This window comes from Lissotriton vulgaris, chromosome 3_1 (genome assembly GCF_964263255.1).
Source record: "Lissotriton vulgaris chromosome 3_1, aLisVul1.2, whole genome shotgun sequence".
NCBI classification, from domain to species: domain Eukaryota; kingdom Metazoa; phylum Chordata; class Amphibia; order Caudata; family Salamandridae; genus Lissotriton; species Lissotriton vulgaris.
In genome coordinates, this window is record NC_141689.1 from 162580476 (window position 1) to 162652564 (window position 72089).

The window sequence follows — 72089 nt, forward strand, 5'->3', positions numbered from 1 at the left end:
CAATCCTCATGTTTTTTCAACTCTCCTCATCATTCAACATTGTTGGCCATCCTGCTATACTCTCGAGATACCACTCATAACTTGTGTAGCTCGCAACTTGTTCACCTCATGCCTTTCTACTCATTCTTAAATAAGTGGGACTTAAAGAGATCAACCACTTTGAGGTAGTGTCCCTCATGGCCCTATTTCTTTCTCAATTTACACTACCTCTGTTGGTGACATCATCTCTTCATTTAGCTTCTCATCTTTCGTCTGTGCTGATGATCGCCAAGCCGTCATCTCCTTCTCAAGATTTCCACATCTGCAGTCATGCATCTCAGACTCCATCATGGCATCTGACCTTGGATTGGACTAATGTAACTCATGTAAAATTCCTCCCAAACTAAGGTGTTGTACTTTCATCCTCTGTTTCTTGTTTCCCACTTACAAACTATATCCACTTTCCTCCAGACTCCTTGAATGTTTTGCATTATGTCAGAAGCACTGGGGTTCTCTGCAGCCCTTGAAAATGTAACCTTCATTACTACACACAACATTGAACACAATCAAATCCCTCATCCCTGCTCTAGAACTATAGACATTCCCATTTACATCAAACACACAAAAGGTAATGGGAGGAGTGCTTGCAGTTTGTCTAACCACTATCAGTCGCTCGGGCAGCATCCCAACCCATCATTCTTTTACTCACTATGCCACCTATGTTTGGCCTCAGCCACATGCAAATTGGTCATGACCCTGCTCCTCATGGGAACAGTCCAGTCCAAACTGCCAGACAAGGTCCTTCTGGAACACAAGCAATCCAGGACCAGTTTTGCCCTAATTAGGGCTCATCAGCCAGGTATAGTTGGTTAACTTATCACAGTGAGCATTGGGCCCACGTCTGGGCATACCCTTGCCACTTAGGGCGGTACATCAAAATCACAAAAGATAATGGCAGCAATGCTTGCAATTTGTCTGACCACTGGCAGTCGCTCAGGGTAGCATACCAACTCATCGTTCTTTTGCTCTCTACGCCACCCCAGTTTAGCTCCGGGCATATACAAATCAGCCTTATCCCTGCTCCTCATGGGAAAAGTCCAGCTCGAACTGCCTGGCCAGGTCCTTCCGGAACACAAGCAACCCAGGTTTTACCCTGATTAGGGCTCATCAGCCAGGTACATCTGCACCAATAGAAATAGTGCAAAACGTTGCCACTCAAACTCTGTTTAATTTACCCAAGAACAACCCTTCCACAACATACCACCACGAGGCCAGCTGGTTCCCTGCCAAGAGGAGGACTATGCACAAAGCGCTAACACAGGCATCCAGTTTTGCACGTGATTTGGCCCCTACAATCCTCTTCAACACCTTTTCAGCTAACACGCCCCATTATGAACCAAATCACAAACAATCTCAGCTTTCTATTCATAGGAGAGTCACCATGTGCTTTCTTCAAGTTCTGTCATGCCACCTCCTTGCCCCACTGACACAGGAACACTCCACCTCCTGACATTCATCCCCTCCAAGAGTCAGGATAGCACTGACAAACCACCATCTGATGCTAGAAAGACAACAATGGCATGTAACCCACTAATGGGGACCTTACATTGCTGGACTAGGATAGTGCCCAAAATATATATTTGTCAACTCCAGTCATATTCAGAGAGTGGCGCAATTAAAACAAATCTAAACTGTTATTTATTAACTACCTTACATTACCTCTTGGTATGCAAACCTTTATGTTGAAATGCTATCACTATTGAATTATAATAATTGAAACTATTGTCCCTCATAGCCCAATGCTCCATGTATATTTACTGTGGATATCCTGCAAACATCTGGATTGTAATTGCCGGTGAGTTGGCAGTCCCTTTCGCAATGCAAAATAACTGATCTTGGGTGTCAAGCAATTGGTTCATAAATGACTTATACGTAGAATTAATAAAAACAATGCTAATGTTATAAACCATTTATTTAAATGCAATGCATACAAAAGAGAGATTATATTCATTCACTGTTCTGTGCTATTACAAACAAAAGATTGTCAAAGATTAATATACAAGCTTCCAAGTTGGATCTGCTAATTTTTCTTAATCCTATGTAGCATTCCTTTCTACACAATTACCAATTTCTGTTCTCCAAACAGAATACTACTTGCCCTGCCCAGGAGGGCAGTTGGGATGTCTAACATTACCACATTCCGTCCTGTAAGGAAAGCATGCCAGTATCAGTTAGACTCTGTAACGATCAAACCAAAGGCATGGTAGCCCGAATACCCAAAAGGGTGTCCTAGCACCGACCAACAGAAGAGGAGAGACCTGCAGAAAGAACAGAACAATGATGAAGGGAAGAGATGAGTTTTCAAGGAGGCTTTACAAAAAGCTAGAAAAGTATATGCCTTTGAAAGATCATGGGGGGAGGGGGCAATTTCAATTGTTTGGGACCTAAGTGGGGGGAGGCACGTCCACTTCAGATGAGACCGCGCCATCCTTTCTACTCCTCTTGGGTTCATGATCCGCTTTGCATTTGTTATGGCCACAAAGATCTGCAGCATTCACAGAAAAAAATTGCTGTTGTTCCCAGGGTGTGTGGTTCCTCGTGTTGATTTGTGAACATCCCTCAGGAGACACCACATTTAGAAGACTATCTTAAGATTACAGGGCAAGGACATTTTCCATGAAAAATATGCTACATCAGTGAAAAGTGATTAATATTGTTAGTTCTCGGGAAGTGCGTTTCCTCTTGAATAAGAACCTCTTCGACAACTTGGCACGTGTTGCAAGGACCTGGCAGCGACCAATCCTTAAATTGTCAACACATGTCCTTAGCACAATCAGCTGAAAACGCCAGAGAGGAAGCATCTCAGCCGCAGGGATTCAGCAAGCGTGATTAATCTAGACTCTAAAACACAGGATGTCCACCTCACAGGCGAGTCCACCAGGCTTCGGACAATAGGACCCAAGCCGCTCCATCCTGTAGAAGAAATAATGAGAATATGTTAACACCTGTAAGAAAGCATACAGGAACTGTCAGACTTGGCCATCATAGATCAAGGGCAGGTGGTGCTTTTTATAATATGATTATGCATTGTTTTGAAACTTTGTACACTTGTATTGATGTTACCTGCAACCTTATGGATGGTTTCAATAGGATCCTAATTGTAAAGATGCTTTTCACGAACTTAAATGGGCAATTGGTGCATGTGGGTAATACAAAAGAATTGTTGAGCAATGTTTGTTTTTGGAAGTGCAAAAGAGCTGTTAGGACATGGCGTATATGGGAAGTGCAAAAGGGCGGTTGGAGATGGTCCTTTTTTGAGAAACCCAAACGAGCTATTGTGGGGTGGTGCTTGTGGTAACCACAAAAAAACTGTTGAGAGATTGTCCTCGTGGGAAGTGCAAAAAGGCTGTTGAATATGGTGTATATGGGAAAAGAAAAATAAGTGTTGAGAGATAGACCTTTTGGGAAGAGCAAAAGGTCTGTTGGAAGATGGAAATGCAAAAGGGTTGTTGGGGAATACGGGAGGTGGTGCAGGTAGGAAGCACAAAAGGCCTTTAGGAATGGTGCATATGGACATGTAGAGAAGTCTAATGATACAGAGACAAGGAGCAAGAACAAGTCTCAAAACAATATCCCTGCTGGATTTCAGCTGTCCTTGATAGCAAGGTCAAATTCCCTCCATTATCACTTTCTTACAGTAATGTTGAAGGAGATGTATAGACCAGGGGCCCAGGCAGTTCAGGGCCACTTCAATGACATGACTTCGTATTTGTTTTAGGAGAAATGGGGAGAATGCAAAGCGGGAAAGCATCTTCAAAGCAACATTAACAGGGGTATAAATAGATCTCCTTTGAAGGCTACGTGGACATTGCTGCAACCTGGCCCATCTCAGGGAATACCTCCAGTATCTGATGAAATGCAATGCCATAACTGCCCCATGGCATGCTCCTCCATTGGAACCAGCATTAGACCTGGCAATAATGAACCTCCATATGCAGTCAATGCAGAGGAGAGCCCTGCTTTACATTCCAGACCTCGATATTAAGGGCACGATTCACGAAGGTAACGTATGTGTAGTAAAGTTAGGAGTGTGGAATCTCCACACTAGGGGTGGAAACTCTGCACTGTGCACTTCAGAAATTGTGCAGTGCAGAGACTCCTCCGTGAGTGCGGAACCTCTGCAGCGAGTGAATCGGGTGCATAGGCTGAGTCGGAGTCGAAACAATAGTCGGAAAACACATTTATAAATGATGACAGACACCCCAGAGTAAGCCATACAAAAAGTGTAATTTAAAAAAATGACATGTTATCAGTGGCAGCTGCTACTTGTTGGGGTGGCGCAGTGGGGTGGGTGCCCGGGAGGTTGGGTAAATGAAAAACAATTTTTTTAAAGCCACTTACCTGCAGGCCTTCTGCTACCTCTCGGTCCTCTTTGGCTCTTAGGTCGACTCCAGGAGCAGGAACCAGGAATCACACAAGCTCCCAGACTCTCCTAGCCAATCACAATGCTGCATTGCAGCCGCGCTGTGATTAGTATGAGCGCCGTGGTTCGGCGTTCAGAGAGGGACTGTGAGGCTGCGCATGCTCTCCACTCCCAGGATGTGCAATACAGCTGCGGCCAAACTGTCATGCACACTTAAGAGAGTGCACACCACTCCTCCCCCTGTTCCTGTCACAGCCCAGCCCTCCCCTGGCCCTAACCAGATGAGCCACATACGAAAATTAGAATAATAATAACATTGCGATATTATCATTTTATTTTTCCTTTTTGAACTGCTCACAGAGCAGTGGGGCAACGCTCCTCCACCTTAGTTGAGGAGCCGCCGCTGCATCATATACCATGATATTCGCCTTGCCCGTTGTTTGCACCTTGTTTCCTTTGCTAGAATTTCACACAAAGCCACATCGAGCTATTTTCGTAGATCTCACTTTGCCTAAGAATCCTAGGGGTGCATGCACTGTTACTGACGCGTGACATGCATTATGAGACGTCTGGGGCTGCGTGATGCAAGACCATTGGGCATTGTACGTGTATCAACGCTCGGGTGAGAAGATTCATGCAAACGCTTAGTACATCTTTGCCTCAGATTCCTTTCAGGAATTAATGGGGTTGGCGGGTGCACATGGTAGTTTTTGTGCACTGCAAGGAGAGGGCAATAGAAATGAGATGTCAAGAGTCTTGTTATAGCAACGAGTGAATGGATGAGTTGTCGAAAATTTTACCTTTTGCAAGTGCCACCCACTTTTTGTGTGGTGTTCTAGTAAGGAAGTGGTTGAAGCCATGGGCACTTAATACAGCCTTTATATTGTTGTGAACCTGCTTTAGTTTACTTTCCAGGAATAAAAAACAGAACAAACCAGTGAGGATTTTAAATTGCAAACTGAAGAGGGCATTCTTTTTGTGTTTTAAGTCACTCAGTAGAGACAGCCCCCAACCTCGAGGGCCAGTAGATGTGGGTGCAGTCTGCCACTTCGGTGCAGAAGAAGTTAGTAGGTGTTGCTAATGCCAGATCAATTTACACTGTTTTAAAGACAAAAACGCTGTCATGAAGTGCTTTTTGACAAATCCACACCTAAGTGCTATGTCACTTCAGGTAATTACAGCACAACGGAAAATTCTCATGCACTCCATCAAGTGAGGTCCTTTTAAACCCCCACGCTTCTCCAAACATGCCTGCAAGCCTCAGCTTGTTGCAAGCAATCCCAGACGAGACCCGCATGCCCAGCCAGCAACTCATCAGAGAAGGTTACATGGTCAATGAAGACGTCTCCATTAACAATACCAAGCTTCAAAACCAGGCTAGAAATAAGGCTGGATTAACTGTTACTAAGAATGTAAAATGTCACTGAGCTTAATTAACTACATGAAGTTGAACACCTTTAATAACTCTCTGGTTAGGCAGATTACCGAATCCTGGTGCTTTTCAACCATCATGCCGAATTTTAAGAAAGGGAATTGTAATTCACCAGGGTGCTACCACCTCATCTCTTTAATTGACAGCTCGAAAAAAGTCAATGGGACGGGCATCTTCAACCTGCTCAAGTCCTGGGCAAATAGCAATGACGGTACACAGTCAAAATATCGAGTAGGAAATATCGACCTACCATAATATCGAGTCTGAAATATCGAAGGAGCATAATATCGAAGGCAAGAATATCGTAGGACAGAATATCGACTCAAGGTAAGTAATATCGAAATTCTTAATATCGATGTAAGTAATATCGAAGTTAGTAATATCGATAGCATATATATCGATGTTACTAATTTCGATGACACTAATATCGATATTTGTATTATTTTATAGTTTTTTATTATGTATGTGTTATATGTTTAACTTAAGTTTATAAAATAATTACTATTATATGTGTATTAATTTGATATAAAAATTAATTAATTTATAAGAAAATTGTATGTTTTAGTACCGGAGCAGGTTGTGGGTTTATAGGGGAATAGGGTGGAAAGTAATTTAATTATGTTAAATTGATTATTAATTAGTAGGATTTATTAATAAATTATAATTAATTGGTAATTATTTGAAAATAATAGGAAAATAATTTTAAATAAATTATTAATTGATATATATGTTCTGTAGCGGGTTGTGGGTTTATAGGGGAATAGGGTGGGAAGTAATTTAATTATGGTAAGTTGATGAATAATTAGTAGGATTAATTAATTATAATTAATTGCTAATTATTATTAATTAATTGAAGAAAGAAAATAATTGATTAATTGATATATATTTTCTGTAGCGGGATGTGGGTTTATAGGGGAATTGGGTGGGGAGTAATTTAATTATGGTTAATTATTTAATAATTAGTAGGAATTAAAAAATAAATTTAATTAATTGTTAATTAATTTTAATTAATAGTTAATTAATTTTAAATATGTGCTAATTAATTTTCATTAATTCATAAATGGATCAATGTGTTATGTTGTGGGTAGTGGTTTTATAGGGAAATATGGTGGGAAGTAAAGTTAATTTAATTAATTAATAATGTATAAAAACTAATTGTATTGTTAATAATATAATTGTTAATTAATTAATAATTGGTAATTAAATATTATTAAATGGTATTATTTTAAATTTATTTTAGGTAAAATATATTTTGCTAAGCATGTGTTTTATAATTAAGTATAGGTATTGTATATGGTTTATATTTATTTGATTTCTTTTTTTTTTTAAATTACAAAAATCGTTTATTTCTAAGTATGTTATTTTAACCCTTACACTATCCAACACTTTCCCTACTGTTGCACTCTCTGGAGTTGGAATAGTATTTTTTACTCCTACGCTATCCAACGCTTTCCCTAATGTTGCACTCTCTGGAGTGGGAATAGTAATTTTTACCCCTACGCTATCCAATGCTTTCCCTACTGTTGCACTCTCTGGAGTGGGAATAGTAATTTTTACCCCTAAGCTATCCAACACTTTCCCTACTGTTGCACTCTCTGGAGTGGGAATAGTAATTATTACCCCTACGCTATCCAATGCTTTCCCTACTGTTGCACTCTCTGGAGTGGGAATAGTAATTTTTACCCCTACGCTATCCAATGCTTTCTCTACTGTTGCATTCTCTGGAGTGGGAATAGTAATTTTTACCCCTACGCTATCCAACGCTTTCCCTACTGTTGCACTCTCTGGAGTGGGAATAGTAATTTTTACCCCTACGCTATCCAATGCTTTCGCTACTGTTGCACTCTCTGGAGTGGGAATAGTAATTTTTACCCCTACGCTATCCAATGCTTTCCCTACTGTTGCACTCTCTGGAGTTAGAATAGTCATTTTTACCCCTACGCTATCCAACGCTTTCCCTACTGTTGCACTCTCTGGAGTGGGAATAGTAATTTTTACCCCTACGCTATCCAACGTTTTCCCTACTGTTGCACTCTCTGGAGTGGGAATAGTAATTTTTACCCCTACGCTATCCAACGCTTTCCCTACTGTTGCACTCTCTGGAGTGGGAATAGTAATTTTTACCCCTACGCTATCCAACGCTTTCCCTACTGTTGCACTCTCTGGAGAGGGAATAGTAATTTTTACCCTTACGCTATCCAACGTTTTGTATGATTAATTGTAAAAAAATTAAATGTTTATTTTATTTTTTATATTACTTACATTTTATTTATGTTATTGTTTTATGTTTGTAAATGTATTACTAATTTAGAATATATTTTATTAATTTATTGTTCAGTACATAGATATTATATATTTACTGTATATATTTAATTAATGTATTATTACTATATATGTATTATTTATTAATTTTAAACATTATTAGAAACTTTTAAATATGTATATTTTATTTATTAGTGTTATATACTTAATTTTACATTTATATATTAAAAGAAAAAAAATCGATATTTTTAACATCAATATTTTTTACATCTATATTATTTTTTCGATATTTTTGTACTTACCATGTTGTAGATAGGATGTCGATATTTTTGCCTTCGATATTGTTGACTCGATATTCTTGTAGGTCGATATTTATGAGGTCGAAATTCTGTCAGTGATCCAGCAATGACATCTTATGCCTCTATCAATTTGGTTTCGGCAAGGTCCTGGGTACCGAATGCAGTGCTTGAATCTAAATCTGATAATTGGCAAATACACCATGGCCAAGCGCTGTCCACTGTACGTGGCTTTTATGGACCTGTCAACCGCCTTTGACTGTGTCAACAGGATCAAACATTGCATGATTGTGCCAGATCTGGGGGTGGCGTTAGAGCTAGTTCACTTTTATATTCCTTTTATGAGAATCTGGTTGGTAGGGTTTGGTTTGGCAAAACTGGGGGAATATATTCCTCATTCCCACTTGTCGGGGGTGGGGGGTGCGCCAGGGGTGTACTGCCCTTTGTGATCTGTATTAACAACTTGGGTTCTACTATGGTCATAATTACTGGCATCATCCCTAAAATTAAGACCACGTTCCTTCCTGCGTTACTCTACACAGACGATGCAGTTCTAATGGCACGGACCCCAGGGTCCCTTTCTCAACTTGTAGACAAATTACACAAGTCGCACATTATGGCCGGTGGACCAGGGAAGATGTCCCTAGCTAGGATAAAGGTGAAGGGAATCCTCTGGTGGTATAAATGACTTCAACAATTTAGGTGTTACTTTTAGCAGCACAGGTGCTTGGCATGCCCAGATCAGAGGTGCACGCCTAGAGTTCGGTAGAGCAGCTGAAGCAGCTTTAGATGTAGCCTTGGGGGAGGGAAGGCGAACCGTCTCCCCAATTCTTAACATCTACAACGCTCACTGTGTTTGCGCTGCTGGGATCTGGGGGTTTGGCAATAATGACGCCTTGTAGTCCGAAGAAAGACGTGTTTGTAGGCGGATAATGCACTTGCCGCCGTCCAGCTCGAATGTTATCTGCCCACAGAACTCAACTTTCATATATCATTGACCTGGCCAAGTTGGATCCACTTTTACTGTGGATTAGCATCGTTTCCAACCGCGAGGCAACCGTACACAGGAAAATTATCAGGTATTGCCTGAATTTAGATAAAGGTCTTGACATTCCGTGGTGATAAGCAAATATATTAAATGTGTGATGTCCTGAATGTATCAACTCTGTGTGACTCACCGGAAACAGGTAAGGAATCGGGGAATGAAAAGGCCAAATTGCTGTATTTAGATCCCAGCCACTCCCAGAGATTTGCAAGTGAAATGAAAGAAAACACTGTCAGCTCGTATCTTGATTTTCATGAATTTGAAACTAATGTTCTCTATCTCACTTTACTTTATGTCACGGCGGGAAAGGTGTCTCCTTTTCGGTCTCAGGGCTGGCACTGTGGTAGGGCTTTTGAGTTTCCCAGGGTTAGGCACACAGGTGCCGCTTTCAAGAACAGTTTGCCCCTGTGATGATTCTTCAGAACACACCCTGAGGCATTTTATGTTTTTGTTGTACCTTTTTTAGATAATATTTTAAAGCTGTTTTAAAACCGCTTTAAAACATACTAGGATTTTAGTGCAAGGATGCACTGTTTCATCTCCTCCTGTTAAATAACTACAAAGCGTGTCACGGGGTTTTCGACTTTTTAAAAGCTGCTGGTAGATTGAGGTTTATGAGATCCATAGAGGGTCAATAGCTTGCACTATCTCGTTTTGGAGTATCTATGTATTGGCTGCAAGATTTGTATTGTCATGGGTCTCTTGCAGGGTGGGGAGGGCTGCTGCTATTTCATATATTTATTTTTATGCATTTTTGTTCTCAGGCTTTTATTCTATAGATGTTTATGTTTTATGTGTCTTTAACAGCTATGCATTTGCAGAAAAAGTAATCTTAACTGACTACATGAAGTTTGCAATGCTGCGACAAATAATAACAGGGGAAATCTTCAGACAAATGTACATTTTGCACGGGGAAAGCCTTGCAAACACCTTATTTAACAGAGTTCTGACACTGAAAGCTTTCAGCGAGAAATAGAGGGAAAACTTCACAAAGTGCAATGTTTGTCAACTCGCCCACCGCATGTGAGCATGTTTTGAGACTACTTTGTTCATGGCTGATTATTTTTCTTAAATCGTTTACGACTTTGTTGCTTCCAGCGTGAAATGTTTTTGTGTACATCAGCAGGAAGCTAGCTGGAAAACGAAAGTAAATATAAATCCATACATTTGCTTCACAATCTGGATGTCTCCTAACAATCGGAAGACCTTCCCAAACTCCTCTCCAAGTCTTACCACTCCACATCTTCTTTCTCACACGGATGGTCCTTGCTTGCCCTTGGGTTTCTTGGGCTTGTTGGGCTTGTTTTTCTTCTTCCCACCTGGCTTCTTTGGGGTCCCACCAGGCTTTTTCTTATTGTCCAGTTGCTTCTTGCGTTTCTGGACCCAGGGCAATTCAGGGGGTGCACACAGCTTCTTGTCAGCCTTTGTGATGAACCTGAGTGGAGGCAAAACAACGTAGAATACTTAAGAACTGTAGTTGTACCAGTGGAACAAAAGTGAATTCGGAAAAGTTGGTATTTTCTCTTGTTTAATTGTACTAATTAAAGCGTTTCTTTAAAAAACTGACCAGGTAAATAGATACATACAGAGCTCTCTGTAGTCCCGATGAACAATACAATACAATATTTTATTTGATTCAGACTTCTACTAAGATCAACAAATACATACATATGATCATCCTTATAAAAATATATTCACAAAACTTTTAAAATTCATTATAAAAATAGAACAATAAAAATGCTTTAACATCCACCTGTGCAACATTCTATTGAATAAAAATGTTACGATTATGTGCTCTACTTTAAAACAATTTAAAAAAACGTTTAAAGAATTTAAACAAGTTATGACAAGCTAATTCATTGGCTGGAGAGTTACACAGCATAATTAAGTCATGAGCTAGAGTCGCTTTATGCTTTAATTGGATAGGTTTTATAAATCGAGCCTCTACCATTCTCGGGTTTGGACAAATTAGTAAAACATGAAATAAATCTTGTCGTCCCCCTTTACACAATTCCCACATGCCTTTATTGTTATTTATACCGCCCCAGCTGGCTAGGTATGTTGCTAATGGGCGTATTCCCATGCGTAAAAGAATACAACGTCTTACCTCCTGTTCTAATGGAAATTGTAAATAGGGCGCATGGATTTTAAAATCGATGCCTTCAGCGAACGCTTCATACTGCTTTAGCTGAATGCAATATTCTTTGTAATTTCGTAAATGTCCAAGATGAAACTGAGCTAACATTGGCAAAGCCAATGGGGCTGGTTGTAATATGCTAATGCATGTAAATACAGGTATTCCTAATCACTTCACAGGATAGTCGCAAGCAGAAGGCAGCAGGGGAAATCTTTGGTGTCCCACCCCTTTTAACATCTGTATACATAATGGAAAGCAGGCCTGGCCTGTTACTTTGTGAATCGGCTGAACGCAGTTCAACTGCCCGGTGGTGCCAAATATTGTGTTTTCCCTTTTCCCAGCATATAAATGCCCTTAATTAGACATGCCTTTCTATTACTGTGCATATTCTACTGTTCTTTACAGAGGCATAGGCCTGTAGCCCTTTTGGAATATTTCTTTTCCCTTACATTAATAATTGTTGAAAAAATTGGGAAAGGACCCATGAGCAGTCAAATATTTTAGAGAAAACTGTGGGGCGTGTGGTGAAGGCCTGCAGGCAAACCTTGGGTTAAGAGTCCTGTCTTCAAGCCCTGTAGTGGACAGTAGGCCACTTTATAGGCCATACATGGCCTTTTCTTAACCCCTCCCACGCTCATGACGAGCTGAGCTCGTCATGAGCACCGGGGCGCTGTGCACGCCCTCCCTCCCCCCAGCACAGCAGGGGAATCGGGCCAGCAGCGAAGGGGTTAAAAGAAGGCCTCTGCCATCAAAAACTTGATATTCTTCCCATGATCTTAAGGTGGGAGAAGCTGTCATCTGCCCTGATCTACCTTCTGCCACAGAAATGCTAGAAAAATACTATTACTATAAGAGTAATGTTTTGGTCTCTCGTAATGGACAGCTTTTTGCTGTCTGTAGGCATAAGCCTCTTGTCGACCATACCAGAAACGAATGGTTGTTTTAGATCCTGTCCATTGCTTATGATTGGTCGGCTTTATTGCCAGTCTATTTGCTTGCTTCTTACTCAATCACTTGATTTCTGCTTCTTGTGTTTGTACCTCCCTTGGAGCACGGCTTCCTTACCATCCTCTTGACTGGTTGACATGTATCCATCAACTGCTCACATTTAGGGCACTAGTTTGTTTTGTTTAAGGGATGCATCAGAGTGAGAGTGTTGCCTCGTTCTCAGTCTCTCATGTGCTGCTCTCGCTGAATGACCACCCCTAACTCTAGTGCCCACATGCATCAAACTCCCGTTTTGCGTTTCCAATTTTGCGATTTTTACCGAATCGCAAATATGGATTCGCAAAACGGGATGCATCATAGAAAGTGCTTAATATTTCCGATTCGGTAAAAATCGCAATTTTTACCGAATCGCAAATATTATGCGAATTCAAAATTGCGAATTCCCTCTTCCCATTGATTCCTATGGGCCAAAAGGCCCATAGGAATCAATGGAAATTGCGAATTCGCAATTTTGAATTCGCAAATGTTGATGCATTCTACGGGTGCAGGGGGGGGAGTCCAAAGGACCCCCCCCTGCACCCCTGAAATGTATTTTTCAATGGATGTTTCACACACACATGTACTAAGGACGTGTGTCTGTAACATGACATTGTTTAAAATGTAAATTAGAACATTTTAAACATTTTTCGCAATTTACCACGAGGTTCAACCTCGTGGTAATTTGCACTTGCAAACTTTGTATTCGCAATTTGATTAAAGAATGATGCATTGCATTTAAGGAATCGCAAATTTGCGATTCCTTAAATGAAATCGCATTCTCGAAAGTCGCAAAATTAGCGATTTTCATCACAAAATAATGATGCATCTGAAAAAGCATTTTTGGAATCGCAAACGGACGATTTTAAGGAATTGTACCGTTTGCGACTCCAAAAATGCTTGATGCATGTGGGCATAGATGTTGCTCCTCCTCTCCCAAATAGCTCCCTGCCTTGTGTGCTACTTCAACAGGTATTGCAGTCCCCACCCCATGCACTCTGTGTTGTTCTCTCCTCCACTACCTGATTTTTAGGTCTCGCCTGCCCAGCACGCATGGCCTGCATAGGTGGGTCTTTAGCCGTCAATCTGTAAATTTCATCCACATTGCAGGAGCGAGCAGGGGTGCGCCACAAGCACGAGTGTGTGCTTGAAATTGAGCAGACTGCGCGCGCACACATGCCTCCTACTCCCCCTCTCTCACGCACATTCCTTGTTTACTTTTTCGCTGTGCTTATTTAATATAATAACTGATGCTTTGTCCAATACATGCCAGCAGAGTGTGCTGTTTGATAGCTGGTGGCTCAACCTCAGTTTATCCCAAGAGGCCTACTTGGGACAGTGTGTAAATCAAACGGTCTTGTTAAAAAATACAGCATTGTCCTAATTCATCAGTGCAAACCTCAGTTTTTCCCAAGAGGCCTACTAGGGACAGTGTGTAAATCAAACGGTCTTGTTTCTTTGTGTTTGCCACTTCCTAAAAGCCACTCGTTTCGGATACATAGCAAAAAAACTTTGCACAAATAACTAATAACCCACCTGCATCAGTCTTTCGAGGTTAATGTAGCGTGGAATGGAGCAAATGGTATTTACATCTGTAGAATCAAGAAACGTAACTGTTTTCATCGCCATTTTTTGCTGACAATTTATTAAGTGGATAAAGTTAACTTCTTTCACTTTTCAAATGTTGTAATGTCTCACTGACTGACAGACTCACTCTCACTGACTGACAGACTCACTCTCACTCTCTCACTGACAGACTCTCTCACTTACAGACTCACTCACTCTCACTGACTGACAGACTCACTCTCACTGACTGACTGACCCACTCTCACTGACTGACAGACTCATTCTCACTGAATGACAGACTCACTCACTCTCACTGACAGACTCACTCTCACTCTCTCACTGACAAACTCACTCACTCTCACTGACTGACAGACTCACTCTCACTGACTGACAGACTCTCCCACGCTCTCTCACTGACTGACTGTCTCACTCTCACTGACTGACTGGCTCACTCCCTGACTGACAGACTCACTCTCACTGAATGATAGACTCTCTCACTCTCACTGCCTGACAGACTCACTCTCACTCTCACTGACTGACAGACTCACTCTCACTGACTGACAGACTCACTCTCACTCTCACTGACTGACAGACTCACTCTCAATGACTGACAGACTCACTCTCTCACTCTCACTCTCACTGACAGACTCACTTTCACTGACAGACTTACTCTCACTGACAGACTCACTCTCACACTGACAGACTCTCTCACTGACAGACTCTCCCACACTCTCTCACTGACTGACAGACTCTCACTGACAGACTCTAACTGACTGACAGACTCTCACTGACTGACAGACTCTCACTGACTGACAGACTCTCACTGACAGACATACTCTCACTGACAGACAGACTAACTGACTGACAGACTCTCACCGACACTCTCACTGACAGACTCTTTCACTGACAGACTCTCCCTCTCTCTCACTGACAGACTGACTGACTCACTCTCACTGACTCACTCTCACTGACAGACTCTCACAGACTCTCACTGACAGACTCTCACAGACCTCCACTGACAGACTCTGGCAGACTTTCACTGACAGACTCACTCTCACTGACAGACTCTCCCACTCTCTCTCACTGACTGACTGACTAATTCTCACTGACAGACTCTCACTGACTCATTCTCACTGACAGACTCTCACTGACTCACTCTCACTGACTGACTCACTCACTCACTCTCACTGAATGATTGACTCTTTCTCACTGACTGACTCTCTCTCACTGACTCTCTCTCAATGACTGACTCTCTGTCACTGACTGACTGACTCTCGCTAAAAGACTGACTGACTCTTGCTAAAAGATTGACTCACTCTCACTGACTAACTATCTCACTGACTCACTCTCTTTCACTCATTGACTAACTGACTCACCCGCTCACTCTCATTCACTCTCAGTGACTGACTCTCGCTGACTGACTCTCTCACTCTCACTGACTGACTGACTCTCTCACTCTTACTGACTGACTCTCTCACTGACTCTCACTCTCTCACTGACTGACTGACTCTCACTCTCTCTCTCACTGACTGAATGACTCTCTTACTCTCACTGACTGACTGACTCTTTCACTGAATGACTTTCTCTCTCTCACTGACTGACTCTCTCACTCACTCTCACTAGTTGACTGACTGACTGACTGAACTTCACCATCCTGTTATTTATGCCCCTCCATAACAAAAAAAACACAACAAGCAACCATTGGGACAGGCAGATACAAATTGCCAGCATTGAAAGGACAAAAAAAAAAACCTGAAGACATTTTTAATACTTTTTTAATATGGTCGTTCAGTTGTAGATAATGCTTTTTGGTCATATCTAGGGTAACAAAAATGCTTCTGACACTTCTTTATTATAACTTTTCAGCATGCTTCAGACTTCTGTACTGCACAGCTGAAAGACATAGGTAAAGTCAATATCTCTGGCTAAAAACTTACAAGTTCCCAAAGGTGAGACCTATTGGCTATGCCAATGCTTGATTTTTATTCCTGCAACCACCTGCTGCTTCCCTCTCATTCGCTCCGCCCATCCCATCCCCAGTTGTGGCCCCACACCGCGCAGCTCTTAACATAAAATAGTCGATTTTTTGGGAGGGCCCGTCAGCTGCCATTTGCTGCTGGGTTCCTATATACTTTATGAACAGCACTTTCAAACAAATATTTTTTTTATCGATCCAAGAGACGTTTGCCATCTTGGATCAGTAAATAAAAAATAAAAACTCAGTGGAGCACATGTCACATTGCAGGCATGAGTATGCTTGGTGATACACGTGCACATACATAATCATGCACATACATGTGCACCTACAGAATAATGCGCTAGAATCAGTGAAACCATCATTGTGCCTTTTTTCCTAATTTTTTGCCGGTGCTGCATAGCATCAGCAAAAATCATTGACAAAGCAGTAGGTCAAAATGGTTTCCCATACTGGCTTTGCCAGTGCTTTTCTGTTAAGTCAGCTGGGGATGAATGACTTGGGCAGATAATCACTGTATACCAACTTAACATATACAATGTTCCCCTTGAAGGCCATTATAGGCCAAGACTTCCTTGGCCAAACGTGCAAATCGCACCTATTGGAAGAAAACAGATTTATTCACTGTATAATTTCATTAATGGTATGAAAAGTACATTGCTTTATAAAACCGGTGCTCCAGCAAGACGGCACAGAGAAAAGTGCACAGTGACAAATGTGAATGAATGTGCGCTGGTGCTATATAAATGGATGTCATTTAGGGTCGGCAGGGGTCGCAGCTTTGACCCCTGGTATGCCCCTTGTGACCCCAGGCACTGCCTTTGCGACCCCTGGCCTCGAGGTTTCAAAATCAGTGACAGGAGCACAGTGGCAGCTCATCCTTGTGGACATCGGTTGGAGCTGCACTCTCTTTGTTTTCTCTTCGTTGTTTTATTACACTAATAATGAATAATGTTTCATTACTCACTGTTAATGTAATAAAACAAATGGAGCATAATTAATTTGAATACGACCTTCCCCTTGCAGCTGAGGTAAGTGAAAAAAATGCTTTTAAATGCATGTTGTGTGCATGCTTGCAGGTGTGTGCGTTTATGTAGGAGAGTGTGTGAACGTGTGAATGTGTAAGCATGTGTGCTTGAGTGAAACTGAAGGTCAAAGGGCGTGTGATGTCACTTCCGCTATCCCTGGCATTTTGGTGAATTGACGTTCATGTATATATAAGCATTAGTGCCAAACCAGTAAGAATATACTATATACATTATATTAATCAGTGTCCGTCCACTAGTATAGTTTGTTGACGTTTTGACCCCAGGAAAACCATTTGGAAAAGGGTCATCATCTGGACAAAAGTGTGGTTACACCCATTACTCGTGTGTGCACTGTATACCAAGCATTCAACTACACAGTGCAGTAAGGATTAGATCAACTCTAGATGACCAGTAGTGGACAAAAGTACTTACCCCAGTTATTGATGAGACAGGTGTCTTATAGAAGGTATGATCTGTTTTTATTTTTCTCATAGAAATGATTAACTAATTTTTTAAATATATATTGCGTGTGTTTGGTTATTATTTATATATATATATATATATATATATATATATATATATATATATATATATATATATATATATATATATATATATATATATATATTACTATTCTTTAAGTTTTAAAGTTTTGTCAACAAAACAAAATGTATCTCTGACTGACTGAAAGGAAAATAAATAAATAAACATCTCCTCACCCTGCAGTAACCCACTTATCTTTTGTCAGCCTAAAATACATAAGCCAAAAGGCTCACGTACAGAGGGATCTTGCGCTCACCCGCAGAATTAATATATACGTAACTGTATACCTTCCCCCAATGAACTTAGGTCTGAACTTTGAACATCTTCATAAGTAAGATAAACTCCATTTCACTTAAAAGTATATGATTCAATGTTGCTCTAATCTCGTTTGCCCTGGGATGCTGCAAATAAACCATTTCACCCAGACCATAAATCCCCAGTCGATCAATATATATTATAGAGATAAGGTACAAGGAAACTATTAAAGGAGTTTTAGCTTTATGGGTAGAGCTATGGACCTGGGAGCTTGGGCCCTTGGTTCCAATCCCGCCCACAGTGCCTGCCTCAACATTATTGTATTGGGCAAATTACCTAATCTGCCAGCACCTGAAAGCGTGGAAAATATCTGTATAATCTTCAATTGATGCACACTATCTGCCCGTTGCTGGCTCGCTTGGTGCGTGTTATACAAATATCAACCCATACGTACCAACCGTCTAGTTTGTGGTTGCCCCTTTGAGGTGATAAGGATGCCAATGTCAAAAGTGAACTATTCTTGATTTGACAGTCCCCCTCTTACTCTTTTTCTCTCCATCATGATACTTTGCCTCAAATAATTGCCCCATAATGTACACTTGACTTTCCCCAGGAGGAAGTGGACCACCGTCATCTAGTTTCATGGATGGCACTGGGGGCCCTGTCGCCCTTTCCCTACCTGATATCAGTGGTCCCAAAAGTGAACACGTACCAAACATATAACTCTGATCTGTATCACTTAGTATATTACTTTTTGCTATGTATCACTGGAGATAGTGAAGACCGTGCTGTATGTTAAGCATCACATTTATCGTGGGTAACACTGGACTGACTGACTGGCTATTTTTCCTGATAGTAAGTGTGTATTATCTACTAACTAAATTGTTCTTTGCAGTTCATTGACTAGAAAGGGTTACAGTCAATTTATACATGCGGATTAGTTCCTTCAGCACTTTTGGAGACAGCTAGAACGTCAGGCGCCGCTGCCAAACCTTTATCCTGAGGAAGACCACCTTCAATTAATTCAATAAGGGTTGAAACGTCAGCAACTGATTTTCAGACTATGTTGCTAAAGACCATTAATGGGTCACGACCTTGTGCTACTGACTTAACCCCAGTTCTTGAATTTTAAAAATTCACAACTAAAGACATTGTTCTTCACTATACAAGTCATTCACTTCATTGTTTTATGTACGTAATGTACCACTTGAGCACTGCACCACCGCCATTCAGTTTTGCATACCAAGTGCCTTGGACAAAGATGGAATAGTGGTGCTATGCCCATTACAAGCAGAGCGTTGATTCATAATGTAGGCAGGGCAGGGGTCCTTGGGTAAGTCAAAGGGCTTACCAATGGCTACGGTTTGAGAACTCTAATTGGCAAAAGGAAACTGCAGCACCATGGGCATATCTTTCCCTATTGTGCCTCTACTGTTGGCAATTTTCTCAATAAAGAGAGGGAGTCACAAAAATGTAAAAAACTGAAATTGTCCTGTATGACCTATGTGGCAGCAGGATGTTTAACTCCTCTTGATGTATGTGATATCATTTACCTTCAATTTGGAGATAACCCTGAGTGTATGATGAAGGTGTGTGATGAAGATTTGTGGAGGAGAGAACACTGAGTGTGTGTTGGAAATCTGTGAAGGCAGGAACACTGAGGATATACTGAGGATACATGGACGAGAGAAAACTAAGCGTATACTGAATATCTGTGGAAGCGAGAACATTGAGGCTAAACTGAGGATCCGTGGAGGAGAGAACACCGAGCGTACACTGAGGATCCATGGAGGGAAGAACACTGAGGCTATTCTGAGGTTCCGTGGAGGGAAGAACACTGAGGCTAATCTGAGGTTCCATGGAGGAGAGAACACTGAACCTTTACTGAGGATCTGCGGAGGCAAGAACATTGAGGCTATACTGATTACTAATGGATCAGAGAACACTGAGCGTATACTGACGTTCCATGGAGGCGAGAACACTGAGCGTATACGAGGATCAGTGGAGGAGATTTATTTGATTTGTATTGTGATTGGCTTCCTTAGACTGAATTATTTCCTTTGTGCATAGCGTTAATAGAAGGTTGGATTTTGTTTTGTGCATAGCGTTTATTTTACCTTGTGCCCCAATCCAGTTTCGATTTTGGCCTGCAGCCATTTTGTTGTTTGCTGTTGTGCCTCCCTGCCCGGACCTCCACCCCGCTACCGCCTCCCAGCTGCTCCTCCCTCGCCCCTCCCCCCTCCACTACCCACATATGACAGATGCTTTTGCGCGCAGCGGTCGCCCCCAAGCGCGCCGAAGGTGCGCCAAAGGTAAGCTCGTCTACGCCCGTCCGCGCCTGGACCGCGCCCAGCGCCAGACCCCCTGGCCCCCACAAAATCCACTCCGCCCGCATAACGTATGACGCCTCTTCCCTCTCGATTCAGAAAAGGGGGTGGTGATGGACAGAGTATCTGAATTAAGCAGACCACTCCTACCCAGTCCAAAGATCAGGGCTTGATCCATCACCGTTTTTTAGCTCACTGCACCATCCCAGCTCAGAACCTGGCTACATGCAAATTAGTCTGTCCCTGGCCCAGTGCATCATGGGAACAGGGCAGACCAAACTACCAAGCCAATTCTTTTACTGGAAAGGAAACAAGCTTCCGGGGACCAGTTTCTGGCATTACAGCCGTCTTCGGCCCGGCTTGCTTGAATCCTGATGGTGCAGTGAGCAAGGGACTCACATCTGAGCAAACCCTTCCACGCTTGTGGTGGACAAAACGATTCAGTAAAGGGGGTGGTGATGGACAGAGTATCTGAATTAAGCAGACCACTCCTACCCAGTCCAAAGATCAGGGCTTGATCCATCACAGTTTTTTAGCTCACTGCACCATCCCAGCTCAGAACCTGGCTACATGCAAATTAGTTTGTCCCTGGCCCAGTGCATCATGGGAACTGGGCAGACCAAACTACCAAGCCAATTCTTTTACTGGAAAGGAAGCAAGCTTCCGGGGACCGGTTTCTGGCATTACAGCCGTCTTCGGCCCGGCTTGCTTGAATCCTGATGGTGCAGTGAGCAAGGGATGCTCTGTCCATCACCACCCCCTTTTTCTGAATCGTTTTGTCCACCACAAGCGTGGTAGGGTATGCTCAGACATGAGTCCATTGCTCACTGCACCATCAGGATTCAAGCAAGCCGGGCCGAAGACGGCTGTAATGCCAGAAACCGGTCCCCGGAAGCTTGTTTCCTTTCCAGTAAAAGAATTGGCTTGGTAGTTTGGTCTGCCCTGTTCCCATGATGCACTGGGCCAGGGACAGACTAATTTGCATGTAGCCAGGTTCTGAGCTGGGATGGTGCAGTGAGCTAAAAAACGGTGATGGATCAAGCCCTGATCTGTTGACTGGGTACGAGTATTCTGCTTAATTCAGATGCTCTGTCCATCACCACCCCTTTTTTTCTGAATCGTTTTGTCCACCACAAGCGTGGTAGGGTATGCTCAGACATGAGTCCCTTCCTCATTGCACCATCAGGATTCAAGCAAGCCGGGCCGAAGACGGCTGTAATGCCAGAAACCGGTCCCCGGAAGCTTGTTTTCTTTCCAGTAAAAGAATTGGCTTGGTAGTTTGGTCTGCCCTGTTCCCATGATGCACTGGGCCAGGGACAGACTAATTTGCATGTAGCCAGGTTCTGAGCTGGGATGGTGCAGTGAGCTAAAAAACGGTGATGGATCAATCCCTGATCTGTTGACTGGGTACGAGTATTCTGCTTAATTCGGATGCTCTGTCCATCACCACCCCCTTTTTCTGAATCGTTTTGTCCACCACAAGCGTGGTAGGGTATGCTCAGACATGAGTCCCTTCCTCACTGCACCATCAGGATTCAAGAAAGCCGGGCCGAAGACGGCTGTAATGCCAGAAACCGGTCCCCGGAAGCTTGTTTCCTTTCCAGTAAAAGAATTGGCTTGGTAGTTTGGTCTGCCCTGTTCCCATGATGCACTGGGCCAGGGACAGACTAATTTGCATGTAGCCAGGTTCTGAGCTGGGATGGTGCAGTGAGCTAAAAAACGGTGATGGATCAAGCCCTGATCTGTTGACTGGGTACGAGTATTCTGCTTTATTCAGATGCTCTGTCCATCACCACCCCCTTTTTCTGAATCGCCTCTTCCCTCTCAGCACTTAACCCCGGCCGACTCCCAAACTGCTACCAAGCCGCCCCAGGACACACCCATGGACCCTTCACCTGCAATTCCTGCAAGTTCAACTGCATCAGGACCCACACCAAATCCACTAACTCCAAACAGAGCTCAGACAACAACCACCTAAAGTGCATCCTGCTCAACACCCGCTCGGTCCACAGACACTCCATTGAACTTTGGAACCTACTCGACACTACATCGCCGGTCATCGCCTTCCTTACAGAAACCTGGATGAACGCCTCATCAGCGCCCGACATCGCCATTGCTATCCCGGATGGCTACAAGATCATTCGAAAGGACCGCATCAACCAAACTGGAGGAGGCATAGCCATCGTTCACAAGAACACTATCCGCATCACGACCAGCTCCGACGATAACCTCGCTACCGCCGAATACCTTCACTTCCAGATCCACACTGACCCCAAGAACACACTCAGAGGCACCCTCATCTACAGACCTCCAGGACCCCGCACACAAATCAGCGAAGACATCACAGACTTCATCAGCCCACATGCCCTCCCCTCCGAGAACTACATCCTACTGGGAGACCTCAACTTCCACCTGGAAAAGAATAACAACAACAACACCACCACCCTTCTGGACAACCTGGCCAATCTCGGACTCAAACAACTTGTTGACACCCCCACCCACCTTGCCAGGCACACGCTCGACCCAATCTTTACCTCCAGCAAACAAATCTCCTTCGATCACACCACAGCCCTTCATTGGACGGACCACATCTGCGTTCACTTCAACTACAAAAAGACCACGACCCACAACCCCCCACAACCTATTCCCCGAAGAAATTGGAACAAAATCACCACCGCCCAGCTCTCCTCTTCGCTTCACCTAAACCCCCTGCCAAATCATCGGACCCAAACCAAGCAGCCACCAACCTCACTCAATGGATCACCCTCAGCGCCGACGAACTAGCACCCTTGAAAAACCATCAAATCAAGGGAGAAAAAACCCAACCACTGACAACCTGGCCACCTTCAAGAACGCCACCCGCAAACACCACCAACTGATCCGATCCACCAAGAAATCAGCATTCAAACATCGACTCGACAACAACGCCCAAAACAGCAAGGAACTATTCAACATCGTAAAAGAATTTACCAACGCCACCGTCGGCACCAACGACATCACTCCCTCCCAAGACCTCTGCGACTCTTTATCCTCTTTCTTCCACAACAAAATTGCCGACATACATAACAGCTTTGAAAACCAGTCCGAAGAACAGTCCACTCCACCCACCTCCGAACCAAAACAGCACTCTAACAACCTTTGCACCTGGAACCCAATCACTACTGAAGACACCATCCGACTGATGAACTCCATCAACTCAGGATCGCCAACCGACCCATGCCCCCACCACATTTTCCACAAAGCAGACTCCATCATCGCACCCCATCTCCGCGATGTCATCAACTGCTCCTTCAACTCCGCTACCTTCCCGGAAATCTGGAAACATGCCGAACTCAGCGCCCTTCTGAAGAAACCCACAGCAGACCCCTCTGAACTTAAGAACTACCGCCCCATCTCGCTCCTCCCATTTCCTGCCAAAGTCATTGAGAAAGCCGTCAACAATCAGCTCGCCGCCTTCCTTGAATCCAACAAATTCCTCGACACCTCACAGTCCGGCTTCCAAGCCAAACACAGCACCGAAACCGCCCTCATCGCAGCTACAGACGACATCCGAACGCTACTGGACAACGGAGAAACTGCTGCCCTCATCCTACTTGACCTCTCCGCCGCCTTCGACACAGTCTGTCATAGCACCCTCATACAACGCCTCAGCAACATCGGAATACAAGGAAAAGCTCTGGACTGGATCATCTCGTTCCTCGCCGGAAGAACCCAGAGAGTCCGCCTCCCCCCATTCAAATCAGAGGCCACCAAAGTCATCTGTGGCGTACCACAAGGATCATCACTCAGTCCCACCCTCTTCAACGTTTACATGAGTCCCCTCGCATCCATCGCGCGACAACACAACCTCAACATCATCTCCTACGCTGACGACACCCAGCTGATCCTCTCCCTCACCAAAGACCCAAACACCGCCAAAACCAATCTACACGAAGTAATGAAAGAAGTAGCGGTATGGATGAAGAACAGCCGTTTAAAACTAAACTCGGACAAAACGGAAGTCCTCATCTTAGGATCATCCCCCTCTGCCTGGGACGACTCATGGTGGCCACCGGCCCTGGGTACAGCACCCATACCTACAGATCACGCATGCAACCTGGGCTTCATCCTGGACTCCTCCCTCTCGATGACCAGACAACTCAACGCCGTCTCATCTTCATGCTTCAACATCCTACGCATGCTCAAAAAAATCTTCCGTTGGATTCCCACCGAAACAAGAAAAACGGTCACCCACGCGCTGGTCACCAGCCGACTGGATTACGGAAATACCCTTTACGTCGGAACCACAGCCAAACTACAGAATAAACTCCAACGCATCCAAAACGCCTCAGCCAGACTCATAATGGACATCCCCCGTCAAGCTCACATTTCCGGTCACCTGAAAGACCTCCACTGGCTCCCCGTCAACAAGAGAATAACGTTCCGTCTCCTCACCCATGCACACAAGGCCCTCTACGACCTAGGACCCGAATGCCTCAACACTCGACTGTCCTTCTACACACCCACCCGCCAACTACGATCATCCAATCAAGCCCTCGCCGCAATTCCGCGCATCCATAGATCCACCATGGGAGGAAGATCCTTCTCCTACTTAGCGGCCAAAACCTGGAATTCTCTCCCCACTCACCTCCGCCTTACACAGAACCACTTCTCCTTCAGAAAGCAGCTAAAAACCTGGCTATTCGATAAGTAAAGCACCCTCCCTCCCTCAAGCACCTTGAGACCCTCTGGGTGAGTAGTGCGCTATACAAATTTCTGAACTTGAACTTGAACTTGAGAGAACATTGAGCGTATGTTGAGGATCCATGGAGGAGAGAATACTGAGCGTATGCTGAGGATCCATGGAGGAGAAAACACTGAGCGTATGCTGAGGATCTATTGAGGAGAGAACATTGAGTGTATGCTGAGGATCCATATAGGAGAGAACATTGAGCATATGCTGAAGATCCATGCAGGAGAGAACACATGAGCGAATGCTGAGGATCAATGGAGGAGAGAACATTGAGCGTATGCTGAGGATCCATTGAGGAGAGAACACTGAGTGTATGTTGAGGATCCATGGAGGAGAGAACACTGAGGGTATGCTGAGGATCTATTGAGGAGAGAACATTTGAGTGTATGCTGAGGATCCATGGAGGAGAGAACATTGAGCGTATGCTGAAGATCCATGCAGGAGAGAACACATGAGCGAATTCTAAGGATCAATGGAGGATAGAACATTTTGCGTATGCTGAGGATCCATGGAGGAGAGAACACTGAGCGTATGCTGAGGATCCATGGAGGAGAGAACACTGAGTGTATGTTGAGGATCCATGGAGGAGAGAACATTGAGCGTATGTTGAGGTTCCATGGAGGAGAGAACACTGAGTGTATGCTGAGGATCCATGGAGGAGAGAACATTGAGCGTATGCTGAGGATTCATGGAGGAGAGAACACTGAGCGTATGCTGAGGATCCATGGAGGAGAAAACACTGAGTGTATGCTGGGGATCCATGGAGGACAGAACACTGAGCGTATGCTGAGGATCCATGGAGGAGAGAACACTGAGCGTATGCTGTGGATCCATGCAGGAGAGAACATTGAGCATTTGCTGAGGATCCATGGAGGAGAGAACATTGAGCGTATGCTGAGGATCCATGGAGGAGAGAACACTGAGCGTATGCTGAGGATCCATGGAGGAGAGAACATTGAGCGTATGTTGAGGATCCATGGAGGAGAGAACACTGAGGCTATACTGAGGACTCATGGAGGAGAGAGCACTGAGCGTATGGTGAGGATCCATGGAGGAGAGAACACTGAGTGTATGTTGAGGATCCATGGAGGAGAGAACACTGAGGCTATACTGAGGACTCATGGAGGAGAGAACACTGAGCGTATGCTGAGGATCCATGGAGGAGAGAACATTGAGCGTATGCTGAGGATCCATGGAGGAGAGAACATTGAGCGTATGCTGAGGATCCATGGAGTAGAGAACACTAAGCGTACACTGAGGATTCATGGAGGAGAGAACACTGAGCGTATGCTGAGGATCCATGGAGGAGAGAACATTGAGCGTATGCTGAGGATCCATGGAGGAGAGAACATTGAGCGTATGCTGAGGATCCATGGAGTAGAGAACATTGAGCGTACGCTGAGGATTCATGGAGGAGAGAACACTGAGCGTATGCTGAGAATCCATGGAGGAGAGAACACTGAGTGTATGCTGGGGATCCATGGAGGACAGAACACTGAGCGTATGCTGGGGATCCATGCAGGAGAGAACACATGAGCGAATTCTAAGGATCAATGGAGGATAGAACATTTTGCGTATGCTGAGGATCCATGGAGGAGAGAACACTGAGCGTATGCTGAGGATCCATGGAGGAGAGAACACTGAGTGTATGTTGAGGATCCATGGAGGAGAGAACATTGAGCGTATGTTGAGGTTCCATGGAGGAGAGAACACTGAGTGTATGCTGAGGATCCATGGAGGAGAGAACATTGAGCGTATGCTGAGGATTCATGGAGGAGAGAACACTGAGCGTATGCTGAGGATCCATGGAGGAGAAAACACTGAGTGTATGCTGGGGATCCATGGAGGACAGAACACTGAGCGTATGCTGAGGATCCATGGAGGAGAGAACACTGAGCGTATGCTGTGGATCCATGCAGGAGAGAACATTGAGCGTTTGCTGAGGATCCATGGAGGAGAGAACATTGAGCGTATGCTGAGGATCCATGGAGGAGAGAACACTGAGCGTATGCTGAGGATCCATGGAGGAGAGAACATTGAGCGTATGTTGAGGATCCATGGAGGAGAGAACACTGAGGCTATACTGAGGACTCATGGAGGAGAGAGCACTGAGCGTATGGTGAGGATCCATGGAGGAGAGAACACTGAGTGTATGTTGAGGATCCATGGAGGAGAGAACACTGAGGCTATACTGAGGACTCATGGAGGAGAGAACACTGAGCGTATGCTGAGGATCCATGGAGGAGAGAACATTGAGCGTATGCTGAGGATCCATGGAGGAGAGAACATTGAGCGTATGCTGAGGATCCATGGAGTAGAGAACACTAAGCGTACACTGAGGATTCATGGAGGAGAGAACACTGAGCGTATGCTGAGGATCCATGGAGGAGAGAACATTGAGCGTATGCTGAGGATCCATGGAGGAGAGAACATTGAGCGTATGCTGAGGATCCATGGAGTAGAGAACATTGAGCGTACGCTGAGGATTCATGGAGGAGAGAACACTGAGCGTATGCTGAGAATCCATGGAGGAGAGAACACTGAGTGTATGCTGGGGATCCATGGAGGACAGAACACTGAGCGTATGCTGGGGATCCATGCAGGAGAGAACATTGAGCGTATACTGAGGATCAATTGAGGAGAGAACACTGAGCGTATGCTGAGGATCCATGGAGGAGAGAACACTGAGCGTATGCTGAGGATCCATGGAGGAGAGAACATTGAGTGTATGCTGAGGAACCATGGAGGAGAGAACACTGAGCGGATGCTTAGGATCCATGGAGGAGAGAACACTGAGGGTATACTGAGGATCCATTGAGGAGAGAATACTGAGGCTATACTAAGTATCCTTGGAGGTGAGAACACTGAGTGCATGTTGAGATCTGTGGAGGAGAAAACACTGAGCTTATGCTGAAGATGCATGCTACTCTTTTCCATTTCGAGCCGAATCTGCATCTCCGTTCGATGTGTGGATACAGATGCCAATTCTTGTCAATGTTTATAATGTGACATCGACCCAGGAGGAGACAATAAAGTGAAGGGGCTTACCTCTCTGGTTTGTCAGTGAAGGGGGTTTAAATAGCATGGTGTGACGTGTTGGTTATCTCTGGGGGGTAGAGTAGTGGATGTGGTTCTGAAGGAGGAGAAGTCGGAGATCGGGGATAGAGGATCTAGTTCTTATTTTAGGTAGTTGAAGGAAGCTTAGTAGACATAGAGGAGATCTGGGCAACAGGGTTAACACAGCAGGAGAGAGCGGGGTCTTGTGGGGAGCTAGGAGATGAAGTGGTGGCTTAGCGTCTCCTGGCAAAGAGAGTTGGTGGAACTCTTCAAGGATGCAGAAATTGTCCTGACATGGGATGTGTGTTTGGTGTGGTTCTGAGAACAATTTTCCAGAGGGGAGCGGTGACACAGTCAGGGTAGGGGGGGTTATGAGTAGATAGAAGATGTAATTTTTTTAGATGTATGGAGTGTCAAGAATCAGAGATCAGAATGAGTAAGGTTAAAAAGGCTGTCCTGAATTGCAATCCTCCTCTGGAAAGCGTGTAGACAGTCTGAGCTTGTAGAGTTTGTGATAAAATAGCTCTACATATCCGGCGACAGGCAGGTGACAATGGTGTCACAAATAGTCAAAGGGCAAGGAAACTGGAGGTATAGCTACTTAACTGTCATTCACTACATGCAGAAGGTCACATTCTCATGGCTATGTCAGCACTTACACGACCGCTGGGATCAGGCAGCCTTGGTCTGGGTTCTGGTTCTCGTAGCGCTGCAGGATCTTCAGCTGGATGGGGTGGTTGCTGGTTTTCAGGCAGCAGTCCATGGCGATGTTATCGTTGCCTGGAGTGAGAGAGGAAGAAAGATGAGGGAGAAGGTCTGCAGCATAGCAAAGGTTTACAATTCAGTGCTGGTGCTCCTCTTTCTAAGGATCTGTATTGGTTTTCTAATGGGAGGAGGCATATACAAGTTACATGGCTTCCTCAGGATCACGCCTGATGGAAGCACCAAGCCATGAGAAGGACATTGAGAACTAGGACCATAATAGCTCCATGTGGATAATTTTAGATGACATTAATCTCTCTGTAGGTGATTTTGGAAGGCTGCATAATTATCCAATTTAGTGAACTGGGATTGGCTATATATGTGGAATAGATGCATTTTATATTACCTGCAATTATCACCAATGTTATATCCTACTCTTCATGTCTTTGCATTGTTGGATAACCTAATTACATTGGCTTAGTTTGCCCCCCAACAGCCTGAAGAAGCTTTCTTTTAAGCAAAACATGCAGGCTGTGGGACCAAGACAACTTGGAGCATGTCTCACTATAACATATTCACATGTCTATAGATCTATGCAATAGGAAGTCCAATGCAATAATCAGGAATATGAATAGTGGACCTGACTCCCTATAAAATTGATGTCAGTATGTACAGAAGATGCCTTTAGATACTCATATGTGTTACCATGAATTTTAATTATACATTTGTTCAAGTGAAAGAAATTATTTCTTTATATATGTATAGTTCTGTGTGTATATTCAAACCATTGTAATTAAATAACTCCCCAAGAATATGAGGTTTAATTATTTGACCAAAATATCAAGTGGATTCCTGATAATTTTGGGTAGGGGCAACACAGGGTCACACAGAACTGTATAAATCCAATTAAATGTTTGCCTGCCCATGACAAGAATTCAGATTATTAGTTGTTAATAGTAATAGTTTTAATTTTTTTTAACTATTTAATTGTGTTTTATTATTTTATAGTTTAATTTAGGTGTGTGTTGTGGATATTATTAGTGTTGAAGCAAGTGTACTCAATGAATGTTTTTTTTTATTAATTTTTTTTAAGTGATTATTAACTATATTAATTATGGAAATACAGTTAATTAAAAATGTTGAAGTGTTTTGTTAATGGTGTGGTGTTATAGGGTAGGAAATAATACAATAATGCATTTATGTTTCAATGAATTTGTTTGTTAATATTTGCTACTTTTAAATTATTGTTCATAAATGAATTTATGAATATTTGTATATATTATTTGTAGGTTTTTGCTTATTGTAATTAATATTATATGTGTTCTTTTTATATGTTTAATATATTTAATTTTAGATTTTTAAAATATTGTTTATATTTTTTTATGATTTTTCAAATGTAATATTTTTTGTTAGTGTTATTAGTAATTTTTATTTCTAGGCTATCCAAGACTTTCCCTAATGTTGTAATCACTGGAGTGGGAATAGTAATTTTTACCTCTCTGCTATTCAGCACTTTCCCTACTGTTGCATTCAGTGGAGTGGAAACAGTAATTTTTGCCCCTCCGCTATCTAACACTTTCCCTACTGTTGTACTCATTTGAGTAGGAATAGGAATTTTTAAACCTCCACTATTCAACATTTTCCCTACTGTTGCACTCACAGGAGTTGGAACAGAAAATGTAATTCCTCCGCTATCCAATACTTTCCCTACTGTTTCACTCACTGGAGTGGGAATAGTAATATTTACCCCTCCGCTATTCAACATTTTTACAACTGTTGCATGTCACTGGAGTTGGAATAGTAAATTTAATTCCTCCGCTATCCAACACTTACGATACTTTTGCACCCACTTCAGTGGGAATAGTAATTTTTACCACCCCACTGTCTAACATTTTCCCTACAGTTCTACTGTTTGGAGTGGGAATAGTAATTTTTGTCCCTCCTCTATCCAACTCTTTCCCTTCTGTTGCACTCATTGCAGTGGGAATAGTAATTTGTGTCCTTCCACTATCCAACATTTTCCCTACTGTTGCACTCACAGGAGTTGGAATAGTAAATTGAATTCCTCCGCTATCCGACATTTACCCTACTTTTGCACTCACTGGAGTGGTAATAGTAATTTTACCACTCCTCTATCCAACACTTTCCCTCCTGTTTCACTCTTTGGAGTGGGAATAGTAATGTATGCCCCTCCGCTATCCAACACTTTCCCTACTGTTGCACTGATTGGAGTGGGAATAGTAATTTTTACTCCTCTGCTATCCAACATTTCCCCTACTGTTGCACTCACTTGAGTTGGAATAGTACATTTAATTCCTCCGCTATCCAACACTTACTCTACTTTTGCACTCACTGGAGTGGGAATAGTAATTTTTGCCCCTCCGTTATCCAACACTTTCTCTACTGTTGCACTTTTTGGAGCGGGAACAGTAATTTTTTCCCCTCCACTATCCAACACTTTCCCTACTGTTGCTATAACTGGAGTGGGAATAGTAATTTGTACCCCTCCGCTATCCAACACTTTCCCTACTGTTGCACTCACTGGAGTTGGAATAGTAAATGTTATTATTCCGCTATCCAACACTTTCCCTACTGTTGCACTTATTGTATTGGAAAATGTAAGTTTAACTTTTTTTATATTTAAATGTTTTAATTTATTACAGAATGTTTTATTTTATTTTAAATTATTGATATATATATATGCCTGGCTCAGAGGGGGAAAAACCAAACCCCCGGAAGATGACAAAAAACTCGGAGGGGGGGCTGGGAGAGGAAGAGGAAGAGGCAAAGTGGCAAATTACAACACCCGGAAGAAGGGCAACAGGTGGTAGATGCCGGCGAAAATTTGACTATCATCAACCTAACTGATCAGAATTTAACAGAGGTTGAAGAAAAAACCTTGCAACTGGGCCTCACCTTTTGCCCAAATGACAAACTGGAATTTACACAAACAAGAATTGACCTCTTCAAACTTACCAGGAAAATGAAATTACATAAATTTCATAAAACAAAGCCTAGCACCTTGGACCCACGAAAAACTAAGAAAAGGATAATTGCGCAACCTACTGATGGGTTGACTGTGAAGGACCTGAATGCGGTTCAGATATTGGATGAACTCAGGGCTGAACAAACTCAAACATTGGGGAGCCCGGACATTATTGAACAAGAATCGCCCCCAACAAACTTTCAAGCACCCTCACAATTCAACCCTCAGATGCCCTATGACGCGATAGACACCTTTTCAGATGCCGTGACACAGGACTTAATCAAATTTAGAGCCAGTACTAATAAAATCAGAAACCGGAAGAGCAATAACAATCTGACTAAAGAACAAGCAGTTGCTCTATCTAACATCCAGAAAAACGAAAAGATCATTGTGAAACCTTCTGACAAACGGGGGAACATTGTCTTGCTAACCAGAGACCAGTATAGTCAAGAATCTCTCCGACAACTGGAAGATCCAGATAATTATAACATCACTAATAAAGAGGAATATGAGCACAGCAGACAAATGTATCATGATCTTTTGACCAAATGGCGAAATATGTCGATGCTGGATATGAATGAGTTCCTGTTTTTGCGCAATCCTGAACCTACCACTCCAACTTTTTATCAACTTCCGAAAGTTCATAAGGACCTGGCAAATCCTCCGGGACGACCCATTGTTTCGTCCAAAGGCGGATTGACAGAGAATTTATCAATTTACATTGACTCCTTTCTGGCTAAATTTGTTGTGGATCTTAGATCATATGTGAGAGACACAAAACATTTTATTGAACAGATTGAACACATTACATGGGACTCTTCCTTTTTGCTCATTACTCTAGACATCACCAGTCTATATACATGCATACAGCATGATAAGGGAGTTGAGGCTGTTAAATATTTTCTGGATAAGAGACCAGCCAAGTATCTGGAGCATGGCATGATGTTGACTGAAATGTTGGAGTTTTGTTTACAAAATAAAAAATTTTTGTTTCAGAACATACTCTACAAACAGACCTCAGGGACGGCGATGGGAACCTGCTTCGCCCCCAGCTACGCAAATCTTTTCGTGGGCTGGTGGGAGGAGCAGGTGGCCCTTGCCGGGGACAACATAAAATGGGCCGAGCACATTGTAGTGTGGCGTCGTTATATAGACGACTTGTTCTTGGTGTGGAGGGGCTCCTCCGCAGAAGCCAATAACTTTATTGTGGATCTCAATAAAAACAATCTACATTTAAAATTCACTGCAGACATTAGTAGTGAGCAAGTACATTATCTAGATCTGAGGGTATTTGTCAGTGAGGAGAAGTTACAAACTGCCCTTTATAGGAAACCAACGGCAGGGAACAGCATACTCCACGCCGAGAGTAGTCATCCACCCAGCCTCGTACGAAGCATACCGTACGGTGAATTACTTAGGCTAAAGAGGAACTGCTCCCGTGAAACTGACTTCATGTCAGCAGCAAAGGAGAGCATGCAGAGGTTCCGCATGAGAGGATATGATCCAGATATACTAAATAGAACCATGGAGAGAGTTGCCAGGATTCCCAGGCAACAACTATTTGATTGTGATCAGAAAAAGAAAAAAGATTCTGAGAATGAGAACAAGTTCAGTATGATCACAACGTATTCGGATGGGGCTAATATATTAAGGAGCATGCTCTCGAGAAGCTGGCACATCCTACGCACTGACCCAGTAATTGGGTGTGATGTACCTGAAAGACCACTCATTACTTTTCGAAAATCCAGATCCATAAAAGACATGGTGGTACACAGCCATCTAGCACCTACCAAACCCCCCATGAAGGGTACCTTAAAGGATATGGAAGGCTTCTTCCCATGTGGAAGATGCCGGGCGTGTGAAAACAGCAAGAGGGTTCTCTCTTACCAAATCCCAGGCCTATCCCAACCCAAAAAAATCAAGAAATTCATCACATGTACAACACCTTATGTGGTGTACTGCCTTGTATGTCCCTGTGGCCTCAAATATGTAGGCAGTACAATTAACAATGTGAAGGTGCGAGTGCTGGAACATCAACGAGCCATAATGAACAAGGATGTATCTTATCCTGTGGCCAGGCACTTCGCTCAGGTACATCATAGTAACCGGGAGTTACTCCAATACTTTGGGCTAGATCATGTACCATCCAATCCCAGAGGGGGAGATAGATTATGTCTGCGTAGATTGGAGTCGCAACATATAATAGACATGCAGACCAAACAGACGGGCGGGCTTAACATTGGGGAGGAACTCACAGTACACCTGGGGAGATAATGTGATAGGCTGGTCCCACATTGCATTCTGTGGTTACAAAGGATCAATAGAAATGTGAAACGAATCCTTACAGAGAGATGCACTGTTACTGTGATCAGTTCATTCTGCTTTCCTTTTGTTTTCCTTTTGTTTTTCTTATATCTTTATAAATTGTCTTAATTTTTCTTATAATTTTCCCTAATTTTCCCTATATTTTTATATCTTTCCTCTTTCACTTCTCTATTCTATCAATATTGGTAACGGAATACCATTGTACTTTGACCTATGTAGCGAACTAGGTTTATTAACCAACTCACCAAGATGAAATTGAAGGGGAGTTCAAGGTCAAATGTGACTTTATAAGCCGATTCACGGCTACATTATGAGATTTGGAATGGTTACATTTTATTGAAATGAGATATCAAATGGGTGTTACGTTAACACAGTGTAATTTATTTATTTGTGTAATTTATATAGCGCGCAGCTACCCCAACGGGGTGTCCCGGCGCTTCTGATGTCTGTGCTTCAGTGCTGTCTTGATACCATTACACTAGTCGGTGAAGTGCCGATACACGGCAAGATTACTTCTTTGATCACCGACAGGGGACTAAATATCCCATTAATGGGTCTAAAGCATAAATGTGCCTACCAGCGCATATAACGAGAAAAGAGCCCCGTGTAACTGATAGATGTGTTGTAAATATTTAATTTACCGTCTTAATTTCTATGCAGGTAAGTACTTAATCAATAATAACTCAATCAGAAAGAAAGAAACAGAGTCTGTGGTGTTAGAGTTCTTAGGGGTTTTATTCCTTAAAAAGGAATCGTTCCGGAACTGAATATCTGGTTCCTGGCACCACACAGGGTCCAGGAAGGGATAGAGAGCATATGCTAACATTTTATTGACAATACATAGCTTATATACTTAATTTACACCGCAGAAAGCAATACAGTAGGCGTAACAGCTGAGAGAAGACAAGATAACAGCATCCACGTGTTACTAGTACGTAATCAGAAGGCGTGAACTAGGCGTGAACTAGAGGTGTGTGCTAAAAACGTCACAGATAGGTGTCATATGTGGGTGGCACTAAACAGAAATGTTGCAATGTCAGCAGAAATCGGAAGCTTGGATGCGCGCGCAGCTGCATGACGTGTGATTGACGCGAAACTGGAGGGTGCAGGGGACTTGACATTTACACTGACGGAAAGAGACAGAAGTCTGGCGTGTCAGATCAACTTGTACTTTTATCATATCTGATATCTGATGTTTGGGAACCATATTATCTGAACGGAAAAGGTCTCTGGGGCAGAAGCTATTCTATACTGACTGTGAGTGCGTGTATAAGCGCCTAAGTGTCTGCATGAGAAGCGTGGGGGCATGGGCCTTCCATGGGAGCATGGTAACAGAGGCTATGAATTACTTGCATGGAGACAGGCCGGCCCTTTGGCTCTGCAGCTGGAGGAATGTTTACTTGAACTAGTGGGCAGGAATGCATTTTCGAGGAGCGGAACAGATAATTCGAAGGTTGTAGTCAGTCTTGGCAGGCAGCAGGCTGAGCTAAGCGCGGTGGGCCGCGCTGGAAGTAAGTCAGAGTTCACGGGTACAGAGACAACCTGGGCTGAGGCTTTCAGAGTCAGAAGCCAGAAAAAAGGCTCGATGGCAGGGATTCAGGGTCTACTTCGCCAGAGCAGGAAAACGTGTAAAGTACACTACAAAAAGACGTTGGCATAGCATACTTAGGAACGGACTATCCAACCCATTCAGGGTGGGTCTGAAAGAGGACATGTTAACGTTGGACGCAAATGTATTTGCGTCTTCATAGCTGGCACAGGAGGGAAGTTACATGCACTTTAAGCCGGTACATGGAGACGGTGGGGTACACGCTAGGGAACACAACTTGACCATAAAATTTATATTTCCTCATTCCCTCCTTGTTCCCTACGGACCCTTCATGATATATCGATTCTCATAAATCGATCAGTTTGTTCTTGTAACATCATTTGCTCATCTTTCTTTCTTTGACGTTGTGATAGAAAACTGGAATGTTCAATACATGATGTGGCACACAGTCCACAAATCGCTGGCCCACACTGTAGGCACAGGCAGCAACTGAATACTAGGACTAGGCCAATGCCTAGGAAGGATAGGATCTTCCATCCCCAAGCGGTTAACGTTGTCCAGAACCAACCGGACCAAGTCCAGGTGCCTGGATTCTGATGTATCAGATTAGCAATTTTATGAAGACGTGTAATAGCTTTGTATACAGATGGCGCGTTTTCTGGAATGAAAACACAGCAACTTGACCCGATGACCTTACAGGCTCCACCTCTATCTGCCAAGATGACGTCAATAACAAGACGATTCTGAAGGACAACAACCCGCATGGCGGACTGTTCTTCGGTTAAGTTACCTAGGGCGGAGGCAGTTTCATTCACTACTGCTTCAAGTGTTCTAGTTAATCTACGTATTAGCTTACTGTTCTGGACAGGGCCTAAAAAGAAAAAGAATCCTTTATTAAAATCGGTGTACTGTTCCCATGCCGTTTCTGTGTAGTCGACGAGCGTGATATCTCTTCTGAGTCTATTCTTTACTAGATTTGTATTTCTGTGGTAATCAGGAGGAGCTAGAAAAACAGGTGGCAGAAGGAATGCAATATAACAGGTACCATCCCAATCTGGAGGTAAACATATGTATGCGGTATGACCACAAACAAAATAAGAATGACGGGTAGCTTTAAAGGACGATTTACCATGATCACTGAATTCGACCACAGTAGTACATTTACTATGACCTAAGTGTACTGAACCTTTCTTTCTGACACATAATTCACCAGTGACTGGTAATACTGACATAGCGGGTAGAACTGGTGCAGCTTCGAATTCAACTGTAAGAATCATAAGGTTAATGGTATAATTACTTAATCCATATACTTCATTTTCTAGATCAGTTCCTATTCTAGTGGGGAGTCCCTCTTTATCAGGGTAACAGACATCGAGCAGAACTAAGTTCAAGTTTCCCCAAACCCAGCTCCCTTCGAAAACAGCAATATCAGGATCTAAGGAATTAATTATTTTAAACCATGCACCACAGGAGCCGTTGTGAGTGAACGGGTACAGAAAGAGGGGCAGAGCTCCCTTGTAATTCTGGTAGGGAGGGAGTCGGCCACATATCCAGCAATTGGTAGCATTATTAGTCTGATGGGAATGGTGAAGCATACTAATGAATGTGTTGTTGCGCAGCGCAAGTCTGTAAGAAAGTTCATGTGGAGGTAACTCGCTAAAAGAATGTTCAGCAGAAACATTGTAAGCAGATTGTTCACGCTTGAAAATAGGACAGTAGATAGGAAGCAATATACTTGCAACTATAATCAGAAGACTTAGAAAAAACATTATTAACAATGTCACTATACAGTGACTACGCAGAGATTTGCAGTATGTATGTTTCTTGAATTGTCTCTCTCTCTCTCTATCTCGATCTAGGGGATACATGTCAGAAAACTATTTAACCGATTCACCTAGGGGAGGACTTAAACAATTAAACTGTCTGACTTGGTAGATCGGAGCTTTGATCTGTACTTTTCTTGGGGAGTTTTCTCTCGGTCGGAAATCTTAAAGTCACTGGGCTCGATACAGTCTTTGGAAGGGGTGGACGAGCCTGGGTCTTGTTTCAGTTCATTGCATAGTTTGATATGGCTCGTGTGGATCCACCCCTTTCTGCCCTCCACCTTCACTGCTGTCCTTGTAGTAAGTAGAACGGTCTTCGGTGCTTTCCAGCGGGGCTCCAGCGGACTTTTCCTATCAAAGTTCCTTATTAGAATCAGGTCGCCTGGACGGACATCATGCGGCTTTACATCAGTGTTGTCAGGGAAGGCTGCGGCAACCTGTGAACGACATGATTGGAGTGCAGACATCAAGGAGGCAAGGTAATCTGTCAACATATTGCAATCAACATCAGTAATTTTCTTAGGAATGGGCGTCCCCCACATATTCGGTGGTCTGCCAAAGACCACTTCGTACGGGGATAGTCCTGATCTCGAATGGGCAACCATTCTCATATAGAACAGTGCCACTGGCAGGGCGACTATCCAGTCGACCCCTTTCTCTTGACATATTTTTCCAAGGCGGGTCTTTAATGTCTGATTATGCCTCTCTACAAGGCCTGCGGCTTCGGGATGTCGGACACAATGGAATTTCCATTGGTATCCTAGCAGCAAGGAAACTTGCTTCATTAATTCAGATGAGAATGGCTGACCGTTATCTGAGTACACGACACAAGGCATGCCGTACCGTGGGAAGAATTCACGAACCAGCTGCCTGGCAGTGGTCGGAGCAGTGTAATCTGGGACTGGATATGCTTCGGTCCAACGGGACAGTGCACAAACAATTACGAGGACATATTTGAATCCTCGACAACGGTCCATCTGGATATAATCCATCTGGAGGACTTCAAAAGGGTGATCGGGAGGATGAAATCCACCTTGCTCTACAGGGACACTTTTACCTGGATTGAACTGACAACAGATCATGCAAGTACGCACTTTCTGTTTTGCTGCTGCTCGTAAGTGTTTATTGCTCCAAAGATTTTGTAAACTGTCTAACATCGCTTTCTCTCCTAGATGTGCTGGGCTATGTGCTGTATTGATCATGACTTGAACCATAGAATCAGGGAGAAACCATGTAGATTTTCCCTTTGTCATCCAACCTTGATCTGTCTGGATCCCTCCTAGTTCAATCCATTTCTTTATTTCATCTGGGGTGGCATGTGTCTGAATATCGATAACATCTAGTGTGGGATCCCTGACTGTCATACAATTTGTCGGTCCTATTGTCTTTGTCATGTCAGTTGTTTGAGTGTGAGTCAATGCTGTATGTTTTGCTGTCTGATCTGCCAGGTCGTTACCCTGGGAAACAGAATCCGTAACTTTAGTATGTGCTTTACACTTCATGACGGATATGCCTGAAGGCAGATGTATTGCTTCTAACAGTGCTTGAATGAGGGGACCATGTTGGATCTTGGCACCATGAGAGGTCAGAAAACCTCGTTCTTGCCATAACATTCCGAAGTCGTGTACAACTCCGAAGGCATAACGGGAATCAGTGTATATGTTGACATTTCTGTTCTTGGCTAGTATACAGGCTCGGGTCAAAGCAATAAGCTCTGCCGCTTGAGCGGACAGTGTGTCAATACGATGTGTTTCTTTAACTTCGGTTTCAGTGGTCACTGCATACGCGGCCACTAATTCTCCTGTACTTGTTCTCATACATGAACCATCCACATAAAGTGTCAGGTCTGTATTTGTCAATGGAACATCTGTTAAGTCTCGTCGAGGCTTTGTTACTGCGTTAATGATCTCTATACAATCATGCGGGGCTGGATCTGTCATACTTGTAGGTAACAGTGTTGCGGGGTTCAGAATGCTGCAGCGCTTGATTTCTATGTGTGGCTGGAATAGCGTTAATTCGTAACCTGTCAGTCGTGCTATAGTCAAGTGCTGAGTCTGGGTTCTGTTTAAAAGAACCTCTACAGAATGTGGAACTTGTACTGTTAACTGATGGCCTAAAACAATTGAATCGCTCTGTCTGATTGCTAACGCTGTTGCTGCTACGGACTTTAAGCACGCAGGGAGTGCCTGGGCTACTGAATCCAATGTACTTGAAAAATAAGCGCAAGGCTTATTTGAACCTGCTTGGTCTTGAGTGAGGACAGACAATGCTGTACCATCACGTTCTGTAACAAAAAATGTAAACGGTTTGCTGTAACATGGTGTCGCTAAAACTGGTGCTTGGCATAATGCTTTCTTTAATTCCTCAAAGGCTTGTGTGTGTTCCTGAGTCCAAGGGAGGACAGTCGAAGTCGCTGCCTCCTGTGTCGTTAACTGGATGAGTGGTTTAGCTAGAAATGCATATTGAGGAATCCATTGTCTGCAGTACGAGGTGAGGCCTATAAAGGCCCGCACTTCCTTTTGTGTCTGGGGTTGCGGCATATTTACAATTAACTGAATGCGATCGGGAGTGAGCTGTCTCCCCACTTTGGACAGCAAGTGACCCAAGTACACAACTTGCTGAACACAGAATTGTAGCTTCGAAGGAGACACCTTGTGTCCCTTGTCGGCCAGAAAATGTAAAACTGTCAGTGATGCTTGTTCACATTCGGGCTCACTTCGTGCGGTGATCAGCAGATCATCGACGTATTGCAGTAAAGCGGTGTTAACTGGCATTTGAATACAATCTAGTTGTCTTTTCAGTGCTTGACTATAGATGCTGGGGCTTTCTGTGAATCCTTGAGGTGCGCGGGAAAATTTGAAACTTCGTCCATTTAAACTGAATCCGAAGAGATATTGGCTCTCTGGATCAATAGGTACACTAAAGAAAGCGTTTTTGAGGTCAATTACAGTGAAGAACGTTGCTTCTGCATCAATAGCAGTCAATAGGGAAGAGATATCAGGGACCACAGGGTACTGTGGTACAATGCATTTATTTAGCTCTCGCAGATCAATCACCAGCCGATATACTGGCGGTGCATTGGGGTCAGTACGTTTAAGAATCGGAATGATGGGTGAATTACAGATATTGGAGTCGGTCTCTACGACCACTCCTTGGGCAATAAGCTCTTCAATGATTTTCAGTAAAGCCACTACAGCATCGGGTGGTAACTTGTATTGTCTGATTCGTGGTAAAACAACTCCTGTCTTGAGTGTGACACGGTATGGTGTGATATGCATACAACCTACATCAGTTGGGCTTTTTGCCCACAAGTAATCTGGTACATTTTTCAATCTGACATCGAATTCCCGTAAAACATAATGACCCTTGAAATCCCGCAGAAAGAGTCTAACCCCCTCCGGGGAACAGCAAATTATGGCTCCTAGAGCCTTCAACGTTTTTATTCCTAACAGATTTTCTGGACATGATTTCGTAAGTAACAAGTCTGTAACTCGTGATAACGGACCCACAGCCAGAGGGACCGGTTCTGATACTTCATTTACAATAGGCTGTCCTGAAAAACCAAGGGAAACATTCTGTGAGCCTGAGAGGGGTGCCCCTGGGACTTCGCTATGGCTGATTGTCGTACGGCTTGCCCCTGTGTCAATTAAAAACTTTCTGTCTTTTCCCAATACTTGACTGTGTACATAAGGACCTTCTTGATCTACAGGAATTTCAATAAGAGGCAAACCCATCTCCCTCTCTAGGCTGTTTCATGCGTATCGTTGGTAATCGGGGTAAGCAGATTGGGCATACTGGTACATCTGCTGAGAAACTTGTTGAGTCGCGGCAATGGGCTGTGGCTGTGATACCGCTACTGTCTGTGCTGTATGAGATGAAGCATGCGTAGGCTGCGTGTTCTGCATAGGCTGTACATTCTGTGAGGTCTGTTGCTGGGCCTGATCTTGTCTTGGTGGATGCGGTCTCTCTTTAGTTTTACCTGTTGATATGTTATGTTTCAGAACTGGACATTCATGTACGTAGTGACCGGGCTGCTTGCAATAGTTGCATGTCCCTTTAACGGGAGCTGCGGCGTGACCTGTCTGGGTCGTACCCTTTCTGTGGCCGTCGGTTGGGACCGACTGGGCTACTAACATTTTCATTTTTGTGTCTTTCATACGTTTCTGTTCCTGATCCTGTTCTTCTCTAATTCTGTTCTGATGGTACTGTAACATTTGTAACATCTGTGATGGCGTATTTGCTTGCCATGTACTCTCAACCTTGTATACACGATTTTTGACTGCTAACAGGGAATTCTCAACTAACTTGGATACAAAAAGATGCGGGTACGACTCGCTACTTGGTTTAAGACCACTATTAATAATGAAACATTTCTCGAATCTTGAATAGAAGTCACTAGTATCTTCGTCGGGTTTCTGTTTACATGCTGAGATTGCATCCCAGTCTTCCTTTCTTGTTGCCAGCAATCTTGGCAGAACCTGTACTATCAAACCTGGTAATGCTTTAGTTTTGTCCCCAAGGCCTACCCCTGGGACACGTTTGTTTTCTTCGTCTTCTATTTCTGCCCATACAATCTTTTTGTCTCCCACCTCCCATTCTTTTTCCTTTAATTTCTCGTAGATGCCCGTGGGCAGCAGTACCTTTCACATTTTCATGATATCTTCATATGTGTAATCCCCCATCAGTAACATGTCTTTAAGTTCTCTGTGAAAACCTGCGGGGTCTTTATCATGGCACGGGACTAGTTTCTTCATTTCTAACAGTTCTAACTTAGTCAGTGGCGTGTGTACATACACACGTTTCAAGTTATGATCCTCACCCATAACTGGGTGTACTTCTCGTAAGGGGTTCTGACTTTCAATGCAACTCAGGCGTTCCATATGATACATTTTTCTTTCTGGAGGCGGAGCAGGAACATATTCGGAACTTACGAAAGTATTATATCTATGTCGTTGTTCTAGAATTATTTGTATTAACTTGGTACTTAGACCTCTCCATCTATCCATGAGTAGCGCTTCTAATGTTTCGTGTAAGGGACCAGGATCAGAATGTTGGTTTCTGTATTTTGTGAGGAGGTGCTGAATCATGTATACACCTGCTAATTTCTGCTCGTCTGGGGAAAGGTTCAGGAATGTCTGTGCTACGGTGTCATCATTGTATATATCCGGATTTTCAGTCCATAATATGGCTGACCGGGCTAGTTCTTGTTCATCCATAGAATTGAGTACATGGTACCCTACGCGGTCTCGAAGCCTTTTATCAGTTTCCTGGAACTGATGTTCAGAAGAATTCGGGTTTGTTAAGGCAGAGAGAAAAACTCTCTTGCTTTCTGGACGGATACCTTTCCTTAGGTAAGTTCCCTTACCTACATACGCTATAGTGTCTGTAATCCTTTCTGGTTCTTCAGGTTCTTCTTCCTCCTCGGAGGAAGCCTTTTCTTTCTCTTCTTTGTGTATTTCTACCACTTCTTTTCTTATTTTCCTGTACATACTGGCTATGCAATTCCCCTTGTCGTGTTTTCCTTCAGATATATTTTGACCCCACTTGTTCAGTGCATCTAATTCACTCTGATCTGTCCCAGGCCTGTCTCGTTCCCTTATTAGGCAATTTATGAAAAAACGTAGTATCTGTGCTTGAACGTCAACTTTCTGATGCTCCATGGCATCCTTAATACTGTCAGGGTCTTTACCCGTCTGAACAAACATATATATTCTATCTAGGCGCTCTTTCATTCCTGCAAATAACAGCAGGAAATCGGTAGCAGATCGTAACCGTAGTGATGCCATCATCATTCTATCGTTCTTGCCGGGTACTGGATCATATCTGCAAACTGAAAGGTTCTCTTTTAGTATGTCGAGACGGGGTGATTTGAACGTGAAAGGACTCTGCAAGTCCCTGAGCTGTACCCTATGTGTTAATGGCGGGGTCCGAAGACCCCCCATCGCACCTCCTGAGGCGGAAGCTTGAACATGATCTCTCTGTGGGGTCTGTATCTGTACTTGAACTTGTCTTTTAGTAGGATCAGGTGGGAGCGGTTTCGGCAGATCAGCTTTAAGTGCAGGAAGTGGTGGAGGTGCAGGAATGGTTGATCGAACGGGGAAACCTTGCTGCAGTTGCGGCGGATTTTGGTCTGGAGGCGGATTGCCGCCTCCGTCACCGTCAGTAGGCGGGGCGCGAACAGGCAGATTGGTGTAAGCGGGTGCTACATCCTCTAGATAGGAATTCAGAAATATGTCTTTAGTAGTTCTGTGATTTACTTTAATTGGCACCAATGGTGGTGGCAGATTTTTCGGTATTTCTGAAGTGGCTTCAGGCGAGCCCTCGGCCACGAGATACATACCATTTACGAGATTATTTTGTGCACGGTCTACTTGCTCTGTTTTTACTCGGATCCCTTCAGTAACTAATTCGTTTTCTTGGGCTTTATCTGATTCTCTAAGTCTGTCTTCTCTACGTAGTGCTTTTTCAGCACGCTTATGTGATTCCTTACGCCAAAACTCTATGGCGTCTTTCTGAGATTGTCTGGCTTTCTTTTTCCAGAGTGCTTCCTCAACCTTCATGATGCACTCGGCATCCCATGTTCCGGTAACAGGCCATCTGTGTCTCTCGTCTAGATGTTTAGTATACTCGGCCCATAAATCTAGGTATAATATGGCATCTAAGCCATGCTTGTGGTACATAAAATGTCCTGGAGTGTCTTTAGGGGGGATAGGAATTTCTTCCTCTAGTATCCCTTTCCTAGTTCCTATCTGTTTTAACTTGTTGAAAAACGGCATCTTGTTTACTTGATACTGAATGCTCAATCCTTGCTACTTAATACTGAATACAGCTAGTTATATAAGAACACAACAATGCACATTAAAACAGTCACATTCATACCACGACATTAATCACATGAAAAAACATTTAAGACATATATGACTACCCCCTATACCGGATGTACTGCTAAACAGCACAGATACACTGTCGGAGACAATGCAAAAACTTTAATAACTGATGTACTGCTAAACAGCACAGATACACTGTCTAAAACAGTGCAGACCGGACTTGTGTACCCAAACCCGTCTAGATACGTCCCAGCAATGGTACTCACCGGGAAGCACGGAAAACAGAAGGCCTCGGAAAACTCGACTGGACTGGACTCGGCTCGACACTTCGGAAAAACTTCGGAAAACTTCGGAACACTTCGGAAAACTTCGGAAAACTGGTGGGCCTCTTGACACCTCGGACCTTGCTTCTTTCGGCTAGGCTCTGGTCGGGATCCTCCGCACTCCTCACCGCCTCGTCTGGGTACTGATCGCAGTCTTCGTCACCTCCGTGGGCCAGAGGGAGATACAGGAAATCCTGCCGGTACGCGTAGGTTCCTTCTAACTGATGGCAGGGGACAGAGCTTGCAACGCACCAACCGGCGCGTGAGGTGGGGGAGGTGTCCCTCTTCGGGCGCCAAAATGTTGTAAATATTTAATTTACCGTCTTAATTTCTATGCAGGTAAGTACTTAATCAATAATAACTCAATCAGAAAGAAAGAAACAGAGTCCGTGGTGTTAGAGTTCTTAGGGGTTTTATTCCTTAAAAAGGAATCGTTCCGGAACTGAATATCTGGTTCCTGGCACCACACAGGGTCCAGGAAGGGATAGAGAGCATATGCTAACATTTTATTGACAATACATAGCTTATATACTTAATTTACACCGCAGAAAGCAATACAGTAGGCGTAACAGCTGAGAGAAGACAAGATAACAGCATCCACGTGTTACTAGTACGTAATCAGAAGGCGTGGACTAGGCGTGAACTAGAGGTGTGTGCTAAAAACGTCACAGATAGGTGTCATATGTGGGTGGCACTAAACAGAAATGTTGCAATGTCAGCAGAAATCGGAAGCTTGGATGCGCGCGCAGCTGCATGACGTGTGATTGACGCGAAACTGGAGGGTGCAGGGGACTTGACATTTACACTGACGGAAAGAGACAGAAGTCTGGCGTGTCAGATCAACTTGTACTTTTATCATATCTGATATCTGATGTTTGGGAACCATATTATCTGAACGGAAAAGGTCTCTGGGGCAGAAGCTATTCTATACTGACTGTGAGTGCGTGTATAAGCGCCTAAGTGTCTGCATGAGAAGCGTGGGGGCATGGGCCTTCCATGGGAGCATGGTAACAGAGGCTATGAATTACTTGCATGGAGACAGGCCGGCCCTTTGGCTCTGCAGCTGGAGGAATGTTTACTTGAACTAGTGGGCAGGAATGCATTTTCGAGGAGCGGAACAGATAATTCGAAGGTTGTAGTCAGTCTTGGCAGGCAGCAGGCTGAGCTAAGCGCGGTGGGCCGCGCTGGAAGTAAGTCAGAGTTCACGGGTACAGAGACAACCTGGGCTGAGGCTTTCAGAGTCAGAAGCCAGAAAAAAGGCTCGATGGCAGGGATTCAGGGTCTACTTCGCCAGAGCAGGAAAACGTGTAAAGTACACTACAAAAAGACGTTGGCATAGCATACTTAGGAACGGACTATCCAACCCATTCAGGGTGGGTCTGAAAGAGGACATGTTAACGTTGGACGCAAATGTATTTGCGTCTTCATAGCTGGCACAGGAGGGAAGTTACATGCACTTTAAGCCGGTACATGGAGACGGTGGGGTACACGCTAGGGAACACAACTTGACCATAAAATTTATATTTCCTCAGATGACTGCACTGTTCTAATATGGTATTTCTATGGTGTTGAATTTAAGTGAATCATAAAATGATTGTAGAATCGCAGTATATGGCAAAGGGTTTGCCGGTGACATGCTGATACACAGCAAGATCGAGTTTAGCCAGACTGGCAATGGTACAATATTGAAATTACACTTTAAACTGTGCTATCGTTTGTGAAGAAACCACTTCGAAATGGCCGCCAGTTGCGATGTTGTTTATGTCCGTCATTCCTTCCACCAGCAGGAAGTAAAGTGTATATAATGTGTCGGAAAGACACGGAAATGTAAACACTGACGAAGGACTTTTAGGTCTGAAACGCGTCTGTTTCTTGTCCGTGGCTGATTAAAACTATTGCTGCATAACCCCCGTGAGTGCGTTATCGTTTTTGGAAAAAGGAAAACGATTGGAGCTGCCATATATATATATATATATATATATTTCATTTGTATATAATTTTAAAGTTTAAAAACGTAAATAAATATTATAGTCAATAATTTTTTTAAGAAAATATATGTATACATTTTTATATTTGTGTGTTTATATTTTACTTATTAAGTTTATTCGTTATATTTATTTAAAATGTATATTAAATTTCATTTATTTTGTTAAAAATAATATTAATATTTAATATATTTACTATATATTATTTTATTATATATATATTTTTAAATCAATATTTTTTACATCTATATTTTTTACCTCAATAATTTTGATTTTATATTTTGGTACTTACCTATAAAGGTATTGGAGTCAATATTTTTGCAGTCAGTATTTAAAAAAATATATATTTAGAACATCAATGTTTGTTACATAGATATTCTATCAGTGAACCACCTTCACTACCACAGACCAGCCCAACTGAGGCAAGACCCTTCACTATTACAGACCAGTCCAACTGTGGCAAGACCATTCACTACCACAGACCAGCCCAACTGAGGCAAGACCCTTCACTACCGCAGAACAGCCCAACTGTGGCAAAAGCCTTCACTACCACAGACCAGTCCAGCTGTGGCAAGATCCTTCACTGCCACTGACCAGCCCAACTGTGGCAAGACCATTCACTACCACAGACCAGCCCAACTGAGGCAAGACCCTTCGCTAACACAGACCCACCCAACTGAGGCAAGAATCTTCACTACCACAGACCAGCCCAACTGTGGCAAGACCATTCACTACCACAGACCAGCCCAGCTGAGGCAAGACCCTTCACTATCACAGACCAACACCCCTGCTGAGGCAAGACCTTTACTACCACAGACCAACAACCCTGCTGAGGCAAGACTCTTCACTTCCACAGACCCTGGAAGTTCTAAATCACTTTCTGCGCCTGTCTTTTGTGAGGATAAGTTGCTTAACATTTACCACACTAAAAATATATGGGATAGGGTTTTTAGAAATAGGCTTGATGACCTTCGGTTTTAGCATGAGGCATGCACAGTAGAGGGAAATCCCAGTGCTGAGGCATTGACAGGGCTCTAGTGAGGTACCGCTATACTGCCCTGCACAGCACAGTGATATCACAATACTGAGGCATTCACAGTGCTCTGGAGAGACACATCTATATTGCACAGTACAGAGTTATCCCAGTACTGAAGCATTCACAGGGCTCTAGTGAGGCACCTCTTATACTGCCCTGCACAGTACAGTGATATCACAGTAGTGAGGCATTCACATGGCTCTCTGAAGGCCCCTCTATGTGCACATGCACAGTGTACTGATATCCCAGTACTGAGACATTGACAGGGGTCTAAAGAGTCACCTTTATATTTTCCTTCACATTACACTGATCCCATTACTGAGGCATTCAAAGATGTGTAGAGAGAGGCCTCTATGTTGACATACACAGTACACTGATACCCCAATACTGGGGCATTCAGGGGCTATAGAGGGGCACCTCTATACTGATCTGCACAGTACACTGATATCCCAGTATTGAGGCATTACCAGGGCTCTAGAGAGGAGTCGACATGCACAGTACACTGATATCCCAGTATTGAGGCATTACCAGGGCTCTAGAGAGGAGTTGACATGCACAGTACCGAGGCATTCACAGAGCTCGAGAGGCGCCTTTATATTGACATGTACCGTACACTGATATCCCAGTACCGGGGCATTCACAGGGCTGTAGAAAGGCGCATCTGTACTAACCTGCACGATATGATGATATTGCAACGTTGTCAGGGCTCTCAGCGCATCTCTCCTCTGACCCTCACCAGGGAGTGATATCTCAATAGTCAGAAGCTGCAGGGCTTGTGGGTGGCATCTCCATATGGACCCGAGTCTTGCATTAAGAATTCAGAGGCTCATTGTGATGGCGGGCGGACATCAGTCCACCCACCATCATGACAGTGTTGGGACTCCCCGCCAGTCGTGCGGCGGTCTGACCAGCCCAATTAGTATGGCGGGCGCATTCTGACCTTTTATCATTGCGGACCGTGCTGCTGGTTGCAGCACCGTCCGCAATGGTAAAAGAGCATGCAAGGCGTTTCCCTGCACCACCTGGCAGGCACCACGCGGTGCCTGCCACCTGGTGCTGGGAACACCCCCCCAGTGCACCCCCCCCCCCTCTCCCCTGAGTGGGAACGCAAAGCCAATCCCCGCCAGCCTCCTAACGATTGCCACCGGTGGAAAAGCGGCAGACGGACTTTGCATCCGCCGCCATATCCACAGCCATTCTAATATGGCGGCGGGTAATTCTCATCACGATGGTGTAACAATTGCCACCGCCGATCGTTACGCCATGGTAATGAGCCCCTCAGTTCCAAGGCAGTCACATAGCTCTGACAGTCACGTAGCTCTCACAATGCACCCTATATTGACTTGCTCATTGCACTGATATCTCCCTTCAGAGGCATTTGCAGGCTCTAGTGAGGCACCTCTGTACCGACTTACACAGTGGACTGACATCCCAGTACGAAGACGTTCACAGAGCTCCCACAATGACTCTCTCTGCTGACCTGCACTAAGCAGGGAGCGATAGCCCATACTGAGGCATACACAGGCCTATCACAAGGTATCTCTAGTCTAGTGTGCACCATGCTCTGATATTCCAGTGCTGCGGCGTTCACATGCCTCTGTACTGACTTACACAATTCACTGATAGCGCAGCACTGAGACATTCACAGGGCTCTCCTCTCATGATACACCTCTACATTGCCCTGCAACGAGCACTAATATCACACTATTGAGAGCATAGGTGGTAATGGCTCAGTGAGCTGAACATACGTTGCAGAACACTGGGCATGTGTGTGTGCGTGTGCATATGCGCGTGTGTGTGCATATATATATATATATATATATATATATATATATATATATATATATATATATATATATATATATATATATATATATATATATGTTATGTTGTGTGTGTGTATGCATCAGTGTGTGCACATGCATCAGTGTGTGTGTGTATGTGCGTGTTTGTGTGCATGCATCTCTGTATGTGTGAACATCAGTGTGTGTCTGCACATCACTGTGTGTGGGTGCTTTAATGAGTTTGTGCATGTGTGTGTGCATGTGCGTGGGCCATTATTAGTATATTTCCTTTTTCAAGGAAAAGATCCCTAAAATCTGATATATAACTATATCCTTATGTCCTTGGATTTGGGGTTGAACAGGGACTTCTAACTGTGATATCTTCAGATCAGTAACAATTAGAGAGATGGTCCAAATGGATCTAGATTAAGGGTGAATGGTCTGGGTCAGTTGGAGACAGCCCTAAAACCTACAGAAAAGCCTAGAAATGAAGAAAGGAGCTCTCAAAAAACCAGGATGAGTGCGGGACAAGTCGGGGTTGACGCTGATTCACAAGGCTGTAACTCTGGGAATGTTCCCTGTGGAGCTTGACCTTCATGAAGGTGCAGCATCTCTTAGGTTATTCCTGTTCACGTCCTGCATGTCCCTAACAACTCCTGGTTAACTCTTGACGTTCACGACGACGCAGGATCTGTTAGGTCAGTCCTGTTCGCCTGCTGCATGTTCCTAATGGCTTCTGCTGAGCTTCTTGGAGACAACCTCCGGACCAGTTTTAGAACGATGGCTTTAAATCGCGGCTTCTCTAGCCAGGGGTCTATGGTCTCCTCAAAAGGACAGTATTTCCCCCATGTGGGTCTAGAGACAATTAGCTAGAATCGGCCATTAATCCTTGAACGCGTGAATCCTTCCCTAATCTGGGACATGCACTTCTCTCTCAAATTTCAGGCTTTATGAGAAGAGGGCAGGTGCCAGGCATCACGTGGTCCATGGGAAGTGCAGAACACTCAGACTATCGCGGCCACTGCCTCGTGGTTGGTAGGTGATGCCGACCACGCGTCGGGCGGAAGGGGAGCATTGGTACTGACACTTCACAGACGAGAGCCAGACTGAATTTATATATACGTTGTTGGAGCACACGTGGACATCCACAGGATCCTTACAGCAGAACTCCATCCACACCAGTGTCATATCCACAAAAGGGGGCAAAGTTCTGGTGGAAGATCTGCCATTTTGTGAAGGCAATCAGTGTGTCTCATGCAAGATACTAAGATGTCTGTACATGATAAAGCACGCGCTGGCTGGGATCCTCAAATAGAATGTATAGATAAAAGACTGGAACATGGAGGAGGAGCCACGGCGGCGATCAAGATGGCCGCCTAAGCGCTCGGCTCCGCCGCTCGCCATCGCCTTCCAATTATCCTGACGCCCATCCTGCGTTCCAACCGTAACCCCGTGTTGCTGAGACGGTGCGGTGCCTGGCCGTGAAACTCCGGCCTAGCGGCGACCCCGGACGGCCGAGAAACGTCGTCTTGCATATCGCGGCCTGCACCGGTCCAAAGCCGGGACCCCGAGTGGTAGTGCTGCCGGAGCGGAGGTGATCAACAGCGGCCCTGACCTGACAACGGGAGCCGGTGATCCTGGTCGGAAATGGCAGCCTCCCGATTTTAATGACTGGCGCGAGCTGAGCGCGGGGCAACAACTCGGAACTTTGCCTCATCTATTTGGCTGACCCCTCAGTGGTGACTGTACCGGAGATCGGAGATCGGCGCTAAGCCCCCTGCCTGTGGCGGACATTCTTGGTTGGCTATTTGGGGTTGACCTGGGACTCAGATTGATCGCTTAACAACGGATCGGGCGGTCTGCTGAATTCCTCTTCCCTGATTGATGGGCGCTCACACACGATTTAAAGCTGTTTTTTGGTGTACTCCGCAGTACCTATTTGTGCGCCACAGACGTACTCACTACTCTCGTCTGCCTAATCTCCTCTCTAGCTGTCTGAGGGGTCCCCAAGGAAACCGGGCTCGGCTTATACCGACAACGCAGCAATGGAGCCCACGCTGGGAGATATCCTCCGGGCTATCCTGGACTTTCGCTTCTCCCTGACCTATCGAGGACTGATTCTCCGCGACTCAATGGCGGCCATCGCTCCTGGGATGATACCTGGTAAAGCAGATGAAGATGCTTTCTGCCTGGCGCGCGACCACTCTCACTCCCTAGACACCGGAGACTTTCGGAAACACACAGTTTTGGAAGATACACCTCCTAACTCTATTGGCTCGACCAGTGTGAATGCTACCCTTTATGGTTACACGTCTAACAAGCCACTCATTGCACTACAATGCCAAGCGTCTACTATGCCGGAAAATATATCCTGGAATGGGGGTGTAAACATCGTGTTGTTGTTTTTGCTCGGCGCCTGGATGGCTCACATAAGACATGACTGCTCGCTGGGCTCATCGGCTTCTGGTACTATTGAGTCAGAAAGTTTGTTTATTTCTGTTCGTACTGGCCAGGGATGAGTGCTGACTGTTTCCTGTATTGTCTGAAGGGTCTCGGTGGCGATGCAAGACTCGGACGCCATGACTTTGTGGGGTTGAAATGGATGTAATATGATACTCGCTCCTCATCCTGATGGGCTTGCACTTTCTACTATGGCGCGATGGAGGGGGTGGGATTTGGGGCCGGCGCGAGGGTCCTCCTCCTTTTCCCATCTTCGGGGTCTTTACTGGGGCGACAGGCATGCCTATGGGGGGGGGGTAGGCCGTAGCCTTCCGCTGGTATGCAGGGTGGGGGGGTGGGGCTTTAATTTCTTTTCTTTTGTTCTATGGCCTTTTTCTTCTCTTTCTCTTGCTTCTTCTCTTTTTCTCATCTATCATGGGTCAGACGGGGGGGTCCGGGTTTGGTCTTCTGGGATGCTTTTTGCGCAGTGTGGTCATGTCATTTCGCATTGTTTATTGACTCTATAGTTAAAGATATCGAATTTAATGCACAGTTACGGAATGTTTGCAAAGCCTGCTTTTCCTTCCCACCTGTACTTGGGTTGAGGGCACGTATCCTGTTTACGAATTGTTTCACGTGATGCTTGCGTTATTGTATGTCGTCAGACCCTTTCATCAATGTCATTGAGTCAACCCTCTTTCATCCTGTTATGCCATAGACAGGTTAGATCCCGACTCCTGAGATATTATCTTGATTGGGCGGGCGCTAACTGGGGCGAAATGCACTTCCGCGCTTGTATATCCTGCCTGTAATGACTTACGCCAGTATTTTAAGAACGCCGATCCACTTGTGGATACCCTTCTAGGTGGCTCGCCCTCTCCACTACCCGGTCTGACTTTAGGACGATTCGCCAAAACTATAAAACGAAGCCCTCTTGATCCTTTTCCGCAGTTCCCTGCTAATACACTGTATTGTCGATATTTCTGTCATCTATCGCAACGCTGGGGAACTTGGAATGTTCTGTGATGTCATAGCGGCCGGCCCGCAGTGGTTGTAGGCAGACGCTGTGTACTGTGTTTACAATCAATAAAGGTTTTCAAAAAAAAAAAAAAAAGACTGGAACATGTACAAATCAAGGGTGTTAAAACACTAAAACAAGCAGAAATGTGGTGATTCCAATATGTGGTTTACTTATACTCTATGTCGATGAAGGAGGCTTTGTCTTCAGGCTGCTGGAATTAAACAACATTCCTGGCTTCTCTACTACACTACTCTGTATAATCCTCTGCAAGTAACTTTACCTCATTTTCCATTTCTGCAAAGAGTGTGAGAGCTTTGAAACAAGCCAACACTGAGAACCAAACCTAATATCAAGCAGTATGATGACATCAGGTTGCCTGTGTGTTTTTTACAATGTTATAATGTGATTTGTTTTGTAGCTTGCTTTAAGGAAATTCAAATCAATGCTATACAGATATACATTTTTTTTAAAACACCAATTCTATCAATATAGTATAAAAACATTAACAAGTTATGTGGTGTCCCATGTTCACATTCGATAGCTGCTTCTTGTGCAACGACATTAAGATGCATGCAATTCCCAATCTGTCACACTTGTTCAAGTGTATATTTGTATCCTTCTATGCTACTAGGGTGCATGGTTGATAGGGTGATGGTTGTGGTACTTTGGATGTGTTATTAGGATCGATTGATGAGCTTTACCAAACTTCAGATGGTTTGTAATCGTCATTGATTCATTGCAGCTGAGATCCGCGCTGGCGCCTCTCAGCTGGTAGGTGGTCGGGTGGGCAGTTTTGTTTTCAGCAGACCCCGTCATTTATTTAAATGTGTTAGGAACTTCTGTTTTTTTCTAGTGAGGAAATTATGTAACTTAGGTGTATTTTACGAGAAGGCTATTTCAGGTGCAGCTAATGTAGGGGCACAACTTCATGTACTTGTCATCTGGGAAACGCTGAGGAGTTGTTTTTATTGCAAGGTTTTCCATTTGTCTAGCCTTGTTCACTACAGAAGCTGGGTTGTTACCGTGCGTAAAAATCGAAAATTCACAGAGGATCACAAAAATACTAGTTACTGCTTAGATTTACTTGTGAGAAAGCGTCACTCGTTGGGTAGTGAATGCCACCAATACGCACACTGAAACCACCAAAATGTCACACATTAGCAGTCTGAGAACCTGTCCTATATAATGGTCAGAGTGATATAATAATTAAACACACTCACTGCAGTGTTTGATTAGTTTATTGTCTGTCCAGCCATGTGCTGCTCGCTACAGAGGAATAAGTGTCACTAGTACCTTCTCCAATCCATATTTAAATTACTTTTAACGCGTCATGATCACGAGCATAACTAAACTGGACACTAGGTTAGTGCCCTTCCATTTCGAGTGATTTGCAGCAATTTTAAGATACACTTAGAGTTTCTGGTTGCTCAAATGGGTGTCATTTCTGATATATGTGTTTCCCTTGTCTTCATTGCTTGATTTTGCGTGCAAAAAAGTGTCACTCATAGTCGTTGAATGTCACTCATAAGTACACTGACATTATGAACATGTCACACATAAGCAATCTGAAACCTTGGCAGCTATGACTATATGACTTCTCTTTTTGATTTATCCTGCGTCAGCCTGTTTGCAAAACAACTGTACATTCTGATTACTGTAGCCTCAGATTTAATCATGGTCTCAGCAGACAATATGGCAGCCAGCACACACTTCCCAGCAAGCTCTGCACCGCTTACAGAAACCAAAGAGCAGACAAGATGGCCGTCAGCGCACACATCCCACCAACCTCTGCACCGCTCACAGAAACCAAGGAGCAGATAAGATGGCCGCCAGCGCACACTTCCCAGCATCCTCTGCAACGTTCACAGAAACCACAGAGCAGATAAGATGGCCACCAGCGCACACTTCCCAGCATCCTCTGCACCGCTCACAGAAACCAAAGAGCAGATAAGATGGCAGCCAGTGCACACTTCCCAGCAAGCTCTGTACCGCTCACAGAAAGAAACCAGAGAGCAGACAAGATGGCCGCCAGTGCATACTTCCCAGCAACCTCTGCAAGGCTCACAGAATCCAAAGCTTAGATATTCTCAACCCGCTTCTGTAAACACCAGTAGACGAAGAGCTTTTGTAAATATTTACTGCCTAAACTACCTCGCCAAGTACAACAAAACTGATCCAGCTCTGTTAGATTCTTTTCGCCAAGAATATGCTTTGTTTCTGGATTGATTTTATGAAAACGGTGGAATGTGTTTAGTTTGTGTGATTTATTTGTTTAAATCAAAGTAAAAACAAACATTCAATAGTGAAAGTTAAACTAAAGCAAACATTACTCAAAGTGCATTCTTCCCTTGACAACAGTGATAACTGTATTAGTCTGGGAAGGTAGCTTGGTAGGTTTAAACCCTGTGTCGCTTATTTGGTGCAATTTACAGACTTCAGTTTTGAATCCTAGTCGCTTAATAAAGGACAGTTAGTTTTACATTTTACTCGTGTATGGCGCTTCTTCGTTGTATGTATTTAAATTGACATATGCAATGGAAGTTAAGTTGGTCAATTTACATAAACGTTTGAGCAGTCCTTATTTTAGCTTCTGCTGGAATAATAAAGGGCACCTCCCCCCTCAGCAGCAACGTCTGATTGTATTGTCTTTTTTTCTTTTGTTTGATAAAGATGCATGTGGTTCTGCCATGTTATGCTCACAAAAACTAAAGGTAAACTCTGTCAGACTGTAGCACCTTGAAAGGGTCATGAACGCACTTATAAATAGCGCTCTACGTCACCATACGAATAGAACTATGAAACGCCACATGACAATTTAAGCAAATGTGTCTCCTGAACTTATGCTAGCGTGACTCACGTCTCAGGTAGGAAAATGCTTACAAATTCGACAAACATTAGAATAGTGTAGACGTCTTGCGGCTTTCGACATAAAGAACCGTTAAACACCTGCTGGGAGTACGTTCATGATAGGACCCAATTAAGTTGTAAAACATGGAATAATAACTAAAGGGCAAAAAGTTCAGATGAAAGGTACATAAATCGTAAAACCCGATAAGCGCTAAACCTAAATGAGGCCGTCTGGCTTTTATGGTTGTAAGGTGGTTAAGGTGAGTTCTATTTATGTTGTGAAATCAGTAACACCTACATGTTATAGTGCTTAGACGTATCCACGACTGTGTCAATAACATTTGTTAGTTATGCCATTTGTGGATGTGACACCTTTTACATGATCTGCACACCTGCCATAACCCAGCACCCACCCCCTGCCCCTTCCTAGATTCCCTCTGATTGCTTGTCTTCCTCTGGCCCTGCATAGCGCTTAGATGCCTTTCCCTTAGGGTTGAGCTAAATCAACAAACTACATCCATATGCTGTGGGTTGGAAGAGTCAGGTAGACAGCCCTCCGCCTCGGTTTTGGGCTTGAATTACACATTGGGCACAAGGCCGGGCGGAGGGGTGTCTGGGTGGGTACACCATCCCTGACTGTGCCTTGGAGCACCCTTGAATGGAAGGCCTGTTCCCAGGGTTGGCGCGGACTTAGGCCTGTTATTGGCAGACCACCTCAGGGGCGATGGGCCCGACCCTCCTCTGAAGCAGAATTAGAGATCCCCTTGCAGGCAGGTGCAGTGTATGACCCAGGACTAGGGGCCACCTGGAACCCAGGGCCCATTGCCCCAGGGGCCACCTCACCTGTGGCACACAACTAGTGCACCGCCTGACATTTTTATTTATTTATAGCTCCATGAAGAATAAACATGACGAGTGGATATCTGAGTATTCTACTTAAAGACGACACAATTGTCATGGTATGACGGCATTTACGAAGAGTGTAAGTAAATAAATAAGCACTAAGGTAAATAACGAATATATTCATCAATGTTAGTAGTTGGCCTGGTAGGAGCAATCGTCTATAAAAACTGAGGTCCTGATTTATCATCGTTTTGTGTTGCCCTTGCGTCACGCACGATACGCAAGTCAGATTTACCAAGCAAGGCAAGATCCCCTTGCGTGGCCCCGCCGCGCTTGGTAAATCTGGAGCAACACAAGTCGCTCTGCCATAGAAAGCCGCACTATGGGTGGAGCGTGGGCGCTCCCTCAAATCCACCCAGGAATGTTGGCGCACTCACCGATTTAAACCTGGGAATGCAGCAAAATGCTCCGCCTTCCCATGGAAGGCACAGCAAGGATGAATATCTTTATTTCTCCTTGTTTCCTTTTTGTTAGTGTGCCGCATTCTGTATCACACTCAGAAAAAGGAAAAAACCTTTAAGGATTGTTTTTGGGCAGGGAAAGGTCCCTTCGTGCACAAAAACAATCCTGCCTGCAATGCAAGCACACTTGCACCATAAAGCAAGATCGTCTGCGTTGAATCAACGCAGCACATTTTGCGCCAGCGCAAGGAGAGGACAGGAATGCACCATATAGTATTAAATATGGCGCATTCCTGCCCACTCTTTCACCCAGCGCAGCAAGTTGTCCTGCTGGCTTACGTTGTATGAAATATAGATACATCGGGCCCGTGGGTCTGCGAAAGAGCATCATATACTCAAGTGTCAATTTCACTCAAGTATCGTTAGTGGTTTTTATTAAAAGTTTTGCAAAGATTAGACATTGTCACAGATTAAGTCATGCCAAAATGTGCCAAGAGTGGTTAAGGCAGTGGTAGGGATTTTGCAAGTAACAGCCTGTGCCTGTAACATGGTGCAGAGTCAAAGGTCCACACCCCCATGCAATCAGGGCACACCCCTGCGCCACCATGTCAGTGCTGATTTAGTGATGACGCTTCCATATTACAGAAGGGGCCACACAAGTGTCTGCAGACCCTTCAGTAATTCCAGACTGCGCTGGGCATGCAAAAAGCAGCTGCAAACACTTGTTGCACCCCGGGGCACTTTATGATACATACTGCGTTTTATGGACGAAAATGTAAAAGTATGCACCGAAATATTAACAATAAATATCTGGGGCACATTTACTAATCTTTCCCGCAACACCCGGCAGCTCGCATAGTTGCTGCGCTGCTTCGAGTGAAAGGGAGAGAAAAGACATGCTCCATATTTACAAAGATATGCCGCATTCCTGCTCTCTCCTTGCTCTGGCGCACTGCGTGCTGCCGGGCGCCAATGCAAGCCCCTTGTACCATAGAGTAAGGGTTGCAAAGGGCGCCTGTTTGACAGCCAGGATTGGTTTAGTGCAGGAAGGAACACCTTCCTGCACAACAACCTTAGAGGTATTTTCCTCTTTCTACGTGTGCGGCAGAATGTAACAAAAATAGAAAGAGGGAGTAATGAGGAGAAATAAAGGCATTCCTCCATGTTACGCATCACTGGGGACGGCGTACCATGTTTCCCAGGTTTACTAGCTTTCGTAAATCTGGAAATTCACCAAAAACCATGGGTGGGTGCATGGGAACGCCATGCTCCTCCCATGGAGCGCCTCCCACGATGAAATGTAGAGTAACGCAGCACAAGCAGCTGCGTTACATTACATTTCTTGTAAAGCCACGCCCATCAGGCCTTGCGTGGCATTGCAAATGCCAAACAAGCTTTTGCGTTACTCTGCGTCCCTTTGTGTGACGCAAAGGCTTAGTAAATCTAGAGTCTGGAATTTCTATAGTATAGCACTATTTCCACGAATAGTTTAAGTGATTAGTGTTTATTATTGCTGGAAATTCAAAACCAGTCAGCATTGGGGCCGAATCTTTCAATGGGCGCATGTCCTGAATGTTCATAGAGCTCAAAACGGGGCCCACGTGCTGTCTCTGAACGCTCTTACTGTTTCATAGCGTGGGGAATGAGGTATCGGGATATAGGGGAATGTTCACAAGATCACACAATGCGGTGTAGTAGGACAAGTGGGATCAGTGATCAAGCCTCGTGTTTACACAAGAAGACAAAATACAAACTTTGCGTTTTCCTGCTGCAAGAGAGCACTGACCAACAACAAAAGAAATACAAAATAGCGCATCACTTACAAAATATGAAATGGAATGAATGATACTTGACAATTCTGACCAAATTAGCACCATCCCAAGCACTTCATATAATCCAGATACCAACATATACTCATTTTACCACACGTGTGCCTATATTATAGTCACCATGAGCACCAGTAGGGCTGTCCCAACATATGTATCGCATCCGTACGGAGAAGTGCAGGTTGTCTCCCTCTCAGAGGAAAGAAGTGCAGGTACTTAAAGTGCCTTTGAGGACCGACCCATTTATAGAAGAGTCTATGAACTTTAAAGATGCTAGATTTGGGGGTTTTCGTAGATTGGAGGTGGGGGTGGGGGCTAAATGCTAAATGCAGAATATAATCTCTTCCACATTTAGAGATTCCTCCATAAATCTAAAGCTGGTTGCATCAGTTTGTGAAAATACCACGCGCTGTAGTATTTTGCGTGGTGCTACCGTGTGGCGGGCGGTATTCCCACATGGAGTATTATCCCAAACCTTTAAGTACGAGGACGCCGTCAATGAATGCAGTAGCCGGAAGTCTGAGGAGATTCAGAATGTCCTCCGTGCCCGTAATGAGTGTCTTTGCAGAAACTGGACTTTTGTGAATTAAACGCAACCCAAGCGCCAAGCGCCTGAATTCTTCCAGGTTTCAGCGCTATAGAAGAAATGAGATGGGTGACGTACCTTGGACGCCGAGGGCGCAGAGCAGCGTCGCCAGGAGGGCGGCCAGGGGCACCTGCGGGGTCATGGCCGTGGGTGAACTCTCACAGCCAGCAGCTGCGGCCACCTCGCGCGCTGCCTCCAGGACGGTCTGACAGCGCCGCCGCCTCCAGCCTCTATTTAAGACGAGCCCGGCCCCTGCGTCCCCAGATCCTGGCTCCGGGCCCCGCTCCTGTCCAGGAACCGATCACTCACGCGCCGTGATTGATGCCCGGGCTCTTGTCTTCTCTGAGGGTTCACCTCGCGGCTCCTCAGAGCGCAAAGTTCATCCCACAAACCGGAAACGTGATTTTGTTTTCATCAGGGGCTGTAGTTGTGATCATAAAAAGGCTCTTTCTGGGAGTCTGGGGCAGCTGTGGCCCCCACCTCAGTCCTCGAGAGGCACCGGGAGTCTGTAATGCAGCGAGGGGGGACGAATCCTTGAAAAGTCTCCAGGTGGAGATAGATTATTCTGCAGGAAAACGAGAAATCCAGATAATGTGGCTGTTTCAGCTAAGAGGGCTGGGGCAGAGTCAGCCACATGTCAGCATCTGAATGGCTGGTAAGGTTGGGTACAAGTATATAGCAGACTGCCAATAAATAGATCAGTGCAACTTGAAGGCGAGTATGGGTGGAGCGAAGTAGGGTACATGACAGGATGTCCTGTCAATACTCTTCCATAAATTACCACCGACTGGTTAGGAAATGTAATCTGTGCACCTCCCTCCCCCCTACGCCCCCCCCCCCTCCTGCCCCCAGGCACCAATGCCGGCCTGGGCATGTCGGGAATCAATGGCAAGAGTCAAAGGTGAAATGATATACTCAAAAAGCGAGAGGTGTCATCTCACAGAGTTAAACGCTCGCTGCTCACGAAGGCAGTTATCTGAAGATCACAAGTTTTCATTCCTAACAAAGTAAACTCAGTCTTACGTCCTTCAGAGGTTGGAAATTGACTACAATAAACTGTGTGTTATAGTAACAGCGCTTAGAAACGGAGAGATTACAAAAATTGTCTCGGAGAAGACTATCATTGCGAGTGACAGCGATATGACAGTTGACCCAGCAGTAGACAGGAATGGCCCATGGACAGGCAAAATGCAAGAGACAGGGTTGTCCCTCGTGACACCATGAATGACAGAGGCCGGGTTGACCCTTGGCCTCTGACTGCCTTCATGTCTCACATCCATGGCAAATGATCCAGAATAGACCATTTCCTACTCCGTTCTCAGAATGCCATGGGTGGACTTGGCCCTTTCTGTAGGGGAAACACCCTTTACAACGCAACTTTTACAACGCAATTCATTCCAACGAATTGCACTGGAGGGCGCTCTAGGATAGGGAATAGTTTAATTACTATCCAACACCTTCGATACTATCCACAGGGACTGGAGTTAAATTAAACTATTCACTATCCAGCGCCCCCAACGCAAGTCGTTGTAACGACTTGCGTTGTAAAAGTTGCGTCGTAATGGTATGCGTTGTAAAAGCATACGTTGAAACGTCATACAACCTTCTGTAGGGCCACCCTCAAACTTTTTGCCTTCACCCTCTTATTTTCTGAACCCGTTTTTGTAGGCTTTTAGAACTCTGTGCACTTTACCGTTGCTAACCAGTGCTAGAATGCTCACTTCTTTAAACATGGCAACATTGATTTACACCCAATTGGCACAGTTCATTTAACTGTAAGTCCCTAGTAATGTGGTAAAACGTGTGCAGGGGTTTTCAATTAAATGCTGCAGGTTTGCCTGCAGCACTGATTGTGCCCCTCACTTAAGTAGCATTTTAAGCCTGTTGCAGTCCTTCAATTGCAGTCTGTAGTGCAGTTTTAATCTGCAATTTGGATTGGGCAAAATAAACATTTTGCCCGTCCCAAACTTTCCTTGTTAATACATATAAGTCACTCTTTTAAGTTAGGCCCTAAGCAGTCCGTAGCAAAGACTGTACTGGATTTAAAAAGTGGACATTTACTTTTAACCTTTACATATCTGGGTGGTAAAAAACTCTTAAATTAATTTTTCACTGCTTCAAGGCCTACATTTTTAACAGCATAACATTGGGTTACTTTACTACAATTAATAAGTTATACGTTTCCATTGGGAGCTAGTGGAAATTTTGAGTTTGGTGTCTAAAGAGTTGTAATTTAAAACATCTTAAATATGGGTTTTATTTCACCATCATGAAAATGCAGCTTTTAGAAAGTTGGCATTTTCTTGTCCTAACCATTTCAGGCCTGCAGCCTGCATCCTGGGTCACATGACTAAATGTAGCTGGCAGTTGGCCTTTGTGTATTGTTTCAAGACAGTGAGACAAAAGAGGAATAGTTGTTGGCAGGATGGGGCGTCTCTGACTTGATGAGGGGTAGGATCTGTCTCCAACCATACTTCTAAATCACAAAGGCTCTGCTTGAGTGCACTCACAAAGGGTTTGACACTTGCCTTTTGTGACCACAGACCGACTGGGGCCAGGGCATGGACGCAGGGAATTCCAATCACTGTAAGCTTCGAGAAACTTCTCTTACTTCAAAGTGGGCACCAGGTATAACCAATGTACCTTTGGTCTCAACTTTTCAGTACACCTCCAGACATGTGGAAGACTCAGAAGGACTTCTGACCTGCTCTGCAAGAAGGGCTGCTATGCTGTTGCCCTGTTGTCCTGCTTCCTGAGTGAGAAGAACTGCACCTGCATCTTGAACCCAGGACCACCAGAGTGACCCCAAGGGCTAGGTGGATGGTTTCCAGCTCAGAGCTTCAGGGACAGAAAAGGCTCCAACCACCTTGAACCCAGCACCAGCACTCTGTCAGCAGTGAGTGATGGCACCTGTGTCCTGGATCCTTGGGAGTGGGCCTGAAAGGTGCTCTGCCAGCCCAGCTGTGGTCCTGTGGGCATAACCGATGCAGTGCAATGCAGCTCCTCTCAGCTTCACTTTGGAGATGCCGCTGCATGACACATCACCAATGCAGGGTGTCTCATTGCAGCCCACAGCTCTCATAACCGCTGCTGTGCAACTCATCCTTGATGCAGGCCTTCGCATTGTATGCTCCTCTTTGGGGCATCCTCAACAACAATGCAGGACTTTGCATCTCAGCCCTGCAGCTTCCTCGGAACCACCGCTGCATGACACATCCTCGACTCAGGACGTCCCATTGCAAGCCCCTCGTCGATGACATCTTTGTCAACAACGCAGCACCGCAGCTTCCACAGAAACGTCAATGCACAACTCTTCCTAAGCGCTGGATCTTGCAATGCTCATGAAACCAGGATTTAAAGGACTTTGTTCAGCGGACCTAATCTGGTCCCTTTACCCGGCCTGTGCTTCATCGCAGTCGGCCTGAACTTTTTTTTTTTTTTAAGTTCAGGAAAATTTTATTTGATGATAATAAGAGAGAAAACCAGGTGTCAAAACAAAGTACAACGTGGTAACAAGTGAAAAAATCTGAGCAGAATAAAATAATCATACAAATGTAAGCATTATAATCAAAGAAATCTGGGTGCAAAAGTGAGAAAGAAGGGAAAGGAAAAGAGAAAACACATTAAGCATAAAATATTAAAAGCATGAGAACGTTGGAAAAAATTGGTACAATAGAGGATAAGTGGAATGTATCGAGCAATTAAGGAGGTTTAGGAACTTCCTGTTGTGGAGGCGAAGGATGAAACAGGTGTTTACTACAGGAGTCCAGATACAGTGTGACAGGAGTCCACAAGTCCATGCGCTTTGTAGCCATACATGCCGGAAAAACATGAGCAGTATCGAGTCTATGATTATGGCATACATTAAACCACCATGCTTTGAAGGAAATCTTGGAAAAGTCTTTCCAGTTGACCGTTATTTGTTGGAAGGCTGCGGCAAGTAATAGGTCAATCATCTGGGGTTTTAGATCAACGTCATCCCAACAAGGGGAGAGGCTCCCCATAAAGATATGTGTGTGAGAAAAAGGAATGGAGGTGTGGAATATTAAATTAATTTGAGCCCAAACCTGCAGCCAAAAATTACGTACATGAGTGCAAAGAAATAACATATGAAATAAATTAGCTTGCGGTGACGAACAAGACCAGCATGTGTGGGGAGTGTTAGGAAAGCGTTTGTGGAGGTCAGAGGGTGTGAAGAGAAGCCTATTGTAAATAAAAAACAGGGTCTGAGTGAGGGTTGCTGCTCTGGAAGATTTGCGGAGCTTGATCCAAATTTTGTCCCAAAAGGAAATCGACCAAGAGACAGACAGATCATGCTCCCAGGATTCTTCCACTTTAGATTTAGACCTGGGGGTCTCACCGGTGTGAAGATATTTGTAAATTGCAGCTGCTTTTGGTGCAGTACGTAAAAAGGAATGAAGTGTGGAAGTGGAGGTAGGTGAAGTAGGAGGTGAGCAGGGCTGAGAGAGGCTATTGTATTTTGTTAAGACTGCGTTTGTAAGCAAGTGGTATTTACCGGCAAAGGAGGCGGGTAAGTCATGGAGAGAGCGGAGGGTGTCAAAGGATAGGATGGAGGAGTGAGAAAAAAGTTGGGAGATCCATTGCAACCCTCGGGTATGCCAAGTTTTCCAGAAAAAGGGTCTGTCACGGATGAGTAAGGATGTATTATGCCATATAGGGGAGGAAAGGAAATCAGCGATGGTACTAGGGGGTGAGTGAGTGGAAGAGAGGAGCAGTTTAGTGGTAAACTTATGGATCGGAGTAGAAATAGAGGCGGGTTTACGAGAAAAGGAGAGGTATTCAGCAAAGGTGAAGGGAGAAAGAAGGAGGCGTTCAAACTTGGCCCATAAAGGACATGGGGCGGTAGGGTCTTGTAGCCAAAAAGAGGCCTGCCTCAACTGGAACGCCTTGTGGTAAGCTGGGAAGTCTGGGAAGTTAGCCCCCCCTTCTGATTTAGGACGAATCAGACGTGCTAGGGACATTCGTGGTTTCTTTTTATTCCAAAGAAAGGAGATTAGAATAGAGTTAATCTTTTTGAAAAATTTGGAGGGTATAGGGACTGGGATATTGGAAAGGGTGTAGAGAACAAGGGGAGACAGCATCATTTTAATGGTATCCAGGCGACCCCACCAGGATAGGTAAAGGGGATGCCACTTAGATGTGAGATCCGTTAATTTTTGAATGCATTTGGATAAACACAGGGAAACAGTATCTGAAATGGTAGGGGTAACATGCATCCCTAGGTATTTGATATTGGAGGATTTCCAAGTGAAATTAGAGGCGGCAAAATCGGGTTGGAATGTGAATTTAGTCAAGGGGAGGATCTCACATTTATCATTATTGAGTTTGTAGCCAGATATTTGGGAATAAGCCTGGACTTCAGTAAGAAAGGCAGGAATGGAAACGGAAGGGTCAGAAATAAATAGCAAAATGTCATCCGCATAGGCGGCTAGTTTGATGTGGGAATCGGACAATTGGAAACCATGAATGGAGGGATTTTGACGAAGCTTGGAGAGGAAGGGTTCCAGAGCCAAATTAAAAAGAAAGGGAGATAGGGGACAGCCTTGGCGAACCCCTCTTTTTAGGTCAAAAAAGGAAGATATCTGCCCGTTAGCACACACCGCTGCGCGTGGATTAGAGTAAAGTAGTGAAATTAAGGAAATAAAAACAGGACCAAAGCCAAACCAACGGAGGGTGTGAAATAAATAAGTCCATTCAACCCTATCAAAGGCTTTTTCGGCATCGAGGGCAATGGCCGCAAGGGGATAGGGTAATGGGCGAGATTTAGAGAGGATGTTAAAGAGAAGCCTGGTGTTGTCAGTGATAAAACGGCCTTTGACAAAGCCCGACTGTTCCTCACCCAAAAGGTCTGGGAGAAGAAGGTCGAGACGCGCTGCCAGAGATTTTGCAAAGATCTTATAGTCAATGTTGACCAAAGAAATTGGTCTGTAGTTCTTGCAGTGTTGAGGATCTTTGCCTTCCTTGGGTATGAGGCAAATATGGGCGTCAGAAAAAGAACCTGAGGAGGAACCCAAGGAGAGGAAGGTGCCAATAAGGGAATGGAGTCTAGGGATAAGGAGTTTTGAGAAGTGGAGGAAAAATTCTACTGTAAAGCCGTCCGGCCCAGGGGCCTTGTCTTTTTGGAGGGTTTGAAGCGCTTTAAGGAGTTCTTTTTGGGATATATCAAGTTCTAAGTGAGAGAGGTCAAGTGGAAAGTGAGATGGTTTTTGAATAGAGGAGAAAAAAGTGTCTAGAGCGCGGGAGGAAGGCTGAGTTTCAGAAGAGTATAAGGTCTTGTAGAAGGTAGAGAATTCGGTGAGGATGTCTGCGTCTGTGTGTTTGAGGTTTGAATTGGTGTCATAGATTGATTCAATGTTTAATTTATTATGTTTCACCTTAAGATAATTGGCTAAAATCTTGCCAGCCTTATTTTTGCCACCATAACATTTGGCACTAGATTTTAACAAGTACAAGGATGCATCATCCGTAGATTTTTTGTTAAATTTCATCTTAGCGTTAACCAAGGCGGTTAAAGTTTGCTGTGAGCGGGAGGTGAAATAAGAATGCTCCAATTTCTTAATATCCAAAAGGATAGCCTTAGTAAAAACGCGAGCAGCTCTACGTTTTTTAGCAACGAATCCAATAATGAAATCTCTCGCCGCTGCTTTAAAGGCATCCCAAATAGTGTGTTTGGGTACAGGGGAATCATCATTTAGGGAGAAGAACTCATGAGAGAAGGAAGTGAAGGAGGTGGTAAATTTAGGGTCCAGGAGGAGAGAATTATTGAAACGCCAACGCTTAGGGCCCGTTGGTTTGGGTAGGATATCCAATTGAACTAACGTAGGGGCATGGTCAGAAAGTAGAATTGGGCCAATTTCCGCGTGTGTGAGAGTTTGGGCAATGTTGTGGGTAACAAAGACGTAATCAATTCGGGATTGGGAATGGTGACATGGAGAATAAAAGGTAAATTCTTGAAGGTCTGGATTGCAAAGACGCCAGGCATCAATGAGTTTGTGTTGGGAAATAGCTTGAGAAAAGGATTTATGAGATTTGTTAGGGATAAAGTGTGCTTTAGAATTCCTATCTAGAAAGGGATCCAGGGGCTGATTGCAATCACCTGCAAGAATAAAATTATCATCGATGAACCTGGTGATGTGTTGAGAAAATGAGTGCCAAATAGTGGGATCACCAGCGGTGGGGGCATAAACATTTAGGAGAGAAATTGGAACATTCTTGACAGAGAGTTTGGCATAAATCCAACGACCTTCGGCGTCTCACTCTTGAGCAAGCAGGGTATGGGAAAGAGCCTTGTGACATAGAATAGCAACGCCATTACGTTTACCATCTCCAGGAGAGTAATAAACATCCCCCACCCAGCTTCTTTTCAATTTAGCAGATTCTTCAGCAGATAGATGCGTTTCTTGTAAAAAAGCAATGTCCACATTCAATCGTGAAAGATGAGATAAGATTCTTTGTCGTTTGATAGGGGAGTTGACGCCCTTAACATTCCATGTGAGTACTTTCAGAGACATATCATGTCAAAGAAGAAGAAGAAGTCAAAAGAGAAAAAAGGAGTGGAAAGAAGACCCAGAAGATTAAAAGTATCAAGGAGATCAGGGGAATTGATGAAAGTCAGTACAGTGCAATAATGAGCGAAAAGAGAAGTAGAGAGAAAATAGGGTAGGAAAGAGGAGAAGAAAGGCGAATAGTTTGAAGAGGAGGGTAAAGTAGTACGTGAAATAATTAGAATGATAATGAGAAGACAAGAATAGAAGAGTGTTCGAAGACCAAAAAAGAGAGACACCTGTGAAACAAAGGACACTGGGAAACTTAAAGGTGAAAAGGATACAAGAAGGAAAGTGAACAACCAGGAGAGAAGGGGAAACATACTTACGGAGGGTAGAAACGAGGAGGATTGATCACCAGGGGGAGGAAACGCGAGGAAGTGGATGAGGGGGGGACGCCAGGCAGAGGAAGCAAGCGCCAGAAGTGAACGAACCAACAGGTCGGAGGGGAAACGCCATACTTTTTGTGAGACCTGCAAGGGAAAAAAAGGGGGAAAAACCCATGGTAAGGGAGACGAATGAAAGAGGTTGAGAGCAGAACAATAATAAAGTACAATGAGATGAATGAAGAAAACAACGGTTAATCGTACTAACTAATGAACGGAGATATGAGATAAGCGACGAAAAAAAGGGGGGAAGGACAAGGAAACAGGAATGGCCAGAAAACGTGGCACAGAACAACAGTAATACGTTTAACAGTGCAAGACAAGTATGCAGCTTGATTGAGACTTCAACGCTTCTTCACGCAGAAATCATGGCGGGAAAGCTGAGGAGGAGCCAGAGAAGTCCATATCAGAGGCTTGGATTGCATTCAAAAAGCTTCGAAGACGGACAGGATCTTCATATGTCGTAGTTTTGTTGTTGTAGGTCACTCTGAATAGGCAAGGATGAAATAGGCCATATCTGGCTCCAATGGCTCGAAGTTCTGGCCGCATATCCAAGAAGGCCTTGCGACGGCTGGCTGTGGCTCTTGCATAATCCTGTGCAAAGAAAAGATTGGAGCCCATCCATTGCAACCGAGGTGATGCACGAGCCGCTGAGATAACTTTGAGAAGATCAGTGTATTCCAAGAAGTACATAATGACTCCTCTTGGTCGTGAAGAAGGAGAAGAAGTGGAGGGAAGGCGACCCAACCTATGTGCACGCTGAATGTTAAGGACAGTATCCTCAGGTAGATGAAGTAGCTTGGGCAGGAATGATTTGAAGAAGGCAATGGGGTCGCTCCCCTCACAATTCTCCGCCAGGCCGTAGATACGAAGGTTGTTGCGTCTGTTTCGATTCTCCAATTCTTCAACTTGCTTTTGAAGAGAGGAAAGTTGAGACTGCATGTGTGCTACTTTAGAGGAAGACTCCTGGAGAGAAGGTAGAGATTGTTCCACCTTGGTAACTCTGGCATCCATCTGGGACCAGTTGTCAGTAAGAACCTGCAGCTTAGTATTCGTTTCTTCCATGAAGGGTCTAAGGGCACGGATCTCTTCCAATAGTAACTCCATTGAGACAGTTGATGTGGATCCTGTTGGCGATGGAGGATCTTTTTTAAGGCGTTTCGTCGTGTTCTTCCCTGGAGGTTGGACGGACCGCTCCGTACTGGACTGCGACATTTGAGTGGCAAGACCTTGAGAAGCTTCGAGGTGCGCCAATGCAGTGAAGACTTTAGAGTTTTTAAGGAAGACACGACGTGGAGGTTTGTTAGTGCGTTGGAATGCCTTTTTTTCCAAAGGAGGGAAGCAGAAAAAAGTTATTGGTGAGGTCCGATAATAGTCACTGCTCGTCTAGAGGCGAGGAAGAGTGTGCGTGAAAATCTATAACTGGCTAACTGCGCAGGATGCAGGTGTACCAGGTCGTAAGGAAAATGGATGAAACAACGAGTCGTTCGCTAAAGGAAGGAGTTAACGCAGTAATGGTGGGAGCGTGAAACCACCATGGGGACGCATGTAGATAATTAGCAGGTTACGGAGCAGAGGAAGTCCATCAAGGAGAGGATAGCATGGATGCTGGGGAACATGAAAGGGAGAGCGTGCAGCAACAATGCTTAAAACTGTCCTGAGTTGTAAATAGCGCCAAACATATGCGCATGAGAGAAGATAGCAGTTTTAGCGAAGAGGCGACTGAAGGGGGAGATTTCCTCAGGGAGAAAAGTTCACTTGCTTAAAATGGCCGCCAATCAGATAAAACGTGAGTAAAACTTCGTTAGAATACGTCGAAAAGTGATATGTAGCACACACATGCAGCAGTAAAGCAGAGCAGTGGACTGTACCTCGCAAGGAAGAATCACTGATGTGTGGGGTTCCGTGGCAGACTGAGAAGCTTGCAAGGCAGAAGCGTCATATTCCTCGATGGCCGGAAAACAAAATGGCGGGCGCGACTTTCAGTTAGTCGCGTCCGCTGCAAAAGTCGGCAAAGCGGCAATTCCGCTACTTGAAAGGAACCGCATTTTGAAGCCCCTTGCCGGCGTCGGTCTCCGGTCGATGAAACGTTGCTTTGCAGGTGCAGGCAAGGTGATAGAGGCGGCGAGAGCCCTCAGCAACCCGGAGCGCTCACATCCGCGCTGCCGTCCTCGTCGGGCGCCAAGCCACGCCCCCCGGCCTGAACTTTTGACTTTGTGCCGGTCCAGCGCTTTGTTCTGCTAGGTACAATTTTTACTTAAAACTTTAACATTGCATAAGTCCAGTTCTACTGATTGGATTTTTGACGTTCTTGTTCTTGTCTTAAATTGTTTTGTTTAATTTTACTCAATTTTTCTAAAATGTGTGGCATATTCCTTGTGCTGTTTTTTCACTTATGTCGTGACCAGACAGCTGGGCACTAGGACCCACGGGGTCAAATGATATTGGGGACAGGACACCGGACACCACATTTGGTCAAGGGGGCGGGGAGCAGACCACTAGGAGCAGGGACGGAGTGAGGACTTGCATATGCAAGGCTGTAAGAGAAGATATAATAAATACATCTGTGCATCGAACCTGAGTGGCGTGTGATCCTTGCTGGGACATCAAGAAACACTACAACTGGCGAAAAAGGTTTTACAAATCCACACTTGTTGGCTGCATCGAGCTAAATCGTGAATAAAACCAGGGGCCCACCCTGGATCGCATCGCATCGCAACAAGAAACAAAGAAGACTTGGCCCTTTGATGAAGCGCAGCGATGCGGGAGCACACCCTGACCGCTGCGAGAAGGAAATCGTCTGATCCTGGTAAGTGCTGTGTGTGAGCACGTAAAGCGAAAAAAATTGGCGCGAGCTCTTGCAAGAGTCTCGGCGGCCATCTTTAAGTCAGGCGGATTAGGCCAATCAACAAGCAAGAAGGAGGAGCGGCCATTTTGAAATCAGGCAAAAGTCGATTGGTCCAGAAATCTCGCAGGAATCTCTGCAGCCATTTTGAGGTCAGGCGAATAAGCCAATAGGAAGGCAGAAAAAGCGGGCGGCCATTTTGAAACCAGGCTAAAAAAACGAAAAACGGTCCAAATAGGTCATAAAAGCACAAAAAGAAGGCGGAAAAGAAGCAAAAAGGTGGCCCGGAAGCCATATTGTGAATGATCTAGGATATCGCCTTCCATGAGGAAGGCGGACAGTTCCTCATTTAGATATTTTTCTATGATTTTAGCCGGGAACGGTATTCTAGATATCGGTATATATATAAATTTGGCTTTTTCAAGGGAGGCAATATGGAGGCTTTTTTCCGGTCAGTAGGAAAAGCTCCTGAAGTGATCATGGTGTTAAAAATGGGCCAAAGGGCAGGTCCCACGATTTCCGGGACTAGATTTTAGGAAGACAGGGTTCAAAGGGGGATCGTGACATACTAGGGAGATTAATTCAATAGGGCAATCAAGGATGATTGATGAAAACATAGATAGTATGGTGATTGGAGGACTGGCTATGTTGGTTTGGTGGGATGTATTGTCGCAATAATTTGTATCTATGAGTGCATGTGATTTGACTTGGGGGGTAAAGCTGTTGAAGACTTGGTTGACTTTAAGTTGAAAGGCATTTGCTAGTCTGTTACATAATTGCTGACTATTGCCCTGGCTTTGAATTTCAGGGAGCTTGGAGAGTTTTTTGGCCGTAGCAAAAAATTTTTTGCACAGCCATTAGATGCTTCAATATTTTCTTTAATAAAGTCCGATTTGGCTTTAAGAATGAACTGTTTATAGATTTGCATGGCCAGTTTGTGCTCGGATTTTGTATGATCATTATTGGCTTGTCCCCATTTCCTTCCTAGTTTTCTGCAGGACTGCTTTTGCTCTTTTAGGGATTTATTGAACCAAGGTTTGGAGCGCCTGGTCAGGTACCATGTTGTTGAGGGGGCTAATTGTTGCCCTGCATGGTATATCCAAGAATTATTGTTTGTAACGGCCTCATCTAGGTTTACCGGGGTACGCGAGCCTAGTAGTATCTTACTAAGTTAATCTCTCTTAATTTTATGCCAAGGCCGGAAGCTAAAAGCTTTGTTAGATAAACCTGTGGATTTTTTGAGAGGTAGGCAGATTTTAAACAGCACTGCTCTGTGATCTGACCAGATAAGTGGTAGGGCTTTATTCCATAGAAGGATGGGATGGTCTGAAAAGATTCGATCCAGGCAGTGCCCTGCCGAGAGGGTTGTTTCCTTAACCAGTTGCTTGAGCCCTACACTGGCCATATGGTTCGGGTGGGCCTATGTATCTATATCTGCAAAGTTTTCAAGATGAAACATAAAATCACCAAGGAGGGTATAGTTGGGTAGTGTTGTTTTGGATTCTAGGACCTGGCCTATGGAGTTTAAAAAATTGGCTTTGGCTAGTGGTGGACGATAGATGAGAGTGCCTTAAAAGTGTTGTGGTTGTCGAGTTTGATTTTGAAGCTGGCTACTTCCCCTTCAGTGAAGTCGGAGATTGCATTAAACTTATTATTAAGAGTATTTCTGGCTATGAGTGCGATCCCCCCCCTCTTTTCCAAGGTCTGTCTTTCCTATAGATATTAAAGCTGTTTGGGGGGCTCCCAAGAGATCAGGTTCAGATGAGGAGTCAGCCCTGGTTTCTGTAATAAAGGCTATGTGTTAGACCTGACATCATTGGCTTGAGTCTCTCCTCCATTTTTTCTGTTTGCCTCTACTGTTTTACGATGTTTTGCTGGTATATGCTTTG

At 44.4% G+C, this 72089-nt stretch overlaps 1 protein-coding gene across 1 annotated transcript; it reads right to left on the reverse strand.

The window, feature by feature from the left end:
* Window positions 1-1933: 1933 nt before the first annotated feature.
* On the reverse strand, window positions 1934-59763 carry LOC147726155 (C-C motif chemokine 21-like). The gene is made up of 4 exons (XM_086960260.1): window positions 59483-59763; window positions 28701-28821; window positions 10671-10872; window positions 1934-2952 (listed from the first exon to the last, which is right to left on the reverse strand). Exons 1-3 carry the CDS (start codon window positions 59544-59546, stop codon window positions 10689-10691), a joined length of 369 nt encoding a protein of 122 aa, XP_086816386.1. The 5' UTR covers window positions 59547-59763; the 3' UTR covers window positions 1934-2952; window positions 10671-10688.
* Between the last annotated feature and the right edge of the window lie 12326 nt (window positions 59764-72089).

Excerpts from the sequence above, each read along its gene's own strand:
- LOC147726155 (XM_086960260.1), bottom strand. The coding sequence starts at position 59,546 with ATGACCCCGCAGGTGCCCCTGGCCGCCCTCCTGGCGACGCTGCTCTGC. Across the intron at positions 28,822-59,482 it reads CTGCGCCCTCGGCGTCCAAG|GCAACGATAACATCGCCATG; the intron begins GTACGTCACCCA and ends CTCTCACTCCAG. Across the intron at positions 10,873-28,700 it reads TGCCTGATCCCAGCGGTCGT|GTTCATCACAAAGGCTGACA; the intron begins GTAAGTGCTGAC and ends GCCTCCACTCAG.